This window comes from Macaca thibetana, chromosome 2 (genome assembly GCF_024542745.1).
Source record: "Macaca thibetana thibetana isolate TM-01 chromosome 2, ASM2454274v1, whole genome shotgun sequence".
Classification (NCBI taxonomy): domain Eukaryota; kingdom Metazoa; phylum Chordata; class Mammalia; order Primates; family Cercopithecidae; genus Macaca; species Macaca thibetana.
Window position 1 is genome coordinate 128,464,333 of NC_065579.1, and position 72,089 is coordinate 128,536,421.

Genomic DNA, 72,089 nt, shown 5'->3' on the forward strand with positions numbered 1-72,089 from the left:
CCATTTACTAACATTTATTTTAAAAGTCTCAGCATTGTCCTCTTGTGAAAAGTAGATCTAAAAATAACCATGCATATGTTTTTTTCTAAATTGAAACATATCAAGTATAAAATGCCTACCAGAATGCCTGGCAGGTAATAGCCACTCATTAAAAGGCAACTTTTGCTCTTGAGTCACTCCCATGCAGCTTTGCGGTCATGTGCATGTTGAACAGTCCCAGCCCACCTTGTTCACTAGCACTTGTTAGTCTTTTCCTTTCAAGATGCATGAGGAGGTGCACCATGTAGAGGAGGAGATGGAGACTTTTGTCTTTCAGGCAGAAATTGCCCAACTCATGTCTCTCATCATCAATACCTGCTACTACAAAGAGATTTTCATATGGGAGTTGATCTCTAATGCTTCTGATGCCTTGGACAAGACTTGCTTTGAGAACCTCACAGGATCTTCCAAGTTAGTCAGTGGTAAAGAGCCGAAAATTGACGTCATCACCAACCCTCAGGAACACACCCTAATTTGGTAGACACAGGCAATGGCATGACCAAGGTCGATCTCATAAACAATTTGGGAACTATTGCCAAATCTTGTGTTAAAGCATTTATGGAGGCTTTTCAGGCTGGTGCAGACATTTCCAGGCCTGGGCAATTTGGTGTTGGCTTTTATGCTGGCTACCTGGAGGTAGAATAAGTGGTTGTGATCATAAAGCACAATGATGATGAATACTACTCCTGGGAGTCTTATACTAGGGGTCTCTTAACTGTATGTGCTGACCATGTTGATCCCATTGGCAGAGGCACCAAAGTGATCCTCCACTTTAAAGAAGACCAGAGTATTTGTAAGACAGGCAGGTCAAAGAAACACTCGTAGTTTACAGGCTATCCCATCACCCTTTGTTTGGAGAAGGGACGAATGAAGGAAGTCAGTGATGATAAGGCAGAAAAAAAAAAAAAAGGTGAGAAAGAAGAGGATGATAAAGATGATGAGAAAAAGCCCAAGATTGAAGATGTGGGTTCAGGTGAGGAGGATAACAAGGATAAGAAAAAGAAAACCAAGAAGATCAACAACAACAACAACAACAACAAAAATGCATTGATCTGGAAGAACTAAATAAGAACAAGCCCATTTGGATCAGAAAGCCTGATGACATCACCCAGGAAGAGTATGGAGAATTCTATGAGAGCCTTGCCAGTGACTGGGAAGACTGTTTGCCAGTCAAGCACATCTCTGTAGAAGGTCAGTTGGAATTCAGGGCACTGTTATTCATCCCTCATCAGGCTCTCTTTGACCTCTCTGAGAAAATAGTAGGGCTTTCTTTGACCTCTTTGAGAACAACAGAGAAAAGAAAAACATCAGCCTCTATGTCCGGCATGTGCTATGATGAGCTGACACCAGAGTATCTCAGCTTTATCTGTGGTGTGGTTGACTTTGAAGATCTGCCCCTAAACATCTCCCGAGAAGTGTTCCAGCAGAGCAGAATCCCAAAAGTCCACACAAAAACATTGTAGGGTAGTGCCATGAGCTCTTTTCTGAGCTGGCAGAAGATAAGGAATGTTATAAGAAATTCTATGAAGAATTCTCTAAAAATCTAAAGGTTGGAATCCATGAGGACTCTATTAACTGGTGATGCCTGTCTGAGCTGCTGCACTCTCACACCACCCAGTCTGGAGATGAGATGATATCTCTGTTAGAGTATGTCTCTCACATGGAGACGGGAAGTCCATCTATGACATCACTGGCAAGAGCAAAGAGCAGGTGGCCAACTTTGCTTTTGTGGAGTGAGTGAGGAAGCAGGGATTTGAGACAGTATATATGATCAAGCTCACTGCTGAGCACTGCATGCGGCAGCTCAATAAGTTTGGTGGAAAGAGGCTGGTCTGTTACCTGGTAGGGTCTTAGGCTACCTGAGGATGGAGAAGAAGAAAATGGAGGAGAAGAAGAAAATGGAGGAGAGCAAGGCAAAGTTTGAGAACCTCTGCAAGCTCCTGAAAGAAATCTTGAATAAGAAGATTGAGAAAGTGACAATCTCCAATAGTCTGTTTCTTCATCCTGCTGCACTGTGACTGGCACCTACAGCTGAACAGCAAATGTGAAGTAGATTGTGAAAGCTCAGACACTTTGAGACAACTCTATGACGGGCTACATGATGGCCAAAAAGCACCTGGAGATCAACCTTGACCAACCTACTATGGAGACACTGCAGCAGAAGGCTGAGGCAGACAAGGACGACAAAGCTGTCAAAGACCTGGTGGTACTGCTGTTTGAAACTGTGGGGCTCTCTTCTGACTTCTCCCCTGAGGATTCCCAGACCTACTCCAATAACACCTACCATGAACAACCTAGGTCTAGCTATTGATGAAGATAAAGTGGCAGCACAGGAAGCCAGTGCTGCTGTTCCTGATACAATCCTCCTTCCTCACTCAAAGGCGACGAGGATGTGTCTTGCAGGGAGGCAGACTAGGAGTTTATACTTGGAAACCTGTGCCCTCTGAATAGTGTCCCCATGGCTCCCACTGCAGCCTTGAGTGGTCCTGTCTTACCTGGCTCCCTCTGCTGATGTCTTGTGTTTATTCTCTCCTGTCCTTGTGTCTAAGGCAGGAAACAAGGGCCTGCACTCCCATTCCCTCCCTAATTTCACAACAGCATTGGACGTTGCATATTATGGGTTTTTTGTTTATTTTGTTCTGAAATTGAAGTATGCAAAATAAAGAAGATGCAGTTTTATACAAAAAATTTAAAGGGATAACTCTTATTCTTAATAAGCCTTCAGCATCTCTCTTTCTCTTCAATAACTGTTAGTCTCCATCCAATATTTGGCTCTTGTTTGTACACAGCATGGTGGATTTTCTTTTTTGTTGTCTTAGATTTTACCAACTCCTGTTATTCTAATTCAACATCATTGTGTATATTCCTTGCATTTCCAAATAGATAGTAAGCTCCTTGCTGGCAAGGGCTACATGCTTATTTGCATTCTTCATTAAAGACATGTTCAGTAGCCACCCTATATGCATTTTTTTGATTCATAAACATTCCAATTCCAGGGCAAATCAATGGATGACAAGGTCCTACATGACAGACAAAAATGACATCTAAAAGCAACCTGCACCAAATTTAATATTTTCAATAAAATTATTTTCCCAGTTGTACTGATACATTTATAACAGAACAGGTGACATGAATTGAGCTTCTTAGCTTAATCAAATTACCTGTGTCATCATAGTTCTGGAAAGAAGAAAAATGAATAATATGATTCTGACTCACTAATTCCATTAAAAGAATGAAGAATTTAACTTTCTGAGAAATAAAACTTCTGCTTTGAAAAATCCACAGGACTTAGTGCTGTTGTCTTTAAATTAATGATATAACCCCTTAGCTATAAGAAGCAGATATTGTACAGGTATAAAAAGAAACAAGCAGCCATGTAGAGAAAAAATAACTGCATTTCTGGAATGGAAAGTAATCAGCCTGGAAATGTAAGAAATCGAGTAGGAAATGAAAGAGAATCTTAACAAAGCATCAATATGCCAATTCTTGCCAATGGTTCTGTTCATTCAGGCAGGTAGTGAATGTTACAATTTGAGATTTTTTTAAGGAGGAATAGTTTGAAAGCTATTTGTGTCATAGTGTCAGGGTTTTTAGAAGCTGTCCCTCTGCTTATGGCTAATATTTTATGTAGCAGTGATATAAAGAAAAGATATTAAGTTATATGTATTTGAAATATTAACCACTGCTTCCAAGAAGGAATTATTCTTGCCCACTTAGCTCCTGAGCACTTGTGAACGGGCAGAGTCCAGGACATAAGGAAACGAAAATGAGAACAGAATTAGCAAGGATAAATTGGCCTAACTGACAAAGTTCTTATCCAGAGACCAGAGAGGAGAGACTGCAAAGGAGACTGCGAGGAAAGGTTTGGGGACCTTGGAATGAAAGAAGGGAGAGATTTTAGAGTAGCTCACTGGGGTTTGAAAAAGGCAAGGTGAGAAGAACATTAATTGCAAAAGATCTGTATCTTTTGTGCCTGTATCTGATATTCCTCTTTTGCCATTTTTGTGAGTGGCAAATGTAATAATAACGTGTACAATGGTTAATGCTGGTTTCATCAGCTGAGAACCACATCCTGCTTTAGAAAAGTCAGGAAACAAAAGAAAGCCCTCCCCTTCCTAAGAGCCCTCTATCTGCTTCTTAGGGGCTGTACCTTAGTGTTTGGGGTAACTCAGTGTACTAGTCCGTTTTCACACCGCTAATAAAGACATACCCAAGACTGGGAAGAAAAAGAGGTTTAACTGGACTTACAGTTCCATATGGCTGGGGAGGACTCAGAATCATGGTGGGAGGTAAAGGCACTTCTTGCATGGCAGTAGCAAAAGAAAAATGAGAGAAATGCAAAACCGGAAACCCCTGATAAAACCATCAGATCTCATGAGACTTATTCACTATCACGAGAACAGTAGGGTGGAAACCGCCCTCATGATTCAAATTATCTTGCACCGGGTCCTTCCCACAATCCATGGGAATTATGGGAGTACAATTCAAGATGAGATTTGGGTGGAGACACAGAGCCAAACCATACCACTTAGTATAATAACAGCAGCAGCCCCAACAGCTGCTAATAATTTTTATTGAACACTTACTGCGTGCTAGTGGGAAATGAATGAGTGCTGAGCACTCACATGGATCATCTCATTTTATTCTCACAGAAATATTTTGTGCTAAGTGCCATGATTATCACAAAATTAAAAAAAAAAAAAAGGCAACTGAGGATTATAGTGGCTAAGTAATTTTCCAATTGCACGCATACCAGTTTAGTGGTAGGGCATTGTTAGACTCCAAATCTATCACCTAAACTGCTACAAGGTTCTATACAATAAAATAGCAAACTCTGAGATGCATTTGTTGGGCACCACCAGGAAAGGCAAAGGCAAGATAATTCTAAAGGTCATGCTGCACTGTGATATTTTAGCATATTCTCACTAATAAAGAAGGAAAGGTATTCTGTTCTCAGTTGTTTTCAAACCTACATGTTAGTATTTTTGCCATAATAGGACAATTAGCTTCATTCTATTCAGCTTAACTTCTAAACTGAGAATCACAGAATGGTAGAACAAGATAGTAGTTTAGATAATATGCCTGATCCTTCCTTACAAATGAAGAAACCGAGGCCTAGAGAGATCCTATAACACTTAGTGACCAAGCCAGGACTAGAACCATGATCTTCAACTTTCTTTGGTTTTTTAAAGATAGAGTCTTGCTCTATCATCCAGGCTGGAGTGCAGTGGCACGATCTCAGCTCACTGCAACCTCCACTTCCAGAGTTCAAGTGATTCTTGTGCCTCAGCCACTGGAGTACCTGGGATTACATGCATGGGCCACCGTGCCCAGCCCATGATCTTCAACTTTGAAACTTGGGTTTGTTCCACTCTAGCACATTGATATGATGGGTAGCATATTTCATTTTAACCCTGCTGGACGACTGTTTAATTGAAGGTACCCCTTGTCAGCCCTAGTAATCACAGAAGATTCCTAGTAACAGACTCTAGAGATTTAAATAAGTGGTTCAAATTATCACCTGACCTACAGAATGGAAGACAATATTTGCAAACCACATATCCAACCAAGGACTGGTATTTAGAATATGCTTAAAAACTGTCAAAACCCAATGTCAAAAGAACATGCAATCCCAATTTGCACACGGGCAAAAGACACAGACATTTCACCAAAAAGGATATATAGATTCTGAGTAGCACATGAAAAGATATTCAACATCATTGGCCATTATAGAAATTCAAATTAAAACCACAATGAGATATAATTACACAGCTATCAGAACGGTTAAAATAATAGTGAGAACAACAAAGACTTCCGAGGATTAGGAGGAACTGAATCACTGATAAATTGCTGATAGGCATGTAAAATGGTCCAGGCACTGTGGAAAACAGTTTGGCAGTCTGTTAAGAAACTAAACATGCAAGTCCCATATGACCCAGCAATTGCACCCTTGGGCATTTATCCTAGAGAAATGAAAACTTATGTGCACTAAAATTCCTGTATGTGAATGTTTATAGCAGCTTTATTCATAATAGTTAAGAACTGGAAACAATCCAGATGTCCTTCAGAGGAGAATGGGTAAACAAATAATAGTGTATATGCAGTGAAATTCTAGGAATGAAGTATTGATACATAAAGCAACCAGGCTGAATTTCCAGAGAATTATGTTGAGTGAAAAAAGCCAATCCCCAATGTTAATACATTGTATCATTTCATGTATATAACAAACTTGATGTGAAAAAAATAGATAGACGGAAAACAAGTTAGTATTTGCCAGGAGTTAAAAAGAGGATGGGCATGGGAGGGAAACGCTGTGTCTATAAAAGCTCACACGAAAAATCCTATTTTAGTCACCTCCTCTGCACCCCATTAGTAAGAGGGATATGGGAATTGCCCAACACTGGACTAATGAGATTGACAGCAGTTTACTAGTCACATATACTCACAGCCAGGGAGAGGAGGACACCGTGCATGCAGAATCACATGGGAGCATGTGCACCCTCGAACGGAGTGAACACCCAGCAGCTGTTGGAGTCACACTTTGTACCACCAAGACGATGGGGTGATGACCCTTAGTTCCCATGGGAGGATGTGGTTGCGTTATTTGAATATGTTTGCTGTCTTGCAGGAAGCTGAAACATTCCACTTAGGAATAAGCAGAAATTGTGCATGGTCCCCATGATAAGGAGGGCCTTTTGGTTAGGGGGCTTTATCCACAGGAGGAGAGTAGGGAGGAGAGTTTGTGGCTAGGCCACTTGAATTCCTCCTGGTTTTCTCCAGGCACATACAACAATGGGCCTTAATTTTAGGCTCTTCACCACAAATCCCATAGTAAAGGAAATATTCTGTATGTTGGCTGCATCAGTGGAAATAACCTTGCTGTGATAGGATACTATAGATTTGCAAGACATTACCACTGGAGGAAATTGGGCAGGACAAACAGTCAGGAGTAGTATAGTGGATTAGAAGAGAAAGAGACTTTGCCGTCACTTGGTCTTATTTCAGAAATAGAAATCAGTTCTGAAACACTGGTAGGACAGCTTCCAGAACACTTGCAAATCTCAAAAGATTATTACAAAAATTAGCAATTATTCTTTTTATGCATTTTTCACCTTCTATTGTCCATTAGTTTTTGTACATAAATTAAGAGGTGCAAAAGAGGTAAAAGAGATGGTACTCTTTCCTGAGGTAGGTCTGGTTTGGCAGTTTCTAAACATACGAATGCATCAGAGAAACTATAAGATAACATAATCCAGTGTGGTTCTCGCTAGTACAATACAAAGGTGCTCAGTGAGGGCTGAGAGAGTTTAGGATTTGGTGTACCCATCTAGCAGGGAAAAGCAAGGCATAGTCATCATAATAGAATTGTGCAGAGAGAAAGGAAAAAGAATAGACTTTGAGGTATAAGTAGATGCCACAAAATGTACAAAAATATGTATGTTCAGGGACAACAATTAACCAAGTTCAAAAAGAAGTTGCTTTGATAAGTATAGCTCAGTGGCTAAAATGTCAGATTATAGAATTGAACTGCCTGGCTTCAAATACGGATATTTCCTCTTCACCAACTATTTAATTTTGGACAAGCTATACAACTTTTCGAAGGCTCATTTCCTTATCCATAAGAAGGAATAAAAACAGTACTAATAGCCCTTTTTCAAAAAAAATAAATGTAGAGACAGGCTCTTGCTGTGTTGCTCAGGCTGGAGTACAGTGGCACAATCGTAGCTCACTGCAGCCTTGAACTCCTGGGCTTAATTCATCCTCTCACCTCAGCCTCCAGAGTAGCTGGGACTACAGGCATGTGTCACCATGCCTGGCTAATTTTTTAAAATGTTTTTATAGAGATAGGGGCTTTCTATGTTGCTCAGGCTGGTTTTAAACTCCTGGCCTCAAGTAATCCTCCCGCCTTGGCTTCCCAAAGTGTTGAGATTACAGGCGTGAGCTACCTCACTGGCCTAATACTCCTTTTTTATAGGATGGTTGTAACGTTCCAAAGTGAAAATGGGTACAAAGGTTTCCTCACAGTGCCTAACATATAATTTGTGCTTGATAATCACTAACAACAATATACAAGGTGCATAGGTATGATTGCACCAGATAATCAGGCATTTAAAATGTCAGAATCAGAAATCTCAACTTGACGGGCCCAGGCAATGATGAAGAGCCATGGAACATTTTTCAAAAGGGTTTACAATTCATTGGATAAAATATGAAGACTGAAACATTTGTTGATACACTAGAACTCTTCCCAATTGTTGCTTTTCACAATCACTCAACAACATAGTCATTATTTTCTCTTCCTCACAGATAAGGAAACTGAGGCTCAAAGGCAGTGAGTTGCTCAAGTTTGTACACAGAGAAAAGCAAGCACCAGTATTCTAGCTCCTTGCCCAGAGCTCTTTTATATCACTCATGGCTTTCATTATAGATGGATATCCATTTATCATCTATAACCACAGATTGTTATTGATGGATGGCTACTCCTGAAACAAGCTTCCCATCAGCACAGGGAATGAATGGTGCACATTTGAAAACGTAAGCAAATAGAGTAAGTGAAAGGTCATTATTTTATTTATTTATTTATTTTTGAGACAAGAGTCTCACTCTGTCGGCCAGGCAGGAGTGCAGTAGCAAAATCTCAGCTCACTGCAACCTCTGTCTCCTGGGCTCAAGCAATTCTCCTGCCTCAGTCTCCCAAGTAGCTGAGATTACAGGTGTGTGCCACCTCACCTGGGTAGTTTTTGTATTTTTAGTAGAGACAGGGTTTCACCATGTTGGCCTGGCTGGTCTCCAACTCCTGACCTCAGGTAATCCACCCTTCTCAGCCTCCCAAAGTGCTGGGATTACAGGCATTAGCCAACATGCCCGGCTGAAAGGTCATTATTACATATAATGAAAGTAATCATTTAGGATCATTAATCTTGTAGAATAAATGATAGAAGGAAGAGAGGTTGAAGCTGGTTGACCATGATATCACAATGAGCCAAGAATATTAGAAGAATCTCTTCCTTGGTGTTATTGGTTATTGAAACAGACAGAAAGAACAACTGGAAACATTTGAAGGAAGAACCTATACAAAAATCAATGTATATTTCAAGGCAAATGTTCTCAATCTCAGAACAGTGACTTCCACACTTTGATATTTTGTATACTGATTAAATTACCTCTTCCCAAATGTTCCCCCCAAAATTAAAAACCACCTTCAATGTAATTATGAGGAGCCAAAGATCCTTAAGTCACTATTCAATTATAATGATTAGTATGAAATGCTACTATTATCTCCCCATGTGGACAAAGGTCCTAGCCACATGCAAGCTTTTGAGAGGTTCTTCGTCTAATTTTCTTTCTCCTAAACCACACATTTTCTAGGAGAATGGTAATTATATTGTAAACATTTGGCTTTGCCATTGTTGCTAACAGCATTACAATTCTCTAACAATAAACCTGAAATTTTCCATGAAATACAAACACAATCGGCTGTCAAAGCCCTTTTTAGTTCACAAAGACTTAGAAAAAAGAATTCTTGGATTTTTCTCAAAAATACACAAAAAGAAATGACATTTTAATAGTTCTTTTCCTTGTTTCAATGTTTTAATGAATCTTATCTATAATTTCCAACTCTGAATATTACTGACTGAGCAATCACATTCTTCTCGTATTTTAGCATGCAGGTGAATTTGACAATTAGAAATTTATTTATTTGACAATTAGAAACATGATTAACTATAAATTCAAGGCTTGGCTTTGATTTCTAAAAAAATGAGCTACACTAAGTTTTAGAATAATGTAGTGATAGTGAAGGAAAATAAAAACAATGCGATAAGGTGTAAAACTGACTAGAAAACAATATAAGTCCAAAGAGCTAATTTAGTTCACCAATAATCATAGAGCTAATTTCTAACTTTGGCAAAACTTACTTTTAAAATTTCTCTGATATATAGGCAAAAACTGTGGTCAGTACTTCAGAACTGAAAGATTTAGTCACTCTGATGAGATAGTAGAATTTCCATATACGTAACGGAACCCAAATTAATTTGGGAATGTTTAGAGTGTTTTTACCCCCTCCACAGAGAGTTTCTCGATTGGCGCAACTGTCTTCTCTCTTCCTTCCACTTCCTAACAAGCAGATATTCCATCCCATTATTTTGTAAAGAAGCTACGCCGATTTATAGGATACAGGAATGGATGGAGAAGTAGGGGAGAGGAGACCTAGAAAGGACTGGATGCTATAGGGATGGAAAAAGATCTGAAAATTTTGTGGACAGGGAAACTTTGTAGCACATGTGAGGGAAGTGGGTAGATAAGATAACAAAATGCTACTATCTCCACCGAAAATGTTGCTAGATCCCCTTTTTGTAGGGTTGCCAGATGCAAAAACATTTACAGGATTCACAGTTAAATTTCAAGTAAACAACAAATAATTTTTTAGGATAAACATGTACCAAAGATCATTGGATCATTCCATACATTTTATTTTCCTTTTCTTTCTTTTCTTTCTGTTTCTTTTCAAATATTTTGGCTAAATCTAGCAGCCCTGTCTGACATTTTTGATTAATGGATAGGTTCTTTTAAAATTTGACATGGTCTTCTCTGAGATAGGACGAGGCAGACACAGCTTTTAATGGGCCTCATTTTGAACAATAAACATAAGGCCAATGTCTTGGGAAATTCCTGAAGTTGAGTAAAACCTGGCTCTCGAATATCTTAAATTTGCTGTGATAGATCCTTGGTATCCAAAGGTCTGAGTGTTTAAGCATGAGCAAACAAACAATAATAATAATTTAATAAAAGTTCAAAACTTCATAAAATGTAATAATATAATCTGTTGCAATAAACTTATTTTTGTTTCCCAGGGAGTTCATCCCATAATTAAAGCAATTATGGAAAGAAACAGATGTATACAGTAAGGTCAGCTTTACTATAATTATTCACTCTCTATATTTAGATTAAATTTTTAAAGAAAAAAACAAAGTTCATTTCCACAGCAGAACAGAGAAGGATTGTTCAATTGCAATTTTACTTACATATTTTAAAATTTAAATTTTGAGAAATTATATGCATGAAGTTGTGATTTAGCTTTCTTTTTGAGTTCATCAAAGAGCGATAGAACTGTCCATGAAATATGGGGCATCACTGCATTCAAAAGGTGCTATAATTAATCACAATAAGTTTTTTTTAACAGTTTAGGAAAATATAGAATACCCATACTATAAGCTGTCTGCCTCAGCCATCTGTATTTTACTGTTCTAGTAGATTAAACAGGTATCATTAGAAATAAAAGTTGAAGGTCTTTTGTTTCTTTTTCTTTTTAGCTTTTCTAATGGATTTCTCTTCTACCCTTAGATGTTGGTACTTATTCCTATATTCTGCCTACAAACCTTGGACAGCCCTTCACTGAACTTCAGATAAGGCTCCAAGTGCCTTTCCTGTCTGACAAGGCTCCTTGTCATGTGAGCCCTGCTACCCTCTGAGATCAACCCTTGCTCCCTTTTAGTTCAGGAACATTGAACATGGTGATCTTTCTGGGTAGAAAGCAAACCCTTCCCAACTTCTGCAACCCTATCAAACTAACTCCTACTTATTCTCCCTGTCTCTGCTTAGAAGACACTTCTTCTGAGAAGCCATGCTTAACCAAGATGGACCAGGTGAACCTATAATTAGCTCCAATCTTGACCTTACATGAGATACAACAATTACTCAAATCAATTGTAAATGTTCATTTGTTCATATGTCCCACTAGGGAGAAAGTTCCTTTAGGACAGAATCTTATTTATAACATTATCTCTAGTAACTTAACACAGTCTTCACATAGAACGAGTCCTCAATAACTATTGTTGAATGAATGAGCAAATAAATGATGTTTGTGCTGTTAGGAATGTAATTTGCTCCAGCAGATTTTCCAATGGCAAACTGGTTGCATCAGCAATGCAAACACAGCCATTCCAACTAAAAACCACTGAATATTGCTACTATTAGCAAAAAATCAGTGGAATTCAGGCATCAATGTTTTGTCTGCTTTTGGTACAATCTGTTCCTTTGAAAAATACCCATAGAAATGTGGTTTACTTCAGATGCAGCCAACTGTGCTCCTCTCCTGTGTCACGAATTACAGCTGTGAAGCTATATTAGTTTCTATCATCACTGAATAGAGTAATATCACCATCTATTAAATCCCCCACCTTGGGAAGTCATGCGAATGGCTCAGACATCTATGCAAACTATCAATCAATGAATGGTTCAGTTCATTGAACCATTGTTCAGTTTTAATTTTGAGTCACACTGCAACTGAGGCTGTGGCCACAAAGTCAATATTTGACCATTGGAAGCTTAAATTGTTATCCAGGGTGATAACTGTTCAATTGGTCAATTGCCCAGAAGATAATCCCATTGGCTGCGCTAATAACAGACATAATTAGTTGTATTTAAAAAATATTTTTAGTATTTTGAAGGCTGGTTCAAATAGACCAATTAAAATCTGCTCATTGGCTGAGCAATCAACCTGCCAATATCAGCCATGAGTCACTACCGAGACTCAGATGATGGTGAGTGAGTTAAGATGAAAAATTTGATAATTGATATATGTTTCTACATTTGCTTATATGTCCTTTAAATGGAGGAAGACTAGAATAGGAAATAAGAAGATCCTGATATTTGCCTGAGTCTGATTTTGCGGAAAACAAAACAGAAAATCAAATAAATAAATACATTCATACTTATTTAAAAACAAAAAGGTGTTTTCCTCTCCCTCCAATTATTAATAACTTAATATGGCAGGATAAGCTCAATTATTATATATATTGATTCAAAATAGCCTAAAAGTAAGGTGTTCTCCTATATTGTTCTAGCTTAGTGATAGGCATCATAACATATAACCTTCATTCATGGAGAGCTTAGACAACATGGAGCAGTTTCAGCAATTTTCATAATTTACTATCATTGTTGGGATGAGATGCGATAGCAGTGATGATCTTATATGATTGCTTCTTGAGTGATCCGGGATATATAACCCAACTGAGTTTAAATACCAGCTAACTACCTTTAAAGTGCCTAGGGAATTGAAGTAACTATATTTCTGAATATTTGTACCAAAGAGGATCAACCTATCAGATTTGATATAGGCTTTCCACTTATCTATTTTGTTCTGAGCACTACCCATTGGAAAGCTCTCTGGTGTTATTTTAAAGCCTGTTATGATAAACTGATTAGACACTGATGGAATATATTCAGCCAGATGTAATGGGAAAAAAAATACCTAGGCTTCACCTGGGCTATTTTCTTGAGCTTTATAAAAGAAATACCAAATAGTTAATGTTGCCTTGGTATTTAGTATCTTAGTCTGGGGAACCTTGGAAATAATCTATCCCATATACATCAAGCATGGCATAAACAAGCTTCAGTTAAGGACAGACTGCATCTATGAAAGTGTTTCCATAAGATCATGGTACCATATTTTTAGCATACCGTTTCTATGTTTAGATATAAGTTACACACATACCATTGTGTCACAATTGCCTGCGGTATCCGGGACAGTCACCTGCAGTACAGGTTTGCTGCCTAGGAGCAATAGGTTGTACCGTATAGCCGAGGTGTGTAGTGGCCCATATTATACAGGTTTCTGTCACTCTATGATGTTCACACAACAAAGGCATCATCCTATCAGTGCATTTCTCAGAATATAGCCCTGTTGTAAAGCGAAACATGACTGTATCTTCAGTTGATTTATATTTTCTGATTACATAAGGATGTCTGTTAAGAAATGCCAAAATATAATTATAAGTAAGCTCAATTAATTCATAAATGTGGCCTCTGAGTCTTCCAAATTCTTAGCCATTTTGCTTTCAGGAAACGTGTACTGAGTCACAGTGTCATTTTTTTTAAAAAAGCATTTTAACTGTCTTAGAGTCTGACAGATGTATAACAGAAAGCATTTGAAAGGGAAATGTTTTACTTAAGTAAGTTACAATGCTAAAAACACTGTCAAAACAGTACAAAATACTTCACTTCAAATCATTAGCGCTTTAAAAACACACCACCTAGAATGCATAACTCCCCAAATCATCAACTAATCCTCATTTCGGAATTGTTAGTAATTGACAAGGATATGGCGTTCTTTTGGAGTGAAAAAGTCCAAAAGAAAATAACCAAACTAACTAGGGATGATCCCTCTAGCACCTGCTTTTATTGCTAGTGCAACACTGACCTAAGGTATTTGGGATGGGAACTTCTCCTGGATATACATGTTGGAGAACAGCCCTGTATCCTCAAGGACTCCAATCTGGAAATCTTACTCCTTAACCCCTCTAACTTCCATGATTTTTCATTGAAGCAAAGCAATCAAATACCTACCAATGTCTCCAAATGGCTAGGGGACCTCCTTACTTGACTTTGAGTATCATTTGTGTTCAGAAGCCTCCATTATTATCATTTATAGACTTCAGGATTAGAGACTCACAGTCACCCCTTTCTTTCAGCTCTAAAATGTGGAAATAATCTAAATGTATCCCAGACTACTTTATTTTAAAATGTAGCCCTTTCAACCCAACCCAACCCAGCTCTCTCTCTTGCTGGATTTAATTTTCTCCATAGCAGAAAGCACCATCAGACCTATGAAGTATTTCATTCATTTATCTATCTCTACTAACTAGGATGTAAGCTCACATAATGAAGGGGTTTTGTCCATTTTCTGTTCATTGCTGTACCCCCAGAAACTCATTAAGTATGCGGGCCTAACAAATACCTGTTGAATAGAAATGAGTCACTATATACACATACAATAATAAACTACTATTTAATCAAGGCAGTCAAGTGGAAATCAAATCTAGACTTGGGGAAGGAGAGATTTAATTCAAAAAAGCTACTGAAATATGAGGAAATAAGAAGAGGGGTCACTGCATTTGAGAGATCACTCTGATCCAAAGATTGGCGGATGTCTCAAAGATCAGGCAAAAAAAGGTTTTTGCTTTGTCGGAGAGAGTAAACAAGATTAGAAAGAACTGAGTGTGGGAAAGGGAGTGAGCAGGTGTCATCTTTGCAAGGTTGGTCAGAGAATCTTTTTCCCTGAAGTCAACCCATTCTTCACAGGGACTGTTAAGAAGGTGCTGTTCTGCATTCTAATGGTGGCTCAGGATGAGTCAATGTCCCAGGGCCTATGGGAGTGAGAAGCCTGATTACAGTTTGGTCAAGTCAAGCTAATAGGTATTTTGTCCAGATTGTCCAATGGAGGCCGAACATTTCAGCTAATCATTGATGAGATAATGAATGAGGATTTGCAGAGTCTGTGTTTGACTTTGACCTAACTAAACAAGGTGAGGGAGCATCTGCAGATCTTATAAAAGTAATATGAAAGGTCATATGTGATTTTTTGCAGTAAGTCATTTCCCCTAAAATAAAAAGATGGTGGGATTTCTTGACTGCTGCTATTTTCCAGGAGCATAGGACTTGGATAAAGTTAAACATTTTCAAGTGGTTTATTTCTATACTACCACCAATGAAAAAAGAAAAAAGTTCCAACTAAAAAATGTAATCAAACAAGAAATGAAACATATAGAAACTGTGTTGTACATCCCATATATCAAGTATATATTGTGTTATATATTTTTTCTCATTCCAGCTCCGTCACTTAGTAGAAGTTGCCTCATTCACATATTTACCATGATACTAAACACGAAGACAACAACATGGAAATGTGTGCAATTTTGCCGGCTATTCCTTTCTGTGAGCACCTGCCCCAAATGAATGGGAGATGGGAATATATTCTTCCCAAGTTTCATGGTACTAATTGCAATTCTCCTATTTTTTATATACAAGGAAACTCATGCACAAACCAGCTACTTTTATGTAGTGTCTCCATCTTAGTAAATGACAAGTTGACAGGTTCAGTTGCTTTGGCCCCCAGTCTGAGGCCATCCTTACTCCTCCTGTTTTGTCCACACTACATATTGAATCTACCCACAAATCCCATCGCTTCTACCTTTAAAACACATGTGGAATCTGACCACTTTTCAGCAGTCACTCCCCTACCCTGGTCTGAGGACATCAGTTGTGTTTTTCTAATTGCCTCCTTCATGCCTGCATGATCCTTCAGCAGAGCTTCTGTCTCCCTGCTCCTTCTGCCTAGAATGTCCTCTCCCCATCACAGCTCTCTCCCGAATCTCTGGTTCTTGCCTCTGATGTCACCCATCAGAGAAGTCTTCACTGATCATCCCATGTACCTATGTAAAATAACAACCTCCTTATCCCTTAGCATTCCCTTCCTCTGCTTTATTTTTCGCTATAGCACTACCTACTTGGATTCATTCATTCTTTCTCTCTCATTTTATTACTGATTGTTTTCATTGCTATATCTCCAGCACCTAAAACAGCATCTGATACAGACAAGGATTTCAATAGATATTTGTTGAATAATAAATGATTTATATTTTAATGAAATTTAAAGTTCTCTGTACAACTCTTTTGCTTTGGGAGATTAGAAGGAAAAAAGAAGAGCAAATTGTTAGCGCTGCTAAAGAATTTTTCACAGATTTTCATGATTATTACCTCTTAGAAAAAAGAAAAACACCTACCACACTGAAATAAAATATCACATTTTTGTTGTTGTTTAAACTCAATTATGAATCTTACGTAAGTGCTGTAATACCAGGCTTACTTTTTTCTTTCTTTTTTTTTTTTTGGAGAAAGTGTCTTGCTCTGTCACCCAGGCTGGAGTGCTGTGGCATGATCTCGGCTCACTGCAATCTCTGCCTCCCAGGATCAAGCCATCCTCCCACCTCAGCCTCCTGAGTAGCTGGGACTAGAGATGCACATCACCACGCCTAACTAATATTTTGTATTTTTTTTTTTTTTTTTTTTTTTTGCAGTGACAGGGTTTCACCATGTTGTCCAGGCTAGTCTTGAACTCCTGAGCTCAAGCGATCCACCTGCCTCCCAAAGTGCACCTGGCCTAAGCTTACATTTTAAGCACCATTCAGATGGTTATCATTTCAGATCCTACTCATCATTATATACCCAGTATCTGCTACAGGAAAAAAGGTTGGCACAACAAGAACAGAAAAAGTTTAGATTTTCTAAATTTGTATTTTCCATCAGTTGGGCCACTAGTCATTAGTTCCATATTCTATATACTCCCCAGGTTGGTTCAGGAAGATAAGGCACTGAGAGATATGCTCCAGCTCCTAAGGGAAAATTCTGATAAGGGCTGGACCAATTAGGAGTAAGCCATGCTTTTATGGAGAGGGATATGAAGAGGGATGCCTACAAAAGGTCTAAGATCTGAACCCACACAGAACCTTGTAGAAATGGCATAAAATCTGTTCTGTTTGCATGATGTTCTAAGATCTGACTCTACATCTCACTCCCCTTGAGTAGGAGCCTTGGCCAGGCCCAATTGTGCAGTAAACCATTGATAGGATTTCATTCACAGCTGCATTCATTGTTGGGAGAAGGAAGCTAGGACCATGGGAAAATCTTGTCCAGGGATGAGAAGTGGAAGAATAAGTCTAAGAACCTAGATGTGAATTTCCTTTATTGATAAAAATCCAATAAATAAACCTCTCTATGAGTGGCCTAGGGAGAATAGAAATAAAAACTCTGAATTTCTTAGACTGGTTCAAATCTATAAGTCATCCGAAAAAAAGTTTTCATCTTGATAATAATAAAATAAATTGATATTAATATTTCATAATTTTTGTGCTTATTAAAATATAATTATCAACCTGGTGCCAAAGATTTACAAAAAGTAGGCAGTCACAAGACTCATAGAAGTGTAAATTAGTACAAAGTTTGTAGAGGGCAAATTGGTAATATGCATCCCAACCATTACCATGTCCATGCCCTTTTCATCCACACATTTCATTTCTAGGATTTCTATTGTGCCCTTCTGTCCAAAATTTATAGATGTGCAAAAATAATTTACATAGAAGATATTTTTCAAGGTTGTTTAAAATAGCAAAAATTTGGAAGCAATCTAAATGTCTAACAAAGATGAATAATTTTAAAAATTACAGAGTATCCATGAACTAAAGTGTATTATTAAAGTATATTATTCTTTTAAAAATACTGTGTAGGGCAAACTGTAAGCTGGTCAAACAAAGAATAAATTACCCAGGCCAGGCTTGGGAGTTGCCAGTTTAAAATCTCTTAAACTCAACATAAACATAGAGTTCTTCCTGCTTGTGTTTGTTTTGTTCTTTCAGCCTGGAACATTTTTCTTTGCCTAACTCATCATCCTCTACCACCAAAACTGTCCTCTTTCTTCAAATCTCGTCTCTTTCTTTGATTTTAAATATTTTAATACCTTTAATTCATTTCCAACTTCAAAGTATTTTTGTAATTTTGATGTATAAATTGAGATTTCTAATATTTCTTCCACATCAGAAGATCCAACAGTGCAAGGCCAGTGTTCTCACACGGAATTAATGGGTTGGAGCCAGGTGATGGTGAGAATGTTTAACAACCATTAGAACACCAGCACCAAGCAGGCAGAGGAGCCTCCAGCTGCAGTGCTGGAGCATGGCTCTGGTTTTTAACTTCTAGTTGTTGGATCACTGGGTCATCCTAGTAGTTCCTGGGAGATAATCCATGGCATGTGGGGGCTCTTGGGGAATAGAGCACTCATGAACTCTGGGTAAAACAATTTACCCACAGTTGTGTGTCTTGCGTTAAGAATGTTTTCAAATAAAAAGAACAAGTGTAATCAGAGACTTGCTCAAGACCCCAGAGGTGACTCTGAGTCCAGTGATCTTTCCATTCTTTCGTTCAATCCAGAAGAAAGAATGTCACTTTGAATTCTAATAGAATATTAAAGGACAAATTGGAGACAGGAAGCAAAAACAAATTGTTGTAGTCTGTGTGTCCAATAAATGAGGTGGCTGGGAGAACCAATGAAGATCATGAGATTGACAAGAGAGGAACACATGTCTCCATTTCTGCCCATCAAAAGCTTCTAGAGATGAAAGAAGGCAACTACTACATGGTTTTTTAATGGATGCAATTTGTACTTAGAAGAAAACAGCCTTTTGTAGATTAGCATTCAAGGAAATTCTGCTTTCTTTTTCTGGTCTACTGACCTTAACAGGGTTTCATTTATTTTGTGCTCTGTTGCTTTCACGTTTAAACACCATTTGCTCTCCCCACAATAAAGTATAACAATGATAAAAACTAAGTTTCAAAAGGTTTCTAAGCATACCATTGAAACTGTTACATTTCTCCTCAAAAGCAACATATTCGACTCCCCCTTTTATTAACTCTAAATACATTCAATTATTGTGCAAAGTTCCCAAACTTCATTTCAAAGGCAGCCATCTGGGAAGGAAGTCATGCTCAGACACTTTTCCAGAACCAGTCTTCAAACTAGATACCTTCAATGTACAATACAGTGTAATTCTGGTCCCCTGACTACACTGATGGGTTCAGAAATGCATACAAGACCTTTTTTTGTCTTGGAGCTGGGAAGCTTTTGCTAGAACTATATAGGAAGAGAAGCTTTCCCCATGGAATTTCTGAGATTTCTTTCCTTATAATGCATAAAAATGCCTGATAGGCTCCTCAGGACCTTATATTATCAGTCTTCATCTTTGGAGCCAAGAAAGAGAGGCAGAATCTGGAAATGACTTGATCTCCTGGATGCAACCATGTCTGAAACTATTGTACTCCCATTAACCATTTTTTTTTTTTTTGGACTAGAGCCAGTCTGAACTGAGATTTTGGTACTTGATGAATACATTTGAGATTAAATCTCGTGAATATGTGTGATGGTGTTGTTACTAACTACTGATTACAAAAAGTGACAAATGGACCATTTCCTTCAACATACAACTTCAAAATACTGAAAAGAATAAACTAAAACTGCCAAAAAAAAGGGAGAGGAGGGGAATGATTAAATTAGCCACATAGGAAAGTCATCTGTCCATAAGCACTCTCAAAATAATTGATCCTATTTGAAGACTGTATTAGTTCATTTTCATGCGGCTGATAAAGACATATCCAAGACTGGGCAATTTACAAAAGAAAGAGGTTTATTAGACTTACAGTTCCATATGGCTGGGGAGGCCTCACAATCATGGTGGAAGGTGAAAGGCAAACAGGAGCAAGTCACATGTTACATGGATGGAAGCAGGCAAAGACAGCATGTGCAGGGAAACTCCAGTTTTTATAACTATCAAATCTCAGGAAACTTATACACTATCACAAGAACAGCAGGGGAAAGACTCGCCCCCATGATTTAATTACCTCTCACCAGGTTCCTCTAATGATACATGGGAATTTTGGACACAGCCAAACCATATCAAAGACCTTCAACTTGTGACTGCAAAATAGGGATACTTCACTAACTTTTTTTTTTTAAAACAAACACTGCAATAATTACCTTTCTCTATTAGCCTTTTTTTTTTTTTTTTTTTTTTTTTTTTTTGAGACGGAGTCTTGCTCTGTCACTCAGGTTAGAGTACAATAGCATGATCTCGGCTCACTGCAACCTCCACCTGCCAGATTCAAGCAATTCTCCTGCCTCAGCCTCCTGAGTAGCTGGGACTACGGGTGTGAGCCACCATGCCCGGCGAATTTTTTGTATTTTTAGTAGAGATGGGGTTTCACCATGCTGGCCTGGCTGGTTTAGAACTCCTGACCTTGTGATCCACCTGCCTCAGCCTCCCAAAGTGCCGGGATTATAGGCGTGAGTTACTGCGCCGGGCCTCTTTTTTTTTTTTTTTTTGGCCCCCACGCTGCAGCACCATGGCACCATCTTGGCTCAATGCAACCGCTGCTCCCCAGGCTCAATAAATCCTCCCACCTCAGCCTTCCAAATAGCTGGGACTACAGGTGCACCCCTGGCTAATTAAAAAAAAATTTTTTTTGTAGATACAGGGTTTTGCCATGTTGCCCAGGCTGGTCTCCAACTCCTGGGCTCAAGTGATTTTCCCACCTCAGCCTCCAAATGTTCTGGGACTACAGGCATGAGCCACTGTGTCTGGCCCAGTTTCGTTTTCTGCACTCATATTTAATATGAGTAATTCACATTTGCAGTTGACATGTAGAGGTCACTGAATTGTATATTATCATATGAAAGAGAAAGCTTCACAGACTTTCATTTCTTTTTTCTTTTTACTTTTTGCCTGTATCGTATGGGAGAGGAATTATTCATTGAGTGGTAACTAAGGATCTCACACTTTATATATGTCACTTTATACTCAAAACAAGCCTGAAAAGGTGGATTTCTCCACTTTTTCCAGCTTATACACATGAAGATTTTGCCAAGTTTAAGTAACTTGCCCAAGGTCAAAGCTCATAAATACCAAAATGGGAATTGGAGCCCAGATTTCCTGTTTTGACAACTCATATTCATGTGATAATAATAAAAATAGACATAGCAATAAAAACTCTTAAATTTACTATGTTTTAAGTACTTTATATAACCTAACAATGCTACATGGTAGATACTCTTCTTATCTTTGTTTCTAGAATGAGACAACTGAAGCAGAGATTAAAGACTTGCTCAAGATTTCATAGGAAGCAATAACTCAGATTCAAATCCAGGTGAAACTTCAGGAATCCGTGTTTTCAAATACTATGCTCTACTGCGTCATGTAATTTAATGACTTTCATTAGGCTAGATCCCTGTTTCACAGCCATGTTTTTATTATCATCTTCCTAAGCAGACATTGGAGGTAAAATCCTCCCATTGGGAATGCATGCGCTCGGGTACGTGTTCTTACCATAGGCTGTGTCTCATTCATCTTCATCATTTCTGCTAACCAAATTTAACACCTTTTCTTCATGATGTTAATCTTTGTTCTGTGGACTTGTATATGAGACTGTTGGATGCATTAATTGATTTAAATAAACAGTATTTGCCCCAAAGCACAATAAATTTTACAGCCTTTGGTCAACAGTGCTCTTTTAGCAGGACACGCGGAGAAAAATTCCTCTCCAGTTTCCCTCACATCTTTCCTAAAGATGTAAGAAGGTATCATTCTGAATTTAGAGCTACAATCTACAGAAAGACTTCTCAATGGAGTCCTAAAAATTCCTTTTTGGGGACTCTTCATTTAATGCATCTTCTGAAAAACACCTGTATTTCTATTTGTGAGGTTGGAATACTATATAAAATATAAAAATCTTCTAACAAACTCAATGTTTGGCTTTCACAGATTGTGAAAGTATTTTCCCCCAGAGTCTAGAAAATTGCCTCTCATTTCTCTAAATAAAAGAATAACATTCAAGGGAAGAAGAGCAATTTTTTTCTATTCAAACTTTTTTTTTTTTTTTTTTGGCTGTGAAGTTACTTGGTATCCCATGAGAAAACAACTGTTACTTTCTTATGTGGGGTCTGCTTCTAAATTAATTAATGACTGATGCAACCTTTATTTTATGACTACCACTAAAAGGTGAATTATGAATTAATAGGGAATTGTTAATTTCAGTTTAATCAATAACATAAATGAAGATTGCCCTTGAAGAACCAATAAATCATTGTGTTAAACATTAGTAACTTACATTAAACCCGATGTGACCAATATATTAAATGTGTATTAGAAATTTGTTACACATATCCAAGAGTAAACTTACACTCACCTTAAGTTTGAGTTATATTTGCTGACTCCAATCGATATGATAATAGGAGCTATTTTCAAGGCTTTAGGAGCAGGTTTTCATGCTGGAGACTAGCGAGTAAATTTAATGGACGCTTCCCTGAAGTCAGATTTGCCTCATCTGTGTAGCTTTCACATGAATTTTCAATTCAATTTCAACCTCAAATGGGAGTTCCCACAAATCCAAACGCCTTGTTGAAGCAGCAGAAAATGAATTATGTGGATAACAATATTTTGTCAAGCTCGAAACTCAACTATGTTATGTCCAAAGCAGTAAAACTGTGTAAATAAATTGCTAAGTCACAGTGAAATTGATGACTTGTATCTCATGTTTTAAAACCAGGATGACTAGTTTAAAAAAGAAAGAGAGAAAGAGAGACAGAGAGAAAGTTAGAGGAAAAATCATTCCTTTGACTTGGCACATTTGTTCGTTGTTTCCAAGTTCAAATGAACGTTGGAGCAAAAAGCTATCCAATTAGACTTAAATAACTTTAATATTATTTTCTGTGTTTGTGTGTATATGTGTGTGTGTGTCTGTTTGGACTTTTGTAAAACTAAGTTTTCCTATGTAAAGATTTTTTAAAATGTTTGGTTGCATAATATTGTGCTATAACAACCACATTTCAACGGATTGTCAATAAAACTTAAAAATGTACATGCCTAACATACCAATTTTGACATATAGAATAATCCTGGCAGGTTCAGGTCTCTTATCACCTCCCCTACATTTTAGAAACCACTCCCTCTAACCAAGCTTGGATTCCACCATAAGGAATACCAAAAAGGCCTAAGCCAGAGATCCATTAAATAAACAAAAGCTAACACTTATCTGGAGAAAACGGCAAGCACCAGCTCCTTCCCAAAGGACTGTTTGAAAATGTTTCTGCACCCTGATCTGAGAGTCAGAAAGCAGGTGGGGAAACCTCCTAGAAACAATCGACTCAGCAAAACAACCATTTCTTGAGTAGGTGGGAGTGGAAAAGAAAGAAAATGAGTAAACTGGAAATAAATGTAGAAGTAGGGAGAAGCACAATAGTTACCTATTTATCTAGAATCCTCGCTGATGCTAGCGTTTGGGTCTCCAAAATACATCCAGAAATGAGGTGGATGTGATCACAGGCTCCAAGTCTCTTTCTCTTGGCTAAAGTGCTACCTTTTAAAGCCTTCCCTGGCTAAAGAGGGTTCATTAAATACTTTCCCTTGAGGCTACCTAGGGAGTTGGCCTGAACAGGTAAGAGGTTTCAGAAGGAATACTGGGATCTGATAAATGAGGAAGAGTCACCTCTCCCGAGAAGAAGATTGGGAAAAAGGATCTAGGCAGACAGAGAACAGCAGGGGAAATCATTGCCACTTGCTAAAAGGCAGTAAGGACAGCAACATTGGCAAGCTTTTCTGAACTGAAGGAATGTTTTTACCCTGTGTTATTTTGGGAAATTTCAGCATGGATGTTCTTGCTAGGATGTTGGTTTTCAAGTAGCCAGCTGTTTCGGCAGGGCTTCACTGCCCTTAAAGTATTCAGGAAGTATTCCTACACTGGGTGGTGTCCAGGGCCTGACACTTTCCATGGACTCTTCCGTGAACCACGTTTGCTCCTGCCTTAAACCTGTCACTTATAGGGTGTTTCTGCAGTGCATTCCTCTGTACCGCATTTTCTTCCTTCTGGAAACAATTTATTTTAAATGGGTCAGCATGTTTTTTTTTCTTTTTCGATGTTTTAACTTTTAAATATTCCATAAACATTTTGGGATGGGCTGAGCCCCTGTTACTTCCTATTATACTTTCTCTATCCTTTTTTTCATTTTATTGGGAGCCTGGGATGATGCAGAGAAAGAGTGGGTAGGAAAGGGCTTCCACTGTTATGTTTATTTTACCACATTTACAGAGAAAGGCAGGATATTTTGATTACTTGGGAATTAATTCTGTTCTACTACATATTTTATTCTGCTTTTAAACTTTTAGGAGGAAACTGAAAGGCAAGATGGGATTTTCAAAGATTGTCAGCTGGTTCTGTTTTGCTTTTGTATGTAATAGTAATAGGCAATATATAGGGAGTGCTTATATGTGTCAGGCACTGTTCTAAGCTCTATGCCTATAGTAATGTAACTTTACAACAACCCTGTAAGTAGGTACTGTTTTTATCTCTATTCATAGCTGGGACACTCACCCAAGAAGTTTGGTACTTGGCCAGGCACGGTGGTTCATATCTGTAATCCCAGCAATTTGGGCAGCCAAGGTAGGAGGATTGCTTGAGCTCAGGAGTTCGAGACCAGCCTGGTCAACATAGCAAGACCTCATCACTACTAACAACAACAACAACAACAACAACAACAAATAGCTGGGCATGGTGGTGCATGTCTGTAATCTTAGCTACTCAGGAGCCTGAGGAAGGAGCATCTTTTGAGTGCAGGAAATGCTGGTTGCTGTGAGCTATGATTGCACCACTGCACTCCAGCCTGGGTGACAGAGCAAGACCTTGTCTTGAAAAAAAAAAAAAAAAAAGAAAAAGAAATTAGGTTCCTAAGTCCATATCTTTCTCACTATAATGCATTGCCTTCTCTTACACTGTGTGAAGTTCAGACCAGACCTTTCATGCTTAAAAATAAATGAACACGTAAATCTTTATTGACTACATTCTATTTGAATATTAAATTAAAATTAATAAAAGAAAAACCCCTCTACCACCCTTCCACTCTGTGTTTCAGTTAGAGACTACATGTTTCCTGAATCACACCTAGTGAGCATCTTTGACTTCGTACACCACAAGAAGTAAACTTAAATTTTGCTACACTGCATATCTCTCATACTTGGGGCAGAGAAGGAAAGACCCTGGACCTCTGCAATGGAGTATACAACATTTCTACTCTAAGAACCAAACTTTTCACTTGGAACAACTTCCCTTTCATTAGACTCAGTTTTTCCTCTCCTTGAAATCGCTGGGTAGAAATTGTCAGCCTTTGTGTTAAATCTCTTTTAATATTTAATAACTATATGTGTTTATTTAATTTATTTATTTATTTATTTTTGCGATGTTGTTTTGCTCTTGTTGCCCAGGCTGGAGTGCAGTGGCTCACCGCAACCTCTGCCTCCCAGGTTCAAGTGATTCTCCTGCCTTGCCTCCTGAATAGCTGGGATTAGAGGCATGTGCCACCACACTGCACTAATTTTGTATTTTTAGTACAGACGGGGGTTTCTCCATGTTGGTCAGGCTGGTCTCGAACTCCCAACCTCAGGTGATCCGCCCACCTTGGCCTCCTGGGATTACAGGTGTGAACCACTGCACCTGGCCTATTTTATATTTTAACTATATCTTTGTTCACATGTGTATTCCTAATTCTTTTCCCTGCTGCATGTTCAGTGCCGAAGTATCCAGTTCAAAAAAAAAAGTTTTTTCTGGGGATATCTCAGTCAGTATTTAGGTAATAGCATCAAATCCCTAAGCATCCTTTTGTTATTCCAGACTGGTTCAAGTAAAAATGTCTCTCTATAGAGTTATTTTCCCTGGTCTGTTGAATGCTTACATAATGTCATCACTCTCAGAGCTATGAGCATTCTAAGGCATGGTGGCAACTCCTTGCTGCCACATGGTTAACACGGTTGCTATATTGCTTTGCCATTGACTGACTGTAATTGAAAGTCTTCATCCTAAGTCATCCTTTGATGTCTTATTGATAATTTGAAGGCTATTTTATTGGTGTCATAAATCCCACATTTTAAGAATCCTTTAGGTGATAACAGAATTGATAATCACAAATTAAGAGAGTCCCATTTTATGAAGAGGCGGCATTTCAAAGTTCTTGCACAATTCAAAACTCACAAAATCCAAGTCAAGCTCTAACAAATGCTGGCTGTTTTTTGTGCATTCCAGCTTACATGGAAATCGCTTCAACATAGTCAGTGGGTCACTCGGTGGTCATTCAACATGCATACCCTGCAATTCTGAGGAACTGAAAAAATTCAGATCCACATTACTCCATTTTAAAAAATACAGTTAGACATTATTAATATTTCCATCTTGAATGCTTTCAATTGTCATAGCCCAAATTAAAATAAAACCATACTGTATTTTATTCTTCCACCTAAGTTTATGGAGATAGGCAAGTCTATATAACATTGAATTTAATTTTTGTTGTACTTGCCCCTATTGAGAATGCCGTGGTGTGGGACGATACCTGTACCTAGCATTGTCTGGAAAATAGGTGAGGCTAAACAAACATTTTTTGAAAAATAGATGCATAAATATGTAAACGCTTGTCCCACTGAACTTATTTTCTTAACATATGATCTTGCTAGCTGTAGAATTAATTTTTTATTTCATCCCTTTAAAACCTTTTATAGGCTTTTCTATTCATTTATTTGGCATTTGCAATGTCTCACTGAGAATATGCTACTGACATCCCTAGTACTACTGATTCCAAATGGAATGAGAATGAGTTGGCTGATGTAGGTGCCAACAAAACCTAATTCTATCTAAGACTGCATAGATAAAACTACAATTTCCAGAACAAACGGAGATAGTCTTGCTCAAGTTTTGCACCACACAGGCTGTGTCTGACAGGCAGGACTCAACAACCACTGACACACATCAAAAACCACATGCCAGGCACTGTGCTTAGTGTGCTAAACACAGCATCTGCTTTACCCCCCAGCAGCCCCCGTGGAATACCTTTTATTAATATTATCCATTTTACATATGAAGACACACACATTTAAAGAAGTTTATCCCAGGTTCACAGCTAATAAGTCACCAAGCTCAGACTCAAACCTTAGGTTATTCTGACTCCCTATCTGTGTCCTTAATCACGGTGCTCTATTGCTTTATGAGATGGAGCTTCACAAAGAAATTATTACCATGAGAAGCAAATCAAAAGTGTCATTTTTTTTTTTTTTTGAGGAATCAAAATTACTGTGCTAAGTTTGTATGGATGATTAAAAACACCAAAAGACAGAATAACTATTTGCATCTCTCTGAAGGGTTATCACGCAGTAAAAATTAGTTTAGATTTTTTCATACATCAGCAGTAAGAATGAAAGTTTTAGGGTGAGCAATTAAATCTCAGTATAAGAGAAGAACTAGTTATATCTATTTCAAATAGATTACTGGATGCTTTAGAAGGAAATAAAGGCTTCTAGTCATCATGGAGGAATGATAATTGCTCACAAAGATGATAAAAACAGATTTTTAGATAAGCTGAACTAAACGGCCTTAATGCTCCTTTAAAACTAAATATTTTATGATGCTATGATAAACAGAAGCTAATAAAAGGGGAAGGAGAAGAAAGAGGGAAGAAACACTTACGGACCACCTAGTTATAAATACTCTGCTCCATCTCACTTAACACTCACCATGAGGTCGATGTTGTCCAAGAAGACAACATCGTCATCCCCATCTTTCATACAGGAAGGAACTGAAATAATATTCCCATATCATGGACATAAAAACTGAGACTTAGAGTATATTAATAGCATGCCTAAGACTGCACAGCTGTGTAATAACAAAGCCAGAATTGAACTTCTGATATTCTTGATTCTAAGCAAAGGTCCTAAACAGAGGGAAACATTGTGGGTATGGAACTACTGGAAGAGATACAGAAAGACCAAGTGTAAATTCAAAGAAATAAATAGGAGAGAACATGGAGAAATCCTGGGCTGAGGAGGCACCATCTGCGGAGTATACCCTTGGGGAGTAGTTGGCAGGGTATGGAAGTAGGGGAACAGGAATAACAGATAAAGGTAATAACACAGTATGGCCCTCCCAGGCTAGCCTCAAATTTGTTCTAAGAACTTAATGTTATTGCTTCAAATATTTTAGACTGAACATAGGGAAATTAAGTGTCTTAAAAGAGATTGAAGCTGAGGTGGGGGGGGTCATTGGGGAAAATTTTATATATTTCCAATCTACTAAATTTGCTAGCCACTGGTCAGAAGCAATATAATGAGCAGAGTTCAAATAATTAGCTATTGGCTGACTTCCTATGAGCACTTTGAAAGCTTAATGGGCATTTCTATGCATTTATTTCTTCGATGATTGTGTTGTAGATGCTGAAGATGCATCACTGGATAGATAGACTCCCTGGCTCCACAGAGTTTGCATTTGAGAGAGTGGAGAACGATGAAAATAATACATAAATACATTCTGAAGCATACTGAGAAAAGTGGTATGCAAGAATGAAGTAGAGCACGGCAAATGTGTTGGGAAGCAGGGAGGGAGCATAGCCACTTTAAATCTATCTGCTGAGAAGGAGGCATTTGAGCAAAGCCTCGAAGGAGTGGAGAAAAAAGCCCCGCAGATTATTTCTAGGCAAAGTGTACTAGAGGGAGGGAAGAGCTAAGGTAAAGGCCACAGGAAGGAAATGTGGATGCCTGTACTAAGAAGAGTGAGGTGTGGAAGCCGGGAAAAAGAGATAAGGTCAGAAAGCAATCATGTGGGATCTTGAGGATAACCATAAAGCCATTAGCTTCTACTCTGCATATGGTGGAGAACTACTAGAAAATTTTGAGTATAGGAGTGATATAACTTAATTTACATTTTATGATTATAAATTAGATACCAAAATGCCCCACTGTGTTCATAAGAAATGGGTCATTTACTACAGGCGCCACAAAGCAACAAGAAAAATGATTCCTAGTGCACATCATGTTGAAGAAATGAACTGATAAAATTAAATACCTAGGAATTAACCAAAGAAGTATATGAGCTCTATAATAAAAACTATAAAACACTTTGATGAAAGAAATTGAAGAGGATGCCAAAATGTATTGATGTTCGATGTTCACACATTAGAAAGATCAATATTGTTAAAATCTCCATATACCCAAAGCAATCTAAAGATTCAATGCAATCCCTATCAATAATATTTTTCAAAAAAATAGATAGAACCCATCCTAAAATTTATATGGAACCACAAAAGACGCAGAATAGCTAAAGCTGTCTTAAATAAAAAGAACAAAACTAGTAGAATCACATTATTTGACTTCAAATTATACTAAAGAGCTATAGTACTCAAAACAGCAAGGTACTGGCATGAAAACAGACACAGAGACCAACGGAACAGAGTACAGACCCAGGAACAAACCTGCACACATACAGTGAACTGATTTTCAACAAAGGTGCCAAGAACATACACTGGGGAAAAGACATTCTCTTCAATTAATGTTGCTGGGGAAACTGGACAACCATATGCCGAAGAATAAAACTAGACTCCTATCTCTTGCCATATACAAAAGTCAAATCAAAATGATTAAAGACTTAAATGTAAGACCTTGTATTAGTTAGTTTTCATGTCACTGATAAAGACATACCTGAGACTAGGCAATTTACAAAAGAAAGAGGCTTAAGTGGACTCACAGTTCTATGTGGATTGGTAGACCTCACAATCATAGTGGAATATAAGGAGAAGCCAGTCACATCTTACGTGGATGGTGGCAGGCAAAAAAAAAAAAAAAAAAAAAAAAAAAAAAAAGCTTGTGTAGGACAACTCCCATTTTTAAAACCATCAGATCTCATGAGACCCATTCACTATCGGGAGAACAGCATGGGAAAGAACTGCCGCCACAATTCAATCATCTCCCATTGGGTCTCTTCCACAACACTTTGGAATTATGGGAGTTACAAGATGAGATGTGGGTGGGGACACAGAGTCAAACCACATCTTTCCACTCCTGGCCCCTCCCAAATCTTGTATCTTCACATTTCAAAATGAATCATGCCTTCCCAACAGTCCCCTAAAGTCTCAACTCATGTCAGCATTAACTCAAAAGTCCACAGTCCAAAGTCTCATCTGAGAAAAGTCAAATCCCTTCCACTATGAGCCTGTAAAATCAAATGCAAGTTAGTTACTTCCTAGATACAATGGGGGTACAGGCATTGGGTAAATTCAGCTATTCCAAATGGGAGAAATTGGCCAAAACCAAGGGGCTACAGGTACCATGCAAGTCTGAAATCCAATAGGGAAGTCAAATCTTAAAGCTCCACAATGATCACCTTTTACTCCATGTCTCATATCCAGGTCGTGCTGATGCAAGTGGTAGGTTCCCATAGTCTTGGGCAGCTCTGCCCCTGTGGCTTTGCAGGGTACAGCCTCCCTCCCAGCTGCCTTCATGGGCTGGCCTTGAGTGTGTGCAGCTTTTTCCAGGGCAGGGTGCAAGCTGTCAGTGGATCTACCATTCTGGGATCTGGAGGATGGTGGCCCTCTTCTCACAGCTCCACTAGGCAGTACCCCAGTACGAACTCTGTGTGGGAGGTCCCACCCCACATTTCCCTCTGCACTGCCCTAACAGAGGTTCTCCATGAGGACCCTGCCCCTACAGCAAACATCTGCCTGGGCATCAGGGTGTTTCCCCACATCTTCTGAAATCTAGGCAGAGGTTCCCAAACCTCAATTCTTGACTTCTGTGAACTGGCAGGCTCAGTACCACATGGAAGCTGCCAAGGCTTGAGGCTTGCACCTTCTGAAGCCATAGTCTGAGATCTATCTCGGCCCCTTTCAGCCCTGGCTGAGCAGTTGGGACACTGGGCACCAAGTCCTTAGGCTTCACACAGCTTGAGGACCCTGGGCCCAGCCCACTAAGCTACTTTTTCCTACTAGGCCTCTGGGCTTGTGATGGGAGGGGCTGCAGTGAAGGCTTCTGACACGCCCTGGAGACATTTTCCCCATTGTCTTGGGAATTGACATTGGATCTTTGTGTTACTTATGCAAACTTTTGCAGTTGGCTTGGCTTTCTCAGAAAATAGGATTTTCTTTTCTATGGCGTTGTCAGGCTGCAAATTTTCCAAACTTTTATGCTCTGCTTCCCTTATAAAACTGCCTTTAACAGCACCTAAGTCACATCTTGAATGCTTTGCTGCTTAGAAATTTCTTCTGCCAGATACCTTAAATCATCCCTCTCAAGTTCAAAGTTCCACAAATCTCTAAGGTAGGGGCAAAATGCTGCCAGTCTCTTTGCTAAAACATAACAAGGGTCACCTTTGCTCCAGTTCCCAACAAGTTCTTCATCTCCATCTGAGACCACCTCAGCCTGGACCTTATTGTTCATATCACTGTCAGCATTTTAGTCAAAGCCATTCAAGTCTCTAGGAAGTTCCAAACTTTCCCACATTTTCCTGTCTTCTTCTGAGCCCTCCAGACTGTTCTAATCTCTGCTTGTTACCCAGTTCCAAAGTCGCTTCCACGTTTTCGCTATCTTTTCAGCACTCCCAGTACCAATACACTCCCAGTACCAATGTACTGTATTAGTTCATTTTCACGCTGCTGATAAAGACATGCCCGAGAGGCAGTTTACGAAAGAAAAAAGGCTCAATTGGACTCACAGTTCCACATTGCTGGAGAGGCCTCACAATCATGGCGGAATGCAAGGAGGAGCAAGTCACATCTTACGTGAATGGCGGCAGGCAAAAAAAAGAGCTTGTGCAGGAAAATTCCTGTTTTTAAAACCATCAGATAGCATGAGACCCATTCACTATCAGGAGAACAGCATGGGAAAGACCCGCCCCCATAACTCAATCATCTCCCACCAGGTACCTCCCAAAACACATGGGAATTAAGACAGCTACAAGATGAGACTTGGATGGGAACAGAGAGCCAAACCATATCAGACCTCAAACTGTGAAACTACTACCTGAAAACATTGGGGAAACTCTCCATGACATTGGCTGGGGCAAAATTTTCTTGAGTAATAAATACCCCATAAACACAGGCCACCAAAGCAAAAATGGACAAATGGGGTCACATCAAGTTAAAAAGCTTCTGCACAGCAAAGGAAACAATAAACAAAGTGAAGAGAAAGCTCTCAGAATGGGAGAAAATATTTGCCAATCATCCCAGTGACAAGGGATTAATAACCAGAATATATAAGGAGCTCAAACAACTCTATAGGAAAAAAATCTAATAATCCAATTTAAAAACGGCAAAGCAATTTGAATAGACGTTTCTCAAAAGACATACAAATGGCAAACAGTCATGTGAAAATGTGCCCAGCATCTTGATCCTTACAGAAATGCAAATCGAAACTACAATGAGATATCACCTCACCACAGTTAAAATAGCTTATATCAACAAGACAGGCAATAACTAATGCTGGCAAGGATGTGGAGAAAAGGGAACCCTTGTATGCTGTTGGTGAGAATGTAAATTGGTACAACTACTATGCAGAGCATATTAGAGGTTCCTCAAAAAAAAAACTAAAAATTGAGCTACCATTTGATCCCACAAGCCCACTGCTGGGTATATACCCAAAAGAAACGAAATCAGTATATTGAAACAATATCTGAGCTCCTACATTTGTTGCAGCACTGTTCACAATAGCCAAGATTTGGAAGCAACCTAAATGTCCATCAACAGATGAACCGAGAAAGAAAATGTGATACATATGCCCAATGGTGTACTATTCAGCCATAAAAAAGAATGAGACCCTGTCATTTGCAACAATATGGATGGAACTGGAGGTCACTATGTTAGGTGAAATAAGCCAGGCACAGAAAGACAAACATCACATGTTCTCACTTATTTGTGGGATCTAAAAATTAAAACAATTGAACTCATTGATATAGAAAATAGAAGGATGGTTACCAGAGCCTAGGAAGGGTAGTGAGGAGGCGCAGGGGGTATTTGGGTACAAAAAACAATAGTTAGAAAGAATAAGACCTAGTATTTGATACCACAGCTGGGTGATGATAGTCAATAAAAATTGTAAATTTTAAAATAAATGAAAAATTGTAATTGAAGTGCTTGTAATACAAAGGATAAATGCTTGAATGGATGGATACCTCATTTTCCATGATGTGATTATCACGCATTGGACGCTTCTATCAAAACATTTCATGTACTCCATAAGTATATACACTTACTATATATCCATAAAAATTAAAAACAAAACATTTTTTAAATGCACTGAAATTTCCTCCAGATATCTAATCTCCACCTGCCCTAAACAAATTATTCTCTCCGTTAGTAACACCATCTCTCTTCCCCCTTCCTGATACAGCTGCCAAAAATCTTATCTGCTGTTCTCAGCTCCTGTGCTCAACTTATATACCGCACTTGGCCAAATAAGCGCATTTCATTTAACTCTAAGAGCAAATTGTAATTTTTTTCCCTAAGCGTGTCCTTAAAAGATCTCACTCTGACTCTATCCAAACTTAACAAAAACATTCACCCCCAAAAAACCACTTCCTTGGGGATGAAATTGCTGCTAAAAAAATAATATTTCCCCATGTTGTTATGTTTATGTTGTCTACTATTTAAGTAGACCAAGCCGAATTTGATTAGGGTTTTTGAGACATAGGGATTGGGATCTTTGTTGAAGTTAGCACCTTAGCTCATGGGCTATAATAAGGTGTGGGTACTAATATATCACAAACTATAATTTATTTGCAACTACATCTTATTTCAGAAAAGGATGTTGTTTTGGGAAGCGGTGAGTCAGTAGAACACTGAATACAAGGCAAAAGAAAGGAGATTTCATCTCCACTTTCAAACAGAAGTTCATAACATTCCTGAATTATCCACTAAGAGGGCTGCCAATCTGGAATCAATTAAGAGCCTTCCATTGGGGTGCAACTGGAGGGAGTAAGATCTTCAAAACTGTATTTTAATTAGTAAAGTAGAGAAACTGGCTGCAGGAAGGTGGCTGGCTTGGCTAGCAGGCCAGGAGAAAAGGAGTAGGGCAAGGCGTGGGTGAAGGTATAAAAGTCAAGCTTTGCCATTTTGCCAAACACCCCTTTGAACAGAGCCAGAGGATGTGAAATCAGAAAACTTGGTAGCACCCCAGTTCTCCTTTCCTGCACCCTTTGCAAAGGTAGTACCATCAGCAGGAATAGCAACTCTCAACAAGTCTTCATTATAATAGAATGTCCTCTACAGGTCAAGTTCAATTACCACAAACCTCCTCATCACAAGAGATTTCCAGTCTTAAGACAGGCAGTGGGTGGACACTAGAAAATTCTCTTATACGCATTTACTCCAAAAACGCAACCAATGCCTTAGATCCCTGCTACTCCAAATGTGGTACCCACACCAGCAACCAGAGTTAGAAATGCAGAATCTTGGACTGCATTCTAGGCCCACTGAATCAGAAACTGAGTTTAACAACACCCCCAGGTGATTTATATGAGCATTAAAATGGTAGCATTGACTTAAAGCAATTATGCTCAAACTTTGCACATTAGAATCACTTGGAGAGGTTTTTAACACCTCCCTAATGCAGGCAGTACTCCATATAATGTATCTCAATTATCAGTATATTTAAAACCAAACTGGTTCCAATATGCAGCCAATGTTGAGGAACCATGACTTAAAGATAATAATAACAATATTTGTATTCGAATGAAAACTTTCCCCAAATTTTGCATTCCTAATTACCACTTGGGTTTTCCTGAAAACTTAGATATTAAAAATTTCAATGTACGGATCTGGGCAGGGGTCTGGAGAGCGCAGCAGCCATGGCGAGCCACCCTGTCCTCACCAACGGCACCGAGATGGCCATCCTGGGGCTGGGCACCTGGAAGTCCCCTCTGAGCTAGGTAACCAAGGCTGTGAAGGTGGCGATCGATGTCAGGTACCCCCACATCGACTGCACCTACGTGTACCAGAATGAGAATGAGGTGGGGGTGGCCATTCAGGAGCAGCTTAGGGAGCAAGTGGTGAAGCCAGAGGCTTATCAGCAAGCTGGGGTGCACGTACCATAAGAAGGTCCTGGTGAAAGGATCCTGCCAGAAGACGCTCAGCAACCTGAAGCTGGACTACCTGGACCTCCACCTTATTCACTGGCTGACCGACTTTAAGCCTGGAAAGGAATTTTTCCCATTGGACGAGTCGGACAACATGGTTCCCAATGACACCAACATTGTGAACACATGCGCAGCCATGGAAGCGCTGGTGGATGAAGGGCTGGTGATAGCTATTAGCATCTCCGACTGTAATCATCTCCAGGTGGAGAGGATCTTAAAGAAACCTGGCTTAAGGTATAAACCAGCGGTTAACCAGATTGAGTGCCACCTGTACCTCACTCCCGTACTGCCAGTCCAAGGGCATCTTGGTGACCACCTATAGCCCCCCTGGCTCTCCTGACAGACCCTGGGCCAAGCCTGAGGCCCCGTCCATCCTGGAGGATCCCAGGATCAAAGTGATCTCAGCCAAGCACAATAAAACCACAGCCCAGATTCTGATCCAGTTCCCCCATGCAGAGGAACTTGGAGGTGATTCCCAAGTCTGTGACACCAAAATGCATTGCTGAGAACTTTAAGGTCTTTGACTTTGAACTGAGCAGCCAGGATATGACCACCTTACTCAGCTACAACAGGAACTGGAGGGTCTGTGCCTTGGCGAGCTATGCCTCCCACAAGGACTACCCTTTCCATGAAGTTTTGAAGCTGTGGATGCCTGCTCATCCCTAAGTGACCTATACCTGTGTTTCCTATCTCATTTTTTTCTTGCAAATGTAGTATGGCCTGGCCTGTGTCACTCAGCAGTGGGAGAGCAGCCGGTAGAGTGGCCAGCAAGGACTTATCTAGGTTGATGTTGGATCTGAAGAGCAGTGTCAGTAGAGTAGAAGTCTCTTTCAGTTTGCTTTGTTCTTTTCGCCCCGGTGGGGAAAGTATAACCTGAATACCCTTTTCTGACCAAAGGGAAGCAAAATATACCAGGTCAAAATAGTGCCACTAACAGTTGAGTTTTTTGTTTTTGTTTGTTTGTTTGTTTCTTGAAATGGAGTCTCGCTCTGTTGCCCAGGCTGGAGTACAGTGGCGTGATCTTGGCTCACTGCAAGCTCCGCCTCCCAGGTTCACACTATTCTCATGCCTCAGCCTCCTGAGTAGCTGGGACTACAGGTGCCTGCTACCATGTCCAGCTAGTTTTTTGTGTTTTTAGTAGAGACAGGGTTTCACCGTGTTAGCCAGGATGGTCTCGATATCCTGACCTCATGATCCTCCTGCCTTGGCCTCCCAAAGTGCTGGGATTATAGGCGAGAACCACTGCACCTGGCCACAACAGTTGAGTTTTGACTGCTTGGAACTGTAATCCCTTCAGCAAGACTTCTCTTTGCCTCAAATAAAAAGTGCTTTGGTGAAAAAAAAAAAAAAAAAACCTCAATGTATTCTGTCGTATAATTAATGCTTAAATTTCCCAAATTCTGATGATGCTAATTTTAATTTGCAATAGATCCATAGCTGACAAAGGGTCATTTAGTCAAGAAAGGTTGCTGAGTCTTACCATTCAGAGATAAAACAATTATTTGTTTTTAAATAGCGTTTACAGTTCAAGATTGCTTTTCAGATTGAATGATTCTTCTCTCTTATTTCTCAAATCATTACTCAATAAAGGAGATAAACAATCTTAACTATGTTCAACATTTTCAGGCATGATTATTATAAATATTTTGCAAGTTAGCTTCAGGAACTGAAAAGATTTCTTGATGGCAGGTGATACTTTTGTTGAATCAACAAGATTGGCTGGTCTCATGGTTGGCGTTTAGCAAGTCAATCATTTTCACTACACAATAGATAACAGTGAACTAAAATTTTCTTTTATTCATTGGGAGCCTATTCTGTGATACTAAGAACAAAGAAAATCAACTCTCTGTGGAACCAGAGTCAATCTTCCAAAATGTAATACATCCATTAGGAGAAAAAAAGAGTGTCAGACAAGAAACAAATTGGCTAAATTGGTTGAAACATTTCTTTAAAATTAAGTTTACATATTAAAGGAAAGATAAAAGGAATAAGCACATCATTTGCTAAGACACAAATATCATCTGATTTTCAGCTATTTCACATTTCTATTTTTTCCCCCTTAGAACATTTTCAGCACTTTTGGTTTTGAAAAGCAGAAAATGAAATCAAACTGGCTTAAACAGAAAAGAAGATGAATTTATTGGTACATATAACTAAAATATCCATGGGTATCTGACTTCAGGTGCTGCTGGATCCAGTTGCTCAAATCATGTCAGTTAGTCTTTCTCTTTCTCCAGATTCTGGTTTTTTTCCGTACTGCCTTAATGTTTAGTTGTTTGTATCCCACAGTTGGCAATTATGTCCAATAAACTTCAAATATATATCTTATTGCCTGATCGTGTTTTCATCGCCTGCCATGGAATCAGATTTATAGCCAAGGAGATACTTCTTGGCAAGATCATGAGTCTGTGCTGGTCCTGTGGAGTCGGAGATAGGGCCAACCCAGTTTAAATCATATACACTGAGAACAGGTGAGGGTAGTGATGCCCCAAAGGATAATCAAAGGATCGATGTCAGAAAAGGGAGAATGGATAGCAAGAAGGCAAAAATACTATTCTAGAAGAGATCTACATCATTTGCCTTTAAGACCGATACATAATATAACAGTTTTCTTTGAGAAGTTCAGGAGAAATGAGCTTAGAGAATTATCTTTTCATTTTTGTTTTTATCCTGCAGCAGAGACTTATAATACATATATGTTGTACCAGCTCAATTTTAAGAAAGAGGAAATGCCTGATGTTCCCTATCGTAAATTCCTGCAGTACCACAGTCCATGAAGAGGAAACCTGAGGGCTGAGGGAAGTGGTGGGATGAGCACACTGTGGTCAGCCTTGCTAAGAGTTTCATTTATCTTGTTGAATGTGAAATCCATCTCTTTTGAGCATAGCCTGGTGCCCACTTTACTTGTATGCTCTCCCTTATTCATCTATTGTTGATATAAAATTACTTAAACTCGGGGTTTTTAAGTGATTTGAACAAAGAAAATCAACTTTCTATGGACCAAAACTCTATTTTCCAAAATGTAATACATTCAGGAAAATGTGCACCGAGACTTCAAGGTGGGTTCCCAAGACTCAACCGATACTGCTCTTTATCATCATAAATAGTAGCTCCCAGAAACCCAGTGTAGACACCAAGAAATTATTACATGATGAAGACTGAACTCTTATCTACTTCTCAATCTTGTATTTTTTAAGACAAGCAAAAATGAGAAAAGTTTTGTACAATTGCATAAGAGAAATAGGATTGATCAAATAAATGGTTAAGAAACACTCAAATATTTTCCTGTGGAAATTCTTTCTTTCTATGGCTTATGGATGTGAAAAGTAATATACTAGATGAATGTCTAAATATCTTGTCTTTTTTTCTGCCCATCCCATTCCAAGAGTTAGAATATCAGCCCTTATTCAGAGTTGTCAACTTGTCATCCTAGGAGATTCGCAGAGTAGTATCAGTTTTTAAAATGCGCCACCATTGCTTTAAAGTAGGGTTTCACAGTCACAGCACTATTAATATTTTGAGTCAGATAATTTCTTATTGAAGGGGGCTGTCTTATGCATTGTGGCCTGTTTAGCAGCATCCCTAGCTTCTACCCACTAGATGCCAGCAGTGTTACTCCCTCTTTGTGACAACCAAAATCTCAGACTTTGCCAAAGGTCCCCTGGGGTGCAAATGTGTTCCTGGTTGAGAATCGCTGCTTGAAAAACTGAAATGAAAATAGTGAACACCATGACATACTCTTCTAAGATAATGGGACAACTGTACTCCAGAATAAAAATAATCTTTCCTTGTCTCTTAAATTCTGGCATTGTTACCATTATTACTTTAGTATTAACCCAAAATACACTTTTTAAAAGTTCTGAGAATAAAAGCTGAACCTGCAAAATAGGATAACTCCTTTTGCTACACTAACCTTAAAAGGTACAGAAGTAAAGAGAACTACTGCTTACAGGGGTGTCAGATGGACATGCCTGCTTCAATGAAGATTCCTCTTTTCCACATTCCTCCTGATGTCTGCTGGTCACTGTAGCAACAAGAACAGGAGCGATTCAGAACCAGGACACATGCACTCTAGCATGACAAGTTCAATTTAAATCTAGATTGGCTACATTTAAAAAACTGCACTAAATGAAATGAGTGTATATACACCAACAGGAGATCAACGCACTTTGCTACACCAGTTGCAAGAGTGACATTCAGTTCAAAAAAACCCTTGGGATTCTTTAAGAGTAGGAAAAACTCAAACATTTTCACTAAGGCTTCACTTTGTTAAATCTCTCTTGAGACTTTTGGATCCCTTGAATTTTAGGCAGGCTTAAATACAGAGTCCTTTCTTGGTACTTGGAGATATTTTACCCATAAGGTAGAGTAATGAGGGTCTTCAGTGATAGTGAATGAACAGAATTTTGAATATTTTAATATATTCTGGAACACTTACATGTTTCAAGCTAAGTTAACCAGTATAATACCACTACAGAAAAACTGTATTATTTAATTATATTTTTTAATTTTTAATTTTTGTCCTAACAAAGTTCTAAAAATATAGTTAGAATTATGTTTAGAACCAGAAATATATTTCAAAATTGCAATTACAATGTTTAAAACAGAAACAATGAGTTGCTTCCTAGTGGGATTAAAGGTCATTATTTGGGACATACTATGTCCTGATTTTTATCATTGCACCCTATTAAAGAAAATGATATCTAGGCTTTTCTTTTTTTAGAGTTTGCTCTAGCTATACATCAGGTTAAAGAGCTTGGGAGATGAATTTTTTAATTTCAGGAACTCAAAGTTCTAAAGATGACTTCAATATATCTATTGATTGGTCTTCATATAGAACCAAATTTAAGCTATTTTAGGCAAGTGATTCTATAACTTTAAAAATTCTTCTAGAAAAAAATAAGAAAATATATAACTCATCTATTCCTTTCAAGAAGAAAGTTTATTGTTTTATCCAATTTGTACCTCATAATGCACCTAAGAATTATTTCCATTTGAGCATTTCCCAGTAAAGGATGCTGTTTATAACTGCTCCTGTCCCCCTGTTTGAAGTTAGATTTCTATTTCCTCTTTTTCAGGTTAATTGTTCTGATTCTAAGAGCATTTCTTAGAATTGTTTTTCAGTTTTCATTCCTTAACCAATTTTGAGTCTCTCTTTTATTTAGATGTAACTTTGTAAATAAAGATATTCAAGAAATGAATATAGAGTTTAATAAAATGTGGAGAAAATAGAACCCTTCAAATTCCTCTTGATGTAATCTTGTTATTAAGTTATATATAACACATATGTATTTTATATAAATATATATACTTAATTATATATATTTCATATGTGTATTTATATTTCTTATATATATATATATATTTATTTATTTCTTAGACCCTGATCACTTCTTCAATGAGCTTAGATTCTTTGGAATTCTAATCCATAGTTTTCCCTTAAATTATTTTCATCTAAGTTCAGCAAAATAGCAAGTTAATTACCCTTTATATGTGATAAAAATGAAAAATTACTCAAAATCCAAGACCAATAATGATGTAGGCAACTGGTTGGAATTCAGATTCTTAGGTATAAGTGTGATGATGAAAAATTACATTAAACAATGGAATATCAAAAATATACTCTTTCATTCGAGTGACATAAGCACGTGGAATTCATCACAGGACAGCAATCTGATATTAATTTAAAGAGTTTTGTCCAAGAATTTTCCATGAGGTCTTTGTAAAAATAACAAGATTTTCAATTAATTTCTCCCTTCATTTTAAAAATGAGAAAATTGAGAAAAATGGAAGAGTACTTGAGTTTGATAATATCTCCCTTTTTACACAAAATTCAGCCATAAAACTTCTAAACATTAACTTACAACAAAAATGATACTTTCTTGTCAAGGGCATGATATGTATATGTTGATGAATTTTTATTTATTAACTCATTAACTTTAGCTTGCCGTTGGAAACTGTGATATATCTAAAAGCTAACAATTGACTTAGATGCATATCTCAGATGCGGCGGGTGTTCAACAGCTTAAAAAGAAAGAAAATAAATAAGTAAACCAAAACAAAATCCACAGTCCTGCAAAGTAAGGCCAAAACCAAATGATTTGGAAAACAATGAAAATTTGTGTTTCAGTGTATGCAGACATAATATTTCACAAAGAAAGCTGTATGTCATGTCAAATAACCTGCTTATGAAATTCCTGAAGGAAAATCCTTATATCATTTGTAGAGAAGATCTGTTTTTAAACACAGATTAGCTGATTTATTTTCTCTGATAACATGGAAAACCATTTTGATATTAACATACAGAGTCAGGCATGATGCCCAGGGTGAAGTTAGCAGGCAAAATCATATTTGGTGATTACCTGCAGGTAAACAACTTCCCTCACTGTCATAAAGAGTCATCATTTTTTCTACTCAGAGAGAGGCAAATGAGGCACTTGCTTTGGTCAGAAAGCTTAAGGGAAGAACCAAATTATCAGTAATCAAAATAAATAATGTTTTAATGTAATCTTTTTTAAAAATATCAAAATTAGTACAAAAAACCCCAGGGTGGACCAAAATTTAAATTTTTACATGAAGAAATAATCAAAATTTCTTTGAGATAGGGTTTTGTTCTGTGGCACATGTTGGAGTGCATGGCATGACCAGAGCTCACTGCAGGTTGGACTTCCAGGGTTCAAGCCATCCTCCCACCTCAATCTCCCCAGTAGCTGGGACCACAAGCATGCCATCATGCCTGACTAATTTTTTAGTTTTTTTTTTTTTTTTTTTTTTTTTTTTTTTTTTTGGTAGAGACGGGGTCACCCTATCTTACCTAGACTGGTCTCAAACTCCTGGGCTCAAGGGATCCACCCACCTCAGCCTCCCAAAGTATTGGTATTACAGGCGTAAGCCACTGCGCCCAGCCTCAGAGAATGGGTATTGATTCAAATTTGTCATTGGCAATAGCTGGTAATAATTTGCCATGTAAAAAATGTTCTAAAGATTTTCAAGACCCACACATTTTCCACTATATGTTTTGAGAAAAGAAAAGAGGAAAGGGCATTAGGCCTTCTTTATTTGGACTTTAGATTACTGTTGCTGTGGTCAACTAGGAAACATTTCATTTTCATGTTCATCATGTGACAGTGTTATGATGTACATTGCCTAAAAAATATATGGCTCCATCACACTTCATTTTAGATGCCAGGAGTGTGAGTCATCTAGGAACAATATTCTGTTCGAAAATATGTCAAAGGGGGATAGATTTTAAAAGCTCCTCTTACATTATACTTCCATTACTTTTGTTCTTATACGGTGTTTAATAGGACAACAGAAGACTTTTTCATAAAGGCAATAATTCCAGCAATTACTACATCTGTCAAATATCTGAGAGTTGTTATGCGGGTAAGATGATGTCTGTGAAAGTGATGACAAATTACCCAGCACTATGCAAATGCTAATTATTAGTTCCAGTTTTTAAAAACCCTCTAAAATATTGAGACCATTTTATTTTATTTTTAAATAATTATAGGCTCACAGAAAATGAAGTAACAGTACAGGGAGGCCTCATGTACTCTTTCCTCAGTTTCCTGAAGTTCCATTTTACATAATATCAAAAGCAGAAAATGGACATTGGGACAATATAAAGATCTTATTCAGATTTCATCAGTTTTTACGTGTGCGTGTGTGTGTGTGTGTGTGTACGTCTATGTCACTTTATCACATGAATAGACTTGTGTAACATTCTTGACTCTTTTCTTGACCTCATCCTCACATTCCAAATTTTTACCCATAATATACGTTTTCACTCCGGGAAGAACAGTACTCTTCCGGTTCTAATCTATTCTCTTCAGTATCATCATGGCGATCCTTCAGTTGGATGGCTCCTCTTTAAGCACATTTGATAGTTTCATACAGATAGAGCACAATACACCTATTTTTCCTCTTCTAAAGGCTCCAGTCACCTGGCTTCTGGCTACTCCTGAATTCTTGTCTCTGAGTCCTCAATAACTGTGGTTGACATTAGGGCTTACAAATATCCCCTGCTAGCTCATTAAGATACATGGTAAAATTACACTTTCCCATCTTCTTGAATTAAGATGTGTTCGTGGGACTTGTTTTGACTAAGAAGATGTGAGTAAAAGTGATTCATGTGATTCTGGGGAAAAGTAAGAGCCAGCATTGGTGTAACCATGGTGTCTTTTCCTGCCACAGTGACTGGTGATGCTCTAGATGGTGGAAATGCTGCTAGCTTCAAGAAGTTTGAGCCCCTGCATAGCTGAGACCAATCTTTATCATTATCAAAAAATACATATTAGTTGTAAGCCACTGAACTTTTGTGGTCATTTGTTTGTACAGCATAACTTTGCCCATCCTAACACAGTTCTGTGGCTCTCACTGCAAGAATTTTCTTTCCTCTATGTGTCCCTGCAAGAAATTCCTTTCCTCTATGTGCTTTCTGCTTGATGAATGACTATTTAGACTGTAAAGACTTCTTGAGATGGGAACACCCTTCTCTGGTTTTCCTTTATAATCTATAACCAGTCTTGTTCTGCATCTATATCTCATAGAGGTATGTGTGCATGTGCATGTTTAGACATATTGGCACATGCATCATATTAGATGGCAGATTTATGCTTATTTGACCCTATCCCATAACAAATTATGAGCTGCTCAAGGACAAATCTACACTGCAGCAGACATGACTAGTTGAGGAGTTGCATCAGAGACATCAGAGATTACATGGTCCTCAAAATCTAAAATATTTACTGAGGTACTTTACAGAAAAAAAATTGTGAGCTTCTAACCCAGAGAATTGTGGAGTAGCAAGAAGGAAAGTAACAGGACACTTGGATGACCTCATGAAACAAAACTGCCTCTCCATGATGGGCAATCTGCCTTCTTCTGTTACCATGGAGAAAAATAATTCTCGCTTGTTTGAGCCACTGTATTATAGGGTCTCTTCAGGCACACGCTAAGTTGATGTAACGAGGTAATGTATGTCCCTAACTCACTTTCAAGTCACATAGGTCCTCTCTAAGTGTATGTGGAGTTAAATTTGCTGAAAAAATAAAACTTTCTCATAAAGTTATATGACAATAATACTATAGACTTACAACAGTAATACTATAGACTTAAGATAGTAATATAGCAAGGCTAGACATTACATGAAAGAGCATAGATGTGGTTTTTTTATTCATATATGTAGGCAAACACATTTTAGAAACAATGCTAACCATGTACTCTTTGGATTGTGCAATAATTTAATGCAAATTGGAAATAGGAAAGTTCAAATTCAAGCTCTACTACTACTAGCTGTGTGTTTTGAATAGCATAAAGTACCTGATGAACAGCAGGGGCTTCTCCAGAAACCAAGGGAAATGTTGTGTTACTGTGTTTGGATTCAAGTTTGGCTGCTCTACCCAAAACAAAGTAACAATGGATTAATTAAGTATCATAATAGAAGTGACCTAGGACTGCGGTGGTGGTTCTCCACTTTGGAGATTCAATCCTATCTTTGCATGTTTTCAGCCTCAATAAATGTCTTCCATTTCATAGTCTGAAAGGACTACCTCAGTTCCCACTGCCATTTTCACTTTTCTAGCAAGTGGAGAAGAAACCATGTTCTTGTCCTTTAAGGCCATGACTTGGAAGCTCTACACATCACTTCTCTCTAGATGTCATTGCCTGAATGTATTTATATGGCCACAGTTATTTGTAAGCGTGTCTAGCAAATATAATCTTTAGCTGTGTGGCCATAGGCCCAACAATAATTTGGGAGCTATATTGCTAAAGAAGGACAGAATGGACATGTGTGGTAACCAGTATTTTCTGTCACAAACATTAACCTGTGTGAAGATGTGAATTTTGTATCAATTGACTATTTTGTATTTCTCTGTTATTTTTCTTTCTAGATCACTGAGCCAAGAAATTACATGCATATGCTGAGAACTGTATCACACATGAAATAGTTAAGATATAAAATCCCCATGAGGACAAACAAAGGCAGATGTACTCACGTTCTAGGCTATATGACAAGGTTGTGATATAAAAATCCACTGAATGCTTCCAAGAGAAATTAGCAAATAGGCAACAATTGAGCAGACAATCATTGATTCGAAGAGTATGAATGGAGAGAAATAAAACTAGATTTGAAAAAATAGGTTGGCGAATGTACATTCTCAAAATTAGGGACCAGGGTGTGGGGTTCCAAAGAGGGCAGCAAGGTCAGTCCAAAAGGAATGCCATGAGCTGTGAGAATACAGTGAGGCCCAGGGAAACAGAGTCAATGCCATTAGGAATTTGGATAGACATCTTGGAAGATACAAAGCAAAATATGTTTTCAGTTCTTAAAACATACAATCTCATTGGTGGTCACAGAACTAACATAGGTGAAAGAATTAAACAACAGTGTTGGAAGATTGGCACCATTAACTATTAAAACCAGAAGTGTTTATACTATAAGAGATTTTAAAAAACAGTGTCTGTGACTGATAGATTTTTTTTTTAATTTTTACTTTTTAGGTTTTATGGCTACATAGTAGATATATGTATTTGCATTCGTATACCCATAGATTTTTTTTTAACTGAGCCAAAGAGAACATCAATCAAATATATAGTAATACCTGTACTATGCACTGATTGTTTTAAGGCTGCTATTTTAAAAATTCCTAATATCCCCAAAAATAGAATGTCTGGGTTTTTGTTGCATAAGTTCTTATTCTTACTTTTAAACAAAAATCAATGTCAGGAAATATTTGTTGAATACTAAGTAATAGAATCTGCAGTGTAGTGTGACCAAGATGTTGCTGTGACATCTGAGATGCTTATAAAATAGGGTAGGAGGAGGAATAAGACACCAATGCAGGCAACGCTGCTGCACTCTAATATCTTGCTAACACCAAGATGCAGCAAAAAGCAAAGCATGTTGAGCTGAGCGTTCATTCCAATTGAGAGCCAGTTTCATGGGAAAGGTAACACTTTTAAAATTCCTTGGGATGAAGCAAAGATTTTGAGACTTATTGGTGGACTAGAAAGGCAAGAATATGTGGCCATAGTTCAAAGACAGGAGGGAAAAATATACAGAATATTTGAGATACAGATACTTAAACAGAACACTATACAGAAATCTGTCATCCATGTATTCTACTGAAAAACTCTATCAATTGTGCCCCCAAATTGTATCCCCTTCTCCATCCCCTTCTCCATCCTCACTGCTTTGTGCAAAGCATTCTAGACTTTGTCATCTTTCATCAAGCAACTGTCATGGCCTCCTGTTGGCTTCCACTCTGGCCCCTGCAATCCATTCTGCACACAACAGCTAGTCTTCTTTGTGAAATGCAAGCTCTATCCAACCTCTTCCTTGTTTAAAACCCTTCAACAGCTTCTTAATGTGAAAAGGAGAAAAATCTCAATCTTCTAAATCAGCCTTTGAGGCTTATAAGACATGGCCTTATCTATACTCCAGTCAAACTCACCACTGTCTCTCCTGCCCACTGCCCTCCCTCCACACTGGCTCATGTTCATTTCCTTCATCAGAACACATAGGCATGCTATTCCCTTCGCCAGAAACAATTTCGTAGGGCAAATTCTCACTCATCCTTTAGGTCTCATCTTACATGTCACTTTTTCAGAATATTTTCCCCTTCAACCTCAGTTGAGTTTCTTTGTTGAAATCTATCACTATTCCTCTGTCCTTTTTTAGCATGCATCCCAGTTTGTAGCAAGTGTGATCACTAATATTTGTCTCCATTATGGCTACTAAACTCCAGGAGGGTAGAGATCATGCTGGTCTTGTTAAGCCTCTTGTCCTCAGTGACGGGCACTCAAAGAATATTCAGTGAATAAATGAATGAATGCATGAGTGATAATCAAGGACTTTTATCAAATAGACAATAAACATTATTTTAAAAGCCCCCTGATGTCTTATCTTCACATTGTGTCAGGACTCATTGAAACAACCACATTTATGTTATAGAGTTTCTTTGGGCAAAAGTAAACAAAATCCAGACAAGTAAAGAAAAATGTAAGTTTTTGAGATTGCACTACTTGAAAAAAATATAAATAACAATCGAAACACATGTTTTAAAGTAAGCCCTGTCTAAACACATTATGCTTTAATTAATTGATGTTCTATTGAATGGTAACTATTGCTATCCTCATTTTGTAGACAGAGCTATGAGGTGATTTCTCCTAAATTTCCCAGCTGTTAGGATGATAGAGCTCAGAAACCAGAAAGAGTAACTCATACTTACAGGTCAGTATCTTGGTGAGTCTGAGTATCCATTAACATAATATTATAGTACATTAGTAGCAATTTGTCTGAAATTTTAGATTCCTACTGCCTTATGTAATGCTTCCTTTAGTCAAAATATGATCTAATTAATAGTAAGAAATGTTACAGACTTTGGATACAAGAAGAGATAAGGTATGATTTACATGTGAAAATGTTATCATCTATTTATTATACTAATTCTTTGAGACCAATAAGTATTTCATTGTTTTGGTCTTTAAAAAAGTTGTGTTAGAGAATTTCCAATTTATGAAAGCATTAATGTTACTTGTAAAATTATATCATTTTCATCCTGCACAGCAGGATTGGGGACCCAAAACCATGGTACCACTTTAGAGGAAAAAATGACTGTCAGTAGATTAGTAAGTGTATTAGATGGATTGGGGACAAAATGGAGCCACTTAACATAGATTTAACTTTTTAGTAAAGAGTATTATGACAAAATGCAAGCAATTTTATTTTTAATACAGTACCTTGGAATAACTTCTACTTTCTAAACTATGTTCTTTTGCCAAATATGCATAAACCTAGAATTTTATGGATAAAATTATCCTTTACTAAATGTTATACTTACATTTATTTGGGACAATGATTCCCATATTACTAAAGAATGAAGGCAAACATTTTTAGATTCGTTTTAATCATATTATTTGAGTGTCAAAATAATTCATTTTTTACTGACTTGCCTTTTTTGAAAGATACAATTGATATCCTATCTCAAGTGACCTAAATGGCAATAAATTATAATTTAAAATCTTTCTCTGTTAATTATGCTTCTTAATATATGCATACTGGAAGAACAGGTATACTAGAAGAGCATATAGACATGCATATAGAAGTACCTAATAGATGAACATTAGAAGAAAAGTGTTCCTAAATTAGGTATGTCTACACACAGACACACACACACACACACACACACACACACACACATCTCTACATATGTAGATACGCACACGTATATTCCATTAATGAATATTCCAATGAATATTCATTGGGAGCCACATAGCCTAATGGTTAAGATTATAAGCTCTAAATGAAGCTAATCTGCATTCCAATCCTGGCTCCACTGCCTATTAGTTCTGTGATTCTGTGGCTTAGAAAATGTATTTATAAAATTGGGATAAAATTACATATCTTATGAGTTTTTTGAAAGAGTAAATGTGGTAAAATGAATAAATTGTAGAAGAGTGCCTAGCCCAAGTGCATATTTGATAAATATTAGCTCATGTAATATAAAGTATTTGGGGCTGCTGAATGGCACTTAAGAAATAATTATGATGGAAGATAAAAAGATTTTCTACTCTGTTAATTATTGCATTTTAAAATCATTGATGTATTCATAAAGAGACTTTCTGATTTGTATTGAGAAGTTTATTTAAAGTAGTGATACTTGCCGGGTCGTACAGTAAAATTCATTTTGATTGATTTTTATCTACTGATGTAGAAGAAAAACAGTGGTAAATAACATTCAACACTCCATGAATCTAACTAGCTAATCTCAATCCATCATTCTCACCACTCTTGGAAATCAAAAGCATTCTAAGAAAACAATACTTAGGATGAAGAGTGATACTTTAAACCTTCAAGTAGAAAAGCTTCAAGCAAAAATACAAATCAGTATGCAGTGCAGAATCTGAGGTTGGGTTTTACCAATTGGCACTCCTGAGTTCAGATTTTGGCATATGAAATTTTCATTTGAGCAACAAAATGCATCTAATTGTGTAATTTGCACTCCTTAATGAATGCATGTAGAAAGCAAGAGTAAACAGACAATGTTTTAATTCTTGAAGTAAAAAATATCACTGGCTCTTACAGGCACTGGTTTCTAAGAATCTTCTTGGCTTAGAATACAGTAATGAAATTGTAAGGGGAAGTGAGAAATTGAGGTAAGTTAGCAATAGATCATACAAGACAGAGAACTCTGAGATACTTGTGTCTTCAGTAAATATTTATATACAGCATATGTTTTATACAATAATGCTAAGATATTCAATTCATAAATCTGCATCCCCTAAATGATTGTTTACTATTAAATTTGGTTACTTAAGGTTGAATAAAACATTAATAAGATCATAGAGGGATGTCAGCAGTTTATTAATTTTTGCTAATGCATTTGAATCAGGCAAACATAATATTGACACGTGAAGGACAAAATCCTCTTATTTTTTACCATCCTTTTTAAGGTGAAATGGAAAATACCACTAAAAACCTCTTTCTGACATTTCCACTATAAGAACTTTATACAGAAAAACTCAGTCATTCATTTTGTTATATCAATATTTATTTATTGAAATACGTACTTTATGCCAATTATTTGCACACAGGTATTTAGGATATTGCTTTTCCCACCTTTATGTTTCTATGATGAAGCACAATGATGTAGAATAGACTGTTACTTTCACAATAGCCATTTTATCCTTTTTCCTCAATTTGAGTAATGTGCCTATCTTAAAAACTGCATTGCCTACCATACATTGTACATAGGTTGAACGTGCAACTAGATTCTAGCCAAGAAGATAAACCTAGTGGAAAGTATTGGAGTTTCCAGGAAAGTTTCTTGTACAGAGAAAAGGAACTCAGCAGATAACAGGCTTTTGCTCTTTGGCTCAAACAATCTTGCTACCAACATTTTATAAGCATAGTGAAGACCACTCCATCTTTCTGAGCAGAAAGTATCAGATGCCTGGACCCCAAATGTTTCTGTGGAACAACTATATCAGACTTCAGCTTCTTAAATCTGGACTTATCACATAACAGAAAAATAAACTGAAATCTTATTTAAGCCGTTCTTTTGGGGGTTTCTGTTATGAACATCTAAAGCTATTCTTTAACTGACATATCAGGAAATGCATTCTCAAATTCATTTTATTAATAAATTATACAAGTTATTTAGTTCTACAAAATCAGTGGAAAGTATACAATATTAAAAACATTGCATATATGAAAAATCCACACCTAACAACACAATCAATGGTGAAAAACTAAAAAATTTTCCTCTAAGATCAGGAATGAGACCAAGATATTGACTTTTACCACTTCTGTTCAACAGAGTATTGTAAGTACTAGCCAGAATGTTCAGGAAAGAAGTAATAAAATACATCCAAATTGAAAGAAGTCAAATTACCTCTGTTTACAGATGACATTATCTTATATGTAGAAAACCCTAAAGATGATTCACATACATACACACACAGACACACACACAAACTATTAGAGCTAACAAACAAAGTTGGCGAGTATCAGGATACAAAATCTACATTCAAAAGTAAATTGCATTTTTATACACTAAAAATGGCCAGTGTGAAAATAAAATTAAGGAAACAATTCCATTTTTAATAACACCAAAAATAATAAAATAATTAGAAATAATTTAACTACAGAGGCAAAAGACTTATACTTGGAAAACTATAAAACATTACTGAAATAAAGAAGACATAAATAAGTGGGACGATGTCTCATGTTCATGGTTGAAACACTTAATATTGTTAAGATGACAATACAAAACCCAAAGTACTCTACAGGTACGACACAATCACTCAAAATCCAAGTGTTTTTTGCAGAAATAGAAAAACTCATCTAAAAATTCACATGGAATCTCAAAAAACTTCAAATAACCAAACAATCCTGGAAAAGGAGAACAAAGTTGGAGGATTCATACTTTCCGATTTCTTACTTAGCAAAACTTACTGAAAAGTCACAGTAATCAAAACAATGTGATACCGATGTAAAGAAAAACATATCAACCCATGAAATAGAATAGAAATCCAAAAACTAAACACTCATATATATATTGTCCATTTTTTTTTGACAATGGTGCTAAGACCATGTAATGGGGGGATGGGCACTTTTCTACTAACAGTGCTAGTTAGTTTGGAAACTAGATAGCCACATGCAAAGAATAAAGCTGGACCCTTACCTTACACCACATACAAAAATTAACTCAAAATGGACCAAATATCTAAACTAAAGAGATAAAAATTATAGAACTCGTAGAAGAACAGATGTGGAAAATCTTCATGACATTGGATTGGATAATGATTGCTTATATATGACACCAAAAGCACAGGCAATAAAAAAAGGAGATAAATTGAACATGAAAATTAAAAAATTGTGCATCCAAGAAAACTATCAGGAGAGTGAAAAGACAACTCAGAACAGGAGAAAATATTTGCAAATTGTACATATATATGTGTGTATATATATATAATATATTATATATGGGATTAATTTTCAAGATATATAATATATATATAATATGTATTATATATGGGATTAATTTTCAGAATATATAAATATTCTACACATCAACAACAACAAGAAAAAGCAACCCAATTCAAAAATGGGCAAATAACTCTTATTTTTTTTAAGATGGTTGACCGGCTCTGTCACTCAGGCTGGAGTGCAGTGGCATGATTATAGATCATTGCAGCCTCAAACTCCTGGGTTTAAGCAATCTTCCCCCTCCCAGCCTTCTGAGTAGCTAGGAGTGTAAGTATGTGACACCATACCCACATAATTTTTTTTTTTTGTAAATGATTTTAGAGACAAGGTCTCACTATGTTGTCCAGGCTTGTCTCAAACTCCCGGCCTCGAGAGATTCTTCTGCCTCAAACTCCCAAAGTGCTGAGATTACAGGCATGAGCCACTGTGCCTGCAATCCTTGGCATGGGTATGAGCAAAGAACTTGCATTGACATTTCTCCGAAGAAGATATACAAATGATCAGAAGCACAAGAAAAAAGTGTCCACCAATACTAGTCATTCAAGAAATGCAACTCAAGTCCACAATGAAATGCCACTTTACATCTATTAGAATAGCTATTAAAAAGAAAAAAAAGGCAGAAAATGACAAATGTTGGTGGAATGTGAAGAAATTAGAGCCCTTGTGAATTGCTAGCAGGAATATAAAATGGTGCAGCTGCTGCAGAAAACAGTTTAGTAACTCTTCGAAAAGTTAAGCAGAGTTGTCATATAACCCAGCAATTCTATTTCTAGGTACATAACCAAGATAATTGAAAGCAAGAATTCAAACAGATACTTCAACACTAGTGTTCACCAATGTTCATAGCAGCATTCTTGATAATAGCCAGAAGGTGGAAGCAACCCACATGTCTATCAACAGACGAATGGATAAACAAATACAACATACACACACAATGAACTATTATTCAGTCTTAAAAAGGAATGAGGCCGGGCACGGTGGCTCACACCTGTAATTCCAGCACTTTGGGAGGCCGAGGCAGGTGGATCACGAGGTCAGGAGATCGAGACCATCCTGGCTAACACGGTGAAACCCCGTCTCTACTAAAAATACAAAAAAAAAATAGCCGGGTGAGGTGGTGGGTGCCTGTAGTGCCAGCTACTGGGGAGGCTGGGGCAGGAGAATGGCGTGAACCTGGGAGGCAGAGCTTGCAGTGAGCTGAGATTGTGCCACTGCACTCCAGCCTGGGCGACAGAGCAAGACTCCGTCTCAAAAAAAAAAAAAAAAGAAAAAAGAATGAAATTCTGATAGGTGCTATAATACAAATGAACCCTAGAGATACTACACTAAGTGAAATAAGCCACAAACACAATGGCAAGTATTGTATGATTTCCCTTATAAGAGTGTAATAGTCAGTTTGGGGTGCTATAACAATACTATAGACTGGGTGGCTTAAATAACAAATATTTTTTTTCTCACAGATCTAGTGTCGAGGAAATCCAAGATCAAGGTGCTTGCAGATCCTGCATCTGAGAAGGGCCACTTCTTGGCTTGTAGGCAGCTGCTTTCTCACTGTATTCTCATGGGGCTGACAGAGAGAGAGAGAGAGAGAGAAAGAGAGAAAATGGAAGGATGGAGAAACAAGCTTTCATGTTCTCATCTCACTTCTTATAAGGGCACTGTATTAGTCAGGGTTCGCTAAAGAGACAGAATTAATAGGATAGCTGTATCTATAAAGGGCAGTTTATTAAGGAGTATTAACTAATACGATCACAAGGCGAGGTCCCACAATAGGTCATCTGCAAGCCAAGCTGAGGAGAAAGGAAGCCAGTCCACGACTCAAAGCTGAAGAATTTGGAGTCCAATGTTTGGGGTCAGAAAACATCCAGCATGGTAGAAATATGTAGGTTCGGAGGTGAAGCCAGTCTAGTCTTTTCACGTTCTTCTGTCTGCTTTTATTCTGGCTACACTGGCAGCTGATCAGATTGTACCCACCCAAATTTATGGTGGGTTTGCCTTTCCAAGTCCACTGACTCAAATGTTAATCTCCTTTGGCAATACCCTCACAGACACACCCGGGAACGATACTTTGCATCTTTCAATCCAATCAAGTTGACACTCAATATTAACAATCACAGGCACTAACGTCATTCCTGAGGGCTCCACTCTCATGGCTTAATTACCTCCCCCAAACCCCTCCTCCTTATACCATCACATTAGGGGTTAAGATTTCAACATCAAAATTTTTGAGAGACACAAATATTTAGCCCATGACAATGAGGCATCTAGAATAGGCAAATTCATAGAGATAGAAAGCAGAATAGAGGTTATCAAGGGCTGGGAAGAAATAATGTGGAGTATATTAGTCTGTTCTCATGCTGCTAATAAAGACATACCCAAGATTGGTAATTTATAAAGGAAAGAGGTTTAATTGACTCACAGCTCCACATGGCTGGTGAAGCCTCACAATCATGGTGCAAGGTGAAGGAGGAGCAAAGTCATGTCTTACATGGAGGCAAGCAAGGGAACGTGTGCAAGGAAACTGCCCTTTATAAAACCATGAGATCTCATGAGACTTATTCACGATCAGAAGAACAGCACAAGAAAGACCTGCCCCTGTAATTCAATTACCGCCCACAGGGTCCCTCTCACGACACGTGGGAATTATGGGAGCTACAATTCAAGATGAGATTTAGGTGAGGACACAGCCAAACCATATCAGGGAGTGACTGTTTAAGGAGTTCAGAGTTTCTTTTTGGTATGATGAAGAAGTTCTAGAAATGGAGAGTAGTGATGATTGTGCAAATGCAACTGAATTGTACACTTAAAAATGTTTTGAATGGCAAGTTTTATGTTGTATATATTTTACCACAATTTTTAAAATATGTACTTCTAGGATTTCATTTTTTATTTCTAGTTGTGTAATTAATTTAAACTAAGTTTAAAATAATTTTTAAATATTAAATATGTAATATAGACTGCATTGTCTTAGCAAAGCTATCCAGATAATAATTCAACATGTCATAAAAAATAATATAGCAGTTTTTTACTTAGAACTTTTTTAAAGATTGTTTCAAAAGAATATCAATTAAATCTTATTTTCTTATCATGACAGCTATCCCTGTGTATTTTAAATATCAAATAAAGCATTCAGAAAAAATAAGGCACACAGATTCTATAGTTAAAAGCAACTTGGCCAAAATTAATGCTAGTAGATAAGAGATTTCAGTCTGAAAATAAATCCATTTCTCCAATTCCAAAGACTATTGTCATCTGCCACAATTTAGGGTACATCTAGAATAAGATGAATATTTTTGATAAGAATTCTACACAACAGTGAAAATATCACTGTCTAGTCTTGATTTACAACCTAATATAAAATTTATTTTGAAAATAAAATAACTTATATTGGGTTTTTTTTTCCTGATTTTAGAAGATTGGCCTGTTTTCTTCTTAAGAGTTTTCTCTTACATGAGAAAAAAAGCAAAGTGGGTAAATGCTTAAAACACAAAAGTTAACCACATTATAAAGAACTCTAAAGAACATTCTATTTAATCCATTCTTTTCCTAATACATGTAGGAGGAATATGGTCACAGCATTTCCAGAATAACAGAATTCAAAATATAGAGTATGGCCAATTCTATAATGTGCATTTTAAATAATTATTTTAAGATCAAGAATGTGGCCAATGTGTTCTGGTGCCTTTGAATGTTAAGCTTCTTTCTTTGATGGGAATCTTATAGTTTGTCTCTGAATATCAGAGCACACCATGCTTTAGGGGAAAATAGATGGAAAATGTTTTTTAGTGTAAGAAAAACATTTCTGGGAGAGAAAGTAAAAACAACCCATTCAATCACACAATGCAGAAAAAATAAGAATATCTCCCAAAACGACTTCTACAATAGTCTAAATCCTCTTTGTAATCAATATCGGCTCTGACAGTCTTAACAGAAAGTTTCTGCACACTGAAAGCCATGTCACAAGAATATGTAAATAACATTCCTTTCCCACATACCTCACTATAACTGCAGTGCCTAACACCCATTTTTCCTAAGCAGCATCACTTCTAGTCTTAGATGAGTTAAAGTGAAAATAAAACTTTTCATTTCATCATTTTGTGAACGTGAAAATATGTCAGTTTGGCTCCAGTATTCCTGTTTTTTGGACTAGAGAAAGATAGGAATCACGTGTTTTTTGAAGACTCAAACTACTGGCTTTTGGTATGTACAATATTTATTGGGGATTGTTTAAAATGCTCTGATAAAAATAAACTTTGTTCCATTCTAGCTCTTGACTCTCAAAGGCAGGAAATTACAAAAAAAGAAAGATTGGCAAAGGAATATTATAACATTTTGGCATGCCTTATATTCTTTCAGTGGACAAACAGTCTTAGAATACACAGTAACACATTTTAATTCCCAAACTAGGGTTATACCAAGTAAATGCAATAGAATTTAAAATGAATTCCCAGCACTAACCCAACTGTGTTATTCCTTTATATTTGTTCATAGATACTATGGCTTAGACTAAATTTACTAGCAAAGCAATTCCTTGGCCTCATAGCTAAGGCTTTGATACTGAAAACTTGGTTTATTAGTTCATTCATAAACATCACCTTTAGGATACCGCTATTTATATTTGAAGTTGAAACATAACCATCTAAGTTAGAGCATTTATATATAGACATATTAATATAGCTCCCTTATTGACAACGAAAGTTTTGATATTTTGGTTTGAAATATCTAGCTTATTAATATGAAACCATTACCATTTGGAAATCCTGGAGCCATAGTTCACCCATTTACCATTTCAAGATCCTCTGAGGTTTCCACTTGGGAAAACTATATGCCTAATTACCTAATGTTAATGAAGCCCTAATTTTTACGACATAAACTGGTCTCGTTAAATTTGTCAACTTCAGGACAATTAGGCATCATTAGTATTACCTATTGACTAATTGAGCTGTAAAATAAAATTTAGCATTTCATTTTCAGCAACCTTTAGGTATCCAGGAAGAAAATATGTCATGACTTATGACAGGATCTTCTAGAAAAGGTAAATTAATGAATTCAGATGACTTTTCAAATAAAGCCATATTCTAAATATGAATTCTAAGTAGCATTAATTGCTATTAACATTAATTACTTTAAGCATCAACTTGCTTCTGATGATTTTAATTTTTATCAGAATTAAGTAGCAGAATCAATAAGAGAAATTGTAGATTTGTGACTTTCATTCAAAACTGGTGAAATCACTGGCAGTATATCAGTTTCCACTCAGAACGACTAAAATTAGTAACATCACAGAAGAGCTGAACAACAATCTTAACCAATTTAACCCAATGACATTCATTGAACACTGCACCCAATAATGACAATAAATATTCTTTGTGAGTCCACATAGGACATTTACCACAAAATGAGTCTATGATAAGTCTTCAAATAAACAAATTGCATAGGATTTAAATCACTCAAATTATGTTTTTGGAACATAATATAATTAATTAAAAATAGTCTAATAAAAATAACTGAAATATCCCTAGCTTCTCGGAAATTAAGCAATACATATTAAATAAAAATATGTGTCAAGAACTCACCAAAAACTTAGAAAATCTTTTCAATGAAATAATAACAAAGGTCCAGTATATCAAATCTTGCATGATACATCTGATAGAGTACTTAGTGGCATATTTGTGGCTTTAAAAAGAATATATTAGAAAATAACAAAGGCTGAGAATCGATGAATTAAGCATCCATCTTGAGAAACTAGCAAAAGAAGAGTCAATTAATCCCCAGAAAGCAAAAGGAAGGAAATAATAAAGAACAAAAGATAAATTTGACAATTTAGATGAAAAGCAGACATCTCTTGAAAACCACCAATTACCAATCCATCACAAGAAACTCTACATTTAGATGGTTTTGGCAGTGAGTTCTTCCAAATATTTAAGGAAAGAAGTGTAAAAAAAAAGAAAAAGAAAAAGAAAGAAGGAACATGTCTTACTTTGTTTTATAAGATTAGCATAACTTTGATATAAAACCTGACAATGATATTACAAGAAACAAAATTTTAACAAATCTTTCTCATCAACAAGATGTAAAATCCTCAACAAAACACCATATCAAATCTAGGGATATATAAAAAGAATAACACCCTACAATTAAGTGAGGTTTATTCTGTGAATACAGAGTTGGTTAACGTTTGAGAAAAATGTAATTTGATGCATTAGCCGCAAAAAGAGAAAAAATTCATATCCCTAAATGCATAGAAAACTTGTGATAAAATTCAACATTCTTTACTAGAAACAAAACAAAAACCCCTAGCCTAAGTTCAATAGACAGAAATTTTCTTAATCTGATAGCATCTCTTTTTTTTGAGAAAGAGTCTCGCTCTCGCCCAGGATGGAGTGCAGTGGCGCCATCTCGGCTCACTGCAAGCGCCGCCTCCCGGGTTGACGCCATTCTGTCTCAGCCTCTTGAGTAGCTGGGACTACAGGCGCCCACCACCATGCCTGGCTAATTTTTTTTTTTTTTTTGTATATTTTTTAGCAGAGACGGGATTTCACCGTGTTAGCCAGGATGGTCTCGATCTCCTGATGTTGTGATCTGGCCACCTCAGCCTCCCAAAATGCTGGGATTACAGGCATGGGCCACCGCGTCTGGCCTCTGATAGTATCTTTTAAAGATAAATCAAAGATTATACAAAATGATGAACTGTAAAAAAAAATTGTCCCCTCCAAAATAGGGAATGAGACAAAGATGGCTGGTCTTCCCATTTCAAGTCAACATTATACTGGAAGTCCAAGCCAGTGCGACAGTGGCAAAGAAAGAAGACATTATTCTTTGCAGGCAACATGATAGTATCTGTAAAAAATCTGAAAGAACCTATACGGAAAGTTTAAAAATAAGCAAAACTCACCTATGATGCTAGAAGTCAGATTCATGACTATTTCTGGTGGTGGTGGGGTCTGGTTTCTGAAAGAAACATGTAATAATATCCTGTTTCTTGATCTTAGTGCAACCTACACTGAAGCTTTATTTTTGGAAATGAATTGAGCTGCACAGTTAGATTTTGTGCACTTTTATATATGTATGCTAAACTATAAATAATTATATTGTATATTATAGGTAACATTTCTTGAGTCACTGAGATTATCACGAGTCAAAAATTTTGTCACCTAATCTTGAAAACAAGTTCAGGAAGTGGATCTTATTTTTAGCCCCATTTTACAAATAAAAAATCCGGACTCTGAACACAGATCTTTATGATGCCAAACTTATGTTCTTTATCACAAAATGTAATGTTTTTAATGCTTCTTAATTCAATGTTTTCTGAATCTCTCTTGACAATTCTTTCTGTTCCAGATTTTGGGCGATAAACACAGGTTAAACTCTAATTTAAAATGTGAATTTACAACAGCCATGAAAATTATTACATGCCTGAAAAACCCATATTTAGGGAGATAATACTGAGTGCACATTGCATTTTACTTGCATTCATGCAAGATTGACTCAACCTGTCAAATGTTTGAAAATCAAAGCCAGTCTTATGGCCCAAACATGTATTAAATCATGTGCACAAATGATTCATAACAAAAGCCATTCCGCCCCCAGTGTTCTGGCAGCCAAGAACAAATCACAGTTATGCCTAAATCTGAAGAACTACTCTTCTCATATATTGTTAATGATGAGATTACAAAGGCAGCAAAGCACTGGAGATGAATGGGTGACCATAAAATATAAGACGTATGCTCCAGTAAGACCCAAAGTAATTGAAAAAAATTAGATCATGGTGGCACATCTTTCTATTCCATCTAGTTTTTTCAACCTCCCAGCAGAAGTTGATATAAGAAGAGAAAATATTTGCTGGTCGGCACACAAGGCAGTGAAACCTTCCCACTTTTGTGCAGATGGAAGCTAACTTAATCTGGTTCATATGTTTTAAGCACATCTTAAAATAAAAACTGGAGGCTCACTTGTGCCCATAAAAAAACTGCATAAAGCTGCAGAAGTAGGCAAGCAATTTAAATTTCCAATATGTTTTTGCAATTCTTTCTTCATTCCAACAGGGTAATAATGCTACCATTTTCACTTCATCATTTGATTCTTTTTAAAATCCACGTTTACATTTCAAATGTTATATCTGACCTAATTATTTCAAGAAAGGTTGAAGTTGCCTCAAAAAATCAATTACAATAGTCAGTCTGTTTTGTTTCCACTTACAAATTCATTATTTGAATGTGCTATCAGAATTCATAGCAGTAGTTTCCAGCTATAATGCATAGATGGCATCTGTTATTTTCTCTTGCAAGAGAGTCCTTGGAGTACTTTGGCAAACGTGGTTATGAAAATATACAGTAACTATTTTTTAGCATTATCCTACATAACTGGACAATGCTTACCTAACAATTACTTTTAGATCTTTATTGAATTTTAAAATGACACTCATACTCATAGGTATTATTATTAATTATTATTCAGGAAAAACAGAAAGGCAAGCACTAAATTTTGGTGTTTTTTTTTTTTTTTTTTTTTTTTTTTAAGAATTGGGTCCTGGCTGGTGTGGTGTTTACAACTAATTGATCACAACCAATTATATATTTCTTTGTCCCTTCTCCTATTGATTCACTTGACTAGCCTTAAAAAAAAGAGAGAGAGAAGAAGAAGAAAAAGAATTGGCTCCTTTATCTACTATTCTATGTAACTAGTTGGCATGTTTCCTACTTTAGCCAAAAAAAGAGGGGGAAGGATGTGCTGAAAATAATTTTGGCTTCATCTTAGTTTATTATTTTAACCCCTGCTTAATCCAGTCTTCAGGAAGGCAGGTTTCATGTAGGTTTTATTCAGATTTATTCTCACATTTATTGTATAATAGATGCTCAGTAAGTTTTAGCTGAATGCATGAATGAGTTGGCCATTCAATATTACATCTGAAAGCTCACAATGGGAAACAGAAGATTGTATTTGTGTCAGAGGTCACAATATTATCAAGAGTCAGAATACACCCATGTTCAATGGTACACTAGGAGGACTCACAAAACTCAGCAAATAGTCATACCCATGGTCATGATTTTTTACAGCAAAAGGACATAATGCATAGTCAGCACAGGGAGAGGACTCATGGGGTGAAGTTCTTAGGACAATAGGCACAAGCTTCCCAGAGTCTTCTCCCAATGGAGTCACGCAGGTTGTGTTTAATTCCTGAGCAGAAAGATGTGACTTCACATTTAAAATGTTGTCTACCAGGGATGCTCATAAGGACTCAGAGCCCAGGGTTACTGGGGGTAGGCACTGTCTGTCTAGTATGTACCAACATTCCAGACTCCCCAAAAGAAAGCAGTTATTCCTTATAAACCATTTGTTTGCATAGACAATTTAGGCACAATGGGGCATTCTTATCAGTTCTAGGAATAGTGAGAATCCTTCTGAAATCTCAGTTCCCGAATGCCAGCCAAGGTCTAACATTGCTTACAGGTTCTTCTAATGATGGCAGTCTCAGGTCTGCTATGTTTACCCTTTTTTTACATAGTGCTCATTTGCTCATTTCAATCATTCATGCAAAGATAGTGCATCTCAACTTTTCTAGTTGATTGCTCTTTCCCATTTTAACAGAGTCCTGTGAAAAATCCCATTTATATCCAGTATCATTGATTGCTAACGAATGTATTTCAACTTAACATTAAGTAACATAACTAATAATATGTGCCCCACTTAGGTTGATGTGATAAGAACAATATTCAATGGCACAAAACTAATAAAAAACCAATTTCCTTACTAAACTTCTCTACTATTAGGAGTTATTTTTATGGTGGTTTTAGGAGGGGGCTTTTTCCAATTTGTACTTATTTTAAAAGGCAAAAACACTATTTTATTAATATTGTGTCTTAAAGCATTTAGGCTTTTTGTAAATTATCAGTGCTACAAATATTGGCTGAATAAATGAATTCATGAACACACATTTACATATGCTCTTTGAAATATAAATTTTGTTATTGGCTGAAACTTTAATAAAGTCCTTTAAAATAATAGCTTTCCTGCCTACTAGTTAACTTATGGTTAAGGGCATAGATTTTTTTTACTAATAAATTAATAAAAATGAGCCTAAGCTTCCAGTGGAAAATGTATGTGTTTAAGGGAGATTTTAATGGAGAAATTGTCTTCTGTTGGGAATGATGGGACAGTTGTGGTAAATTGCCTTAATAGAATCAATACTTTACCCTGAGAGAAATATATGCCATTGCTATGTAATTGTGCAGTCCTTCCCATCAAGAGTACATTGTTCTACCCTAGAACCTGGATTTGATTATATGATGTGTTTTGGCCAACAGGATGCCGTCATTCATGATGCAAGTAGAAACTTGAAAACTTATTTACCAGATTGGGTTATGTTCTTGTCCTTCTGCCATTGTCAAGAGAAGGATATTCCTGCGCTGGCCCATTGCTCTCAGGAGAAAGATGAGTGACATGTGGAGCAATGCTGAGCGTTCCCATCCAAGCCCAGTCTAATGCAGCTGACCCCCTGCCAACTCCACATGCCTGAGTGAGCCAAGCCAAAATTAGAAGATTCACCCAGCTGAGCCTGGCCTAGATTAGCTGAACCATATTGATTCATGAGAAATAAACGCTTATTTTTGTATGCCACTTGACTGTTAATAAAAGTCATGTAAAAGTCATGGAGACAAATTATAGGAGACATTATAGCCAAGCCACAAAGATGAGAGTTTGGACCAATACTGAGCGTTCATAGCTGCCTGAAAGCAAATGCCAGGTATTTCCTGAAAATGATATTTACATTTTTAAGGCATTTTTGTTGGATTAGTTAAAACCAAAACATAAAAAATATTTTGCAAGGGCCATTTAAAGATAGGGCTTGAGTCATTCCAGCGTGGGCATTAAAAGTTAATTTGACATCATTTTATATTTATAGACTACAGAAATCTTGACTCTCTGGTTACATTCTATTCTTCTGTTTAACTTCTTATTTAAATCTTGAATCAGTTTTTTTCCACCACACACCAGCATGGGAGAGTGAACACAGAAAGGGTGGCAAACAGTTCCATTATAGTGTGGTGAAAAATTCCTAAAGTCAGTCTTGAGTTTCACCAGTAGAGGAGTGAGTAACAGGAGAAGAAACAAAACTGAAAGACAAGGAATTGATATTTTCATCCCATTCCAGGTCTCTATCATCAAGGGGGAAATAAAGGCACGCCACAGAAAAAGGAAGTAGGAACTGTCCTATTATGGTGATGAGTTCTCAATTTCCCAAAACTTTTCCTGCTCAGACATTTCTATCAGCTAACAATAATAAGGCAATCTGCTGAAATAAGTAGTTTCTTATAAACTCTAATGTCACTTAGGGCAAAGCCCTAGTTGATGATATTAGTTAGTGTAGCACAGACTATCACAACAAATTAACTCCTGCATGTCAATAGTTTAAAACAGTCAGTGTGTATTTTTTGTTCACTGAATAGTCCCATGTGGGAAGTTTTCCTTCTGAGTCTGTTCTTCAAGGACTCAGCCTTTGTCCATCATATAGTTCCATCATTTCCTATGGCCTGGGAATCCTTTGCAACCAGCTACTGTACAGGAAAGAAAGAGTGGAGAAAGTACACCTGCTTCACAAAAGCCCCAGCCCAGAAGTCACAGTTTCTCTGCTAGTCCACTGTCAAGAACTAGTCACATGGACACACAGAGATGCAAAGGAAGTTAAGATGTTTAATTCCATGCTGTACAGAAGCCTTTTAGCAACAACTTTGTAGAACTGAAGTGGAAGCATGAATTTTGGGTGGATCCTAGCCATCATCCTTGTCACACTGAGACAACTGTGTTTTGCCCATAGAAAACATCACAAGTCTTAAATGTAGTGAGTGCTCAATACATATTGTAGAATAACTAAATTAATTATTTGAACTCATGCACCTGTTCTTGTCCTGAAGTGTTAATACAGCTATTATTGATGTGTTTGTTGGCTTTCACTTTGTATTTGCTCTGTACCAATGGCTAAGCTCATTAACTAGCTGTGAGAATGGCTGTTACCAGTGTTCCCATTTTGTAGATGAGGAAACTGAGATTTAATAGTAAAGTAGCTTGCCGAAGGTCACAGAGCTATTAGATGTTAAAATCAGAATTCAAGTCTAAGTCTGACTCCACAACTGAAACTTTTTCAGGCACTGAATGACTTCTTCACAGCTATTAGCTCAATCACACGCTGATTTGTAACAAAACATTTTCCATTATGGGCATCTCTTTGCTAATTATTGCAAGCTCTTTGAGGAGATCATTGAATCCTTTAATAGACAGTTCCCTGCTTCATCTTTCACTGAAAACTGGGTAAGTTGTGAAGGCCTTAAATTGTTGCTGGATCCAGAGTGAGGATCAAAATCTTAGTGAAAATGCAATATTTCTTTGTGACATTACATTTGAGCAGATGAATTTTTTTATGACAGTTTAAAACAACTTTTTCCAACATACATCCTTGGCCTGGGCAATTTACAAATATTAGGTGTTACAAGATATTTTTACAAGAATTATTTTATTTTTGAGATGAGCAAATATTGTTTACCCTAATATAAAAGTTCAATAAAAAATAAGATGAACTATTTGTTAACTGTATCAGTGGATAATTCATATTAGCTGTCATATCAGACAAATCTTCAAAACCGTAGTGGCTCCTGGGTCCTTTTCTCTCAGACATAAAATATAGTGGGTTGGGTATCCCTTTTCCATTTTAGAGCCATGTTACCATGGCTTGTAAGGCTGCAAAGGCAGAAAAAGAGACATGGGGAGGAGGTACATTCTCTTAACTCTCTTGGTCCCCAATTGACACATCTTTTCTGGGCATTATCCATTGGCTGGAACTAATGATGTGACCCTAGCCTCATTCCAAGGAAGACCAAGAAATGTAGGGGCGGGCAGGCCTATTTGGCAGGTACAGTTTCTGCTATGTTCATGGCAAAAACAGGTACCCAACTTTCTTGAGAGTTGCTCTAGTGATTTGTCTGCGGATTTGTCTGCAAAATGTACTTATGGAGCTCAAAGGAAATTATCTATGATCCTTTCAGGTTTGTTCATGGAGACTAATTTTAAATAAAAATGAAATTCTTATAGAATTGTGGTGGCAGACATTATCATGAAATTCTCAATCTTGTGACTCTGAATTTGAATGTCTTGATATTGACTTAGGAAATTTATTGTATAAGCTCCAAGTGATTTACAGCCAAAACTGAAAACCTGAAGGTTGATAACAGCATATATGATTTAGTAGGGTTCTTCCATAAAGAATTACATATTTTTTCTCTTTGGAAATGCATTCTGTTTCTTAGGTTCTACAATGAAACCAAACTATCTTACACATAAAGCTTTCTGCAGGTATATGTTGTGATGTTGCAGGCTTCTTTTTTAACACTAACTGAAAAATCAACACAATACAAGCGATAACATAGTTGCCTAGTTCCCCTTTCTTTTCTTTGATGATAAGGATCACACAAAATGCATGACAGCAAAATACTGAAGAAATGTTTTTCCACCTTTAACAAGTTTTTTAAATTAATGGTACACAAGGTGGAATGGTATTTTCAAGTCCCATTTTTAAGAAAATTGATAGCATCATATTTCCTAATAATTTGGACTTATTATCCATCATTGATCTCCCAAGTACTTTATAGGAAAATTACTATTTTTACAAGAAAACAGATTCTTCCAACTCCACTCACTTTGATTAGGAAAGATGTGTCTGAGAGAGTTTAGAAACTCTTGCAAAGACTCTCATATGTTAACCTCTTTTCATTATAATGAAATACAGCCTGATACTCATATGTACTAGTGGACAAGAGATATTATTTTAAGCAAGTCCTCAATCATGGGCTATGGAGAATATTATAATCATTTGCCCAAACCAAATGATTACAAGCATTGCTTATAGTGGCATAATTTTGTCTGGAATTTCATTAGAATGGCATTACCTTGGCCCTTAAATAACATTTGCTTTTCTTGACTGTCAAATACCAGATTATATTATTAATAGTTAAATGATGATCTCAAAAACTTTCATTTATATATCATTTGATGTCTGTATTCCCTAGGCACTAAGGAGAGGTTTCATAAATTTTGATGTCTTGTGTTTTATTTACGCCTAAAAGAGGGCACAGTCTGTCTGGTCTGGGGAAGCTAGAAAATGGTCAGAATTCCTTGGAAAAGATCAGGCCATTTGAAACAGTCCGTGGCAAGTGGCATTTAGCGTGGAAAAGTCTTCTGTAAATCCCTCAATATTAATAGGTGAACTTTTACTATTTATTGGCTGCAAAAACATATAATGGGAAAAGTTTCAAATATGAAAAAAAAATTTAAAGAGTTGTTAAGACATTTAATTTAGACAAATTGAAGAATTTGAAGCATGAGAAATTAAAGGAAAAAATAATTTGGTTACAATTGGCAATTCTTCTCACTCTTCCCACTCAGTAAATCATGTCCTGAAATGATCATGAGATAGAAGAAGTGAAGATGCTCTTTTCTCACTCTTCTCAGTTGCCAACAGCTTCTCATAGTGTGAGCATCTGGCCACACAGGCAATGATTCTAATGAACAAGATTAAGTACTTATATACAACATTTTTCCTAAACACCTGCATCTTTGTCTATTCCTCAACCATCAGAACAGCACTGGAGGAAAAACTGACTGGGTTGGGCCTACCAAGAAACAATATGCCTATAACCTCTATGAGAAACATGGCAGATTTTCAAAGGTAATTTTAACAACACCTAATTTTCACTTTATTAAGAATTTGAGTGTCTAAGAAGAGGTAATTGATACCATGTAATTGTCATAATAGGATCCATATCCACATCATGATTCACTCTGAGTGGTCAAAAGAGTTTGTAGCTACTTTGCAGACTTGTTGAATTATCCAGGGGATGTGATGGACAGTGTGAGAACTACTAATCCAGAGGTCAAAGCTAAAAAGGCCAATATGGACTGGCTGAGCATGTTTAAAATGCATAACCCTCAGGATTTAGCCACTTTCCCAGCAAAGCAAGTCAATAGCCTACTCACAAGAAACATTCACCTCTGCGTGGACAGGGGTCCACAAATGAACATGACATTATTCTCTAATTCAGTCAGTCTTCAGCAAAGAACATACAGATTGCCCACGACTAATATTGAAGTCTTGGAGTGACAGGCATAAGGTCTCAACCTCTTACTACTGGAGAGTTAAATGTAAGTCACTTAATTCTGAGCTTCACTATTTGCATTTTAAAATAAGATCTTGTGAGAACTCAACTAAAGCAATTATGTAAAGTGCTAGAACCCAGTAAATAGTTGCAAAGGGTAAGGCAGATTTATGTATACTGATTTGAGGTGATTGCCAGATTATTGTTAATGTTTAAAAAACCAAGGTTTAAAACAGTATATTTAGTTTTATAAAATCAGTAAAAAATGGATATATCTGTATATATATACGTGTGTATATATATATATACACACACACACACACACACACCCCCCTATATATGCATTTGATTGTATCGACCAGATTTTGGTGAGCTTTTTCTGTAAAAGAACAAATGACAAATATTTTGGACTTTGTGAAGCAGATGGTTTCTGTTGCAACTACTCTGTTGTTGTAGAAAATAAGCAGACATACACAATACATAAATGGATGGGTGTGGCTGTGTTCCACGAAACTTTATTTAGCCCAAGGGCTATTCCACATCTCTGGAAGGATAAACAAGACCTCAGCAATAACAGTTGACTCTGGAGAAAATAATGCAGATGGATGCAAGACAAGAGACAGAGATTCACTTTTCATCTTATACATTTTTATAACTTTGAATTATATACAATGTACTGCATTTAACAATAAATAAGTTTACCTTTGGGAATGCAGGCATATTTCTCAGATATCATGGATTCAGCTCCAGACCACCACAATAAAGCAAATATCAAAATAAACCGAGTCACATGAATTTTTGGTTTCCCACCATGTATAAAAGTTACGTTTATGCTATACTGTTGCCTATTAAGTATGTAATAGCATTTTGTTTAAAAAAAAGTACATACGTTAATTTAAAAATACTATATTGCTTAAAAAGGCTAATGATTATATGAACCTTCAGTGAGTTGTAATCTTTTTACTGATGCAGGGTCTTGCTTCAATGTTGATAGCTGCTGACTGATCAGGGTGGTGGTTGCTGAAGGCTGGAGTGGCTGTGGCAACTTATTAAAATAAGACAACAATAAAGTTTGCAGCATTGATTGACTCTTAATTTCACTGAAGATTTCTCTGTAGCATATGATGCTGTTTGATAGCCAGAGAACTTCTTTCATATTTGAAGTCAATCCTTTTAAATCCTGCTACTGCTTTATCAACTAAATTTAAGTAATATTCTAAATCCTTTGTTGTCATGTCAACAATGTTCACACCATCTTCTCCAGAAGTAGATTTCATCTCAAAAAACCACTTTATTTGCTCATCCATAAGAAGTAATTAAACTCATCCATTAAACTTTGATTAAGAGATTGAAGAAATTTAGCCACATATTCAGGCTCCACTTCTAATTCTACTTCTCTTGCTCTTTCCACCACATTTGAAGTTTCCTCCACTGAAGTCTTGAATCTCTCAAAGTCATCCATGAGGGTTGGAATCACCTTCTTCCAAAAGTCCTGCTAATGTTGATATTTTGACCTCTTCTCATGAATCATGAACATTCTTAATGACATCTAGAATAGTGAATCCTTTTCAGAAGGTTTTTCATTTACTTTGCCCAGATCCATCATTGGAATCACCATCTATGGCACCTACAGACTTATGAAATGTTTTAAAATTGTAAGACTTGAAAGTTGAAATGACTCTTGGGGCTGGGCACGGTGTCTCATGCCAGCACTTTGAGAGGCCGAGGGGGGCACATCACGAGGTCAGGAGATCGAGACCATCTGCCTAACATGGTGAAATCCCATCTCTACTAAAAATAGAAAAAAATTAGCTGGGCGTGGTGGCAGGCACCTGTAGTCCCAGCTACTCGGGAGGCTGGGGCAGGAGAATGGCATGAACCTGAGGGGCAGAGCTTGCAGTGAGCCGAGATTGCACCACTGCACTCTAGCCTGGGTGACAGAGTGAGACCCCAACTCAAAAATAAAAAAAAAAAAAAAAGAAAGAAAGAAAGAAAAAAAAAGAAATTACTCTTGGATCCCTGGGCTACAGAATGGATATTGTGTTAACAGGCATAAAACCAACATTAATCTACTTGTATGTCTTCATCAAAGCTCTACTTAGGTGACTAAATGTATTGTCAATAAGCAGTAATATTTTAAAAGAAATCTTTTTTCTGAGCAGTAGTTCTCAACAGTAGGTTTAAAATATTCAGCAAACTATACTGTAAACAGACATGCTGTCATCCAGGCTTTGTGATTCCATTATTTTTATTTTTATTTTTTATTCATTTTTGATATGGAGTCTCGTTCTATCATCCAAGCTGGAATGCAGTGGTGTGATCTTGACTCACTGCAGCCTCTGCCTCCTGGGTTCAAGCAATTCTCCTGCCTCAGCCCCTGAATAGCTGGGACCACAGTTGCCTACCACCATGCCTGGTTAATTTTTTTTAATTTTTAAATTTTATTTTACTTTTCCATAAGTTATTTCAGTACAGGCAGTATTTGGTTACATGAATAAGTTCTTTAGTGGTGATTTATGAGATTTTGGTGCACCCATCATCAGAGAAGTATAATTTTTGTATTTTTAGTAGAGACAAATTTTCACTATGTTGGCCAGGCTGGTCTGGAACTCCTGACTTCAAGTGAACCACCTGCCTCAGACTCCCAAAGTGCTGGGATTACAGGCATGAGCCACCATGGGCTGACCTGTTATTCCATTCAAAGGGCACAGGCAGGACAGATTTACTATACTTCTTAAGGGTTCCAGGATAGATTTAGCATAATTCTCAAGGGTCCCAAGATTTTCAGAATGGTAAATTAACATTGGCTTTAATTTAAAATCAGGGCATAAGCCCCTGACAAGAGTCAGTCTATCCATTGAAGCTTTGAAGCCAGGTATTGACTTCTTCTCTCTAGTTATGAAAGTTTTAGATGGCATCTTCTTTCAGTAGAAGCTTATTTCACCCACACTGAAAATTTGTTGTTTAGTGTGGCCACCTTCCTCAACGATCTTAGCTAGATCTTCTGGAAAACTTGCTATAGCTTCTCCAAGAGCACTTGCTGCTTCATCTTGCACTGCCATGTTGTGGAGATGGCTTCTTTCCTTAAACATCATAAACCAACCTCTGCTGGCTTTTCTTCTGCAGCTGCCTCACCTCTCTCAGCCTTTATAGAATTGAAGAGAGGCAAGGCTTTGCTATGGATTAATCCTTGGCTTAATAAGGGTATGCTGTGGCTACTTCGATCTTCTATCCAAACCACTAAAACTTTCTCCATATCAATCAGCAATAAGGCTGTCTTGCATTTTTATCATTTGTGTATTCACTGGGGAGCAATTCTAATTTCCTTCAAAAACCTTTCCTTTGCATTCACAACGTAGCTGTTTGGTGCAACAGGCCTAGCTTTCCTCCTATCTTAACTTTCAACGTCATTTCCTCACTAAGTTTAATCATTTCTAGCTTTCGATTCTAAGGGAGAGACATACAACTCTTCCTTTCACTTGAACACATAGTGGCCACTATAGGGTTATAAATTGGCCTAAATTCAATATTATGGAGTCTTGGGTAAGAAGAAGACCCAAGACAAGGGAAGAGATGGGAAACGGGCGGAGCAAGCAGAGCAAACACATGTATTGATTACATTCTCTTTCTTATGTGGGTGTAGTTCATGGCCCCCCAAAACAACTACACAATAGTAACACCAAGGATCACTGATTGAAGATCACCATGGAAGATATAATTATAATGGTGAGTTTTAAACTAGTGCGAGAATTACAAAAATGTGACAAAGAGACACAAAATGGGTGCTTATAGACTTGCTCAAAGCAGGGTTGCCACAGACCTTCAGTTTCTAAAAAATACAGTATCTGTGAAGTGCAGTAAAAAGAAAGGCAATGAAACAAGGTGGACCTGTAATTATTTTTTCCATGTATCAATCAATTTCCCAGGGCATCAGTTTTATCTTCTGTGGAAAGGGAATATAACATCATCTCTCCTTCTTTCACTGGGTCATTGTGGAAATAAAATTAAACAATGAATGTAAATGTGCTTCATAAACAGGAAAGTACATGTAGGGTGCTATATTTATTATTTCATAGCTAGTTCATTTGGGGAAATAGGGCAGCTTAGTAGCTGAGAGCTCAGGTATTAGTACTGTTCTACTGAAGACCAACCAGAATATTTCCAGTTGCTTTTCCCTTTTATTACCACTGTGTTCTAATAGAATGCAAACTCAAATCAATACTGCGCTCAAAGTAATTTAGACAGTAAATCTAACATATTAAAAACTGATACATAAGAAACAAAGTTCTAATTGGGACCTTCTCTTTTAATAATTCACAATATTCTTTTCTTAAATCTATGTAATTTACTGGGGAGGAAAACTAAAATAAGGAACATGTTTTCCTCATGTCTTTTTTTAACTTTCCAAGTCAGTTCTGGAGTTATTTGACCCTGGACCCTGTCCAGCTGACATTCACAGTTTCTGTAAATGTTGTACAATTAGAATTGATCAGAATAATAACCTTATCCACAATAAAATCCTCAAACACTAAATAAGATTTAATTAAGTCATGTCAAATATGTTAACACAATGAAATAGACAGATGTATTTTAAAATTATTTTCAATAATAAATTTTAAAATGAAAGGAAGTTTAGATTACACTTGAGCTAAACTAAACATTCTATTTTCATTAAAAATTGATCTATTGAGATTTATTTGAGAGGCAAATATAAAAGATTGTTGGATTATATCTACTCTAGCAATTGTTTATAAGCCCTGGGATGGAGAGTAAGAGATGGATACATTTTAAGAGACATGAAGAAAGATAGGTCTATCAGCGTAATGGAATAAAGCACCTAATGTTTATAAAAATAAGAGTATAGCACTTTGGCAATATGAAATGTGAACAAACATTGATTTGTAAAATGTGGATTTTATAACTGCATTTAAATCATCCTGAAAGTTTGAAGAACATGCACCACTTTATTTAAGGATGCCTCTAATACAGAATTTGCCAAGTATTGAAAGCTGGAGATGAAATGTGGAGAGGTATTTTGGGTATTTTGACCAACAATGAATCCAATACTGAAATGGAAGAGGCCATATTTGTCTCTGAGTCTT

General features: G+C 37.1%; 2 pseudogenes; both read left to right on the forward strand.

Annotated features, from left to right (window-relative positions):
• The first annotated feature begins 262 nt into the window (after positions 1-262).
• Positions 263-2,455, forward strand: LOC126948997 (heat shock protein HSP 90-beta-like; annotated as a pseudogene).
• A 32,603-nt stretch (positions 2,456-35,058) lies between these two features.
• LOC126948998 (aldo-keto reductase family 1 member B1-like) lies at positions 35,059-36,012 on the forward strand (annotated as a pseudogene).
• The last annotated feature ends 36,077 nt before the right edge of the window (positions 36,013-72,089 follow it).